The 72089-nt window shown below is 37.0% G+C and overlaps 2 protein-coding genes across 8 annotated transcripts; both read left to right on the top strand.

Moving 5' to 3' along the window:
* The first annotated feature begins 3315 nt into the window (after positions 1–3315).
* LOC121650038 (CD209 antigen-like protein D) lies at positions 3316–24362 on the top strand. 5 transcript variants are annotated; one of them, XM_042001295.1, is made up of 7 exons: positions 3316–3424; positions 3504–3605; positions 4545–4598; positions 5813–5962; positions 6285–6427; positions 6817–6920; positions 7436–7926. In XM_042001295.1, exons 1-7 carry the CDS (start codon positions 3355–3357, stop codon positions 7587–7589), a joined length of 777 nt encoding a protein of 258 aa, XP_041857229.1. In that variant the 5' UTR covers positions 3316–3354; the 3' UTR covers positions 7590–7926. The 5 variants fall into 5 exon arrangements, 4 of the variants coding, with proteins under 4 accessions (XP_041857229.1, XP_041857228.1, XP_041857230.1 ...); XM_042001294.1 differs by having other exon boundaries at positions 4545–4721; XM_042001296.1 differs by lacking the exons at positions 3316–3424; positions 3504–3605; positions 4545–4598; ... (2 more) ...; positions 6817–6920; positions 7436–7926 and adding exons at positions 15498–15612; positions 15703–15804; positions 17314–17490; ... (1 more) ...; positions 20716–20819; positions 21578–24362.
* Positions 24363–38415: 14053 nt separating this feature from the next.
* LOC121650041 (CD209 antigen-like protein C) lies at positions 38416–68495 on the top strand. 3 transcript variants are annotated; one of them, XM_042001302.1, is made up of 6 exons: positions 38416–38535; positions 38626–38727; positions 41009–41062; positions 41492–41634; positions 67079–67182; positions 67940–68495. In XM_042001302.1, exons 1-6 carry the CDS (start codon positions 38466–38468, stop codon positions 68091–68093), a joined length of 627 nt encoding a protein of 208 aa, XP_041857236.1. In that variant the 5' UTR covers positions 38416–38465; the 3' UTR covers positions 68094–68495. The 3 variants fall into 3 exon arrangements, with proteins under 3 accessions (XP_041857236.1, XP_041857235.1, XP_041857237.1); XM_042001301.1 differs by having other exon boundaries at positions 41009–41185; XM_042001303.1 differs by lacking the exons at positions 67079–67182; positions 67940–68495 and adding an exon at positions 45156–47922 and having other exon boundaries at positions 41009–41185.
* The last annotated feature ends 3594 nt before the right edge of the window (positions 68496–72089 follow it).

Genomic DNA, 72089 nt, shown 5'->3' with positions numbered 1-72089 from the left:
AGTGTGGTTATGATCTGCAGAACTAAAGATAAATGTAAAAAATACCCTGATTTTAAGTTGTCTGAGAGTAATCTGACCATCTGCAATAAAGTTAAGTACCTTGTTACGTTAAGTGCACACAGCTTATTCAGTGCTGAGTTGTGCCAAAGAGCTGGACAAATCTTCCTAACTCATTCCGACAAGTAGAAGAGTTAAGCTAAGTTTGGAAATGCTCCTTAAACTGGTGAATCTTTAGTTAGTTATTAAAAGTGGATAAGGACTCTGTAGATTGGACAGAGCTCAGTAGATCGTTCCACCACCGGGGAATGATACCCGCTCACAAGAAAATAAACTTGACTACGTCAGACTGGACATCGTATCAAAGAGGGAGGTGAGAGACTGTTGTGCTCTAGTTTTCACTGAGACCTGGCTGAACGATACAGTTACAGAGGATGCTATTAGCATAGCGGGGCTGACAACACACCGCATTTCCCCCTGATGCAGATACAAAAGCAGCCCTGGATACCCTCTATCACTACATCAACGATCTGCAAAGCAATTAGAGGTGACAACATACTGGACCCCCCCGTCCCCATCCAAACTCATCAGATCACATCTCTGTTATGTTGACGCTGGCATACAGACCCCTGCTCACCCCTCCTCCAAACTGGTGAGTGTATGGTCCGAGGGAGCCATGACAGCACTGCAGGGCTGCTTTGAATGTACTGACTGGTCCGTGTTCAGAGAGGCTGCCACCAAAGACCAGGAAGTTGATACTGAGGAGTATGCTGTGACTGTATCGGGCTACATTCAGAAAAATATGGAGGACATCCTTGAAACAAAATGCATCACAGTAAGGGCAAATGAGAAACCGTGAATGACTACAGAGGTGCGAGCCCTGCTGAGACAAAGAGACTCCGTTTTTAAATCTGGAGACACAGCTGCTCTCAGAATAGCAAGAGTCAGGCTGAACAAAGCAGTCAGACTTGCTAAAAGGGCCCACGGTCACAAAATCCAAGACCATTTACAGGACCACAGGGACAGCAGGAGACTGTGGCAGCGAATCAAATCTGTTATGGACTATACGATCACTCTCCAACCCTGTGATGAGAACATCGCCTTCCTGAATCAACTCAATAATTATTTTGGATGGTTTGAGGCACTCAATAACACAACTGCAGGTCAAATAATACCATATCAAAATATTTTTCCCTACTTAGGGGAACAAGGCAGGGGTGTCCCCTATCTCCTTTGCTCTTTGATATCGCTATTGAGCCCCTAGCTGTGTCCCTGAAAAAGGACAGCAATTTGGGAGGAATTAGCAGTGGAGGATACATACACAAACTGGCATTATATGCTGATGAACTCTTACTTTTTCTGTCTAATTCCTGTGACTCCATTCCAACTGCTATGAAAATTATCACAGATTTTGGTTCCTTCTCAGGGTATAAGATAAATTTTGCAAAGAGTCTAATTTTTCCTATCAATAATAAAGCAGATCAAATAGCATTGGACACTTATTCATTTAGGATATGCAAAGACAGATTTACCTATTTGGGGGTATCAGTGACCTAACATTATAAGGACCTCTTTGAACTTAACTTCAAACCAGCTCTGATGCAGGCCAAAAAAGACATGGAATGATGGTCAAGTCTTTCCCTGTCAATAAATATAATCCCTTAAAAACGGGGGCAGTATCCACTATATATGATCTCTTGCAGGAGTCAGCGGCATCCTCTCTGGACCGTGTTAAACAGCAGTGGGAGATAGAACTAGGATTGGATATCTCTCTTGTGGAATGGAAGAGGACACTTGGCTGGGTGCATACTTCATCTAAATGTATCAGACATGGGCTGTTTCAATTTAAGGTGCTGGATAGACTTCACTTTTCCAATAATAAGCTCTCCAAACTTTTTCCAGGAACCTAAGACTTGTCCAAGGTGTAAATGTAATCCAGGCATCCTCAGTCATATGTTCTGGTCCTGCCCATTGCTGAAGGGCTTTTGGGAGGGGGTTTTTAACACCATTGCAACAGTGTGGAACATAACAATTCCATTAAACCCTGTTACAGCATTATTTGGGGCTGTGCCACGGGACTGTAAAATTTCAACCACCCATGCCTCCATTGTGGCCCCTCCCCCCATGTGTATATAATTTGGCAGCTGTGTGCACTACCATGTTTTCTGTTGTTTCTGTTTAAGTTGTCTATGTATGGAAAATCCAATAAAAACATTGAAATATAAACCAAGATCAAAATATAACAAACCAAAATGGACAAAAATCAAACACAAGAACCAGGGACCAACACCATGAACTATGAAATGAATTAAAGTTGGTTAGGTCCAATCCATAGATTGTTATATCACTATAAACATTTATTTATTTATTCAGTGTTGGCCCTGCAATAGACTGGTGACATGTCCAGGGTGTACCCTGCCTCTCACCTGCTAAGTGTTGGGATTCACTCCAACTTCCCTGCAACAATAAATGATATAGAAGATGGATGTATGGATAAAAATTAATTTATCAATTTATTTAATTTAGCTGGTAATGACTTTTTTTCCCCCAAAATAAATAGATCATTATTCTTCAGAATCACTCTATTTAGTTCCATACCTGAATAACTCCTGGTACCCTGTTGCACAAATTCTGGTTATTTTTCTTTGATATTGTGGTTGTCAAACTCAATGACTTAAACCTGTCACATAGCAAAGATACAAAACTATTATTCAATTAAAATGTTTTTGTTATTTCAAGAATATATACTAATTCTGAATCTCATCCATGCCGATGCCGCTCTCTCTGGTAGAGAGAGGCATTCACACTGAGCCAACAAAATCATAACCGCGTCACACATAAACCCCTCTATGTGTTTGACTGTAATAGGGTTGGGTTATTCAATTATTTAAATGAATTATAATCATATTTGATAATCATTCTTAAACCACATGCATGCTGAATGTATTCTATGTCCCATCCTACAGCTGTGATACACAGTTATACAAATTTGACTCACTGAAAAGCAAAAACAGTGATTTGGACCACACAAGCATGTAATATGAGTACAGTTTTACAGCGGTAGTAATAAGTCATCAGTCTAATTAATGTCTCTATAATTAAAAACTATAAACAGTTTGTTCATCAAGTTCCTTGGAGAAAGAATCCATCCTTAGAGATCAGCTAAGCTTCTACTAAAAACCCCACTAAACAAAACTTATAGTGCAAACTATGATACCACAGGGTCACTTCTGAATAAATGACTTCCTGTATAGGGGTTAAACATTATAAACGGAAACTCAAACTGGTTTCACAATAAGCACGTACCTCAGCTGGTACTGCAGAAAGTCTGGTAAAAAGTCAGCATCTTCATGAGCAATGGAGGAAATATATTCCAATATTGACTATGGCCAACCTGTTTGCTCAATTCCTACAACCCATCCCAAAGGTAAGCAATATAATTTTCTGTCTGTCATTATTCATGCTGGAGAATTTATTGAATTCATGTTTAATTTGTCTCTGCTCAGGCTCAAGCAGCCCTAAGAAGAGGTTTTATCTAGCTGTTATCTTCTGCCTGGGGCTCCTGAGTGTTTGCCTGCTGGCTGGACTCATCGTCCTTGGTGTCCACTGTGAGTCTTTGTGTCATTAGTTAACCACCAAGTTTGACCAGACTTAATATGGACAAAACTAACCAGACTGCAACCAGTCTGCAACCAGACTTTGAATAACATCATACCTTTCTAAATTACACATGACAAAATAACTAAATAGTCATGAGATTTCTCTGAAAAACACATAACTTGTTGTTTTTAAGACGATAGCATTAATGTTTCTTTACATGAATGCTATGATTGTGCTGTGAGCACAATGATTTTTATACTTTTAATCTTTATTTTGATTATCAGGAGTATAATTATCTACTAATGGCAGAGGTACACCGTGTGATTTTAGCTGTTGTACAAGTTCATTGCAAACCAAACCATGGATCAGGCATCTGATCGTAGATACAACTTGCACAACTGGTTTGTATAAGCACAGCAGTATTGCTTATCACTCACTGTGTAGTACTGTCATTATTTATCACTCAATCTGCTATTACACTTGCACCATTTACTGTTTATTGTCTTTTTTTAAGTTGCATTGAATTATGTTCGGTGTTAGCAAATATCTTATTATTTCATATATTTTGGTTACTTAGTAAAACTGCCATAAAAAAAAAAAAAAAAAAAAAAAAAAACTCTGTGGCTGGGTAAAGGAAGGGATCTACCTTTAATAAAAAAATAACATTTTCAGCATCAGTTTTGTTCTTGAATAGAAGCGTCAACCAGTAATATGAATAAATGTTGGTTTCAGGGAACAAGTGTCCTGCAGGATGGATCGGGCTCAATAATTTTATTTTCTTTGATGTGTTAAAAAAAGTCTGTTTTATATTTTAATGTTGAGTAAACATCGAGTAAACATTCATGGTCATACAAGCGTCATTCTAGTTGAACATATTTCATTAGTGTCAAACAGAATTAGAAAACATTCTATTTTAATCAGTAAGCATGTGTTTTGACAATTTTCAGATCATATCTTGGGTGAGAGGGCCGCAGATCTCTTCGCCATCCAAGACCAACTGAGTGAGTGTCATCAGGCCAGTAACAACAATCTGTCCTCCCTGACAGAAGAGAGAAACCAGCTAAAAGCCAACCTCAGTCAACTAACTGAAGAAATGAACAAGCTCAAACATTTGTCCACACAAAGTGAGTCCGTTCATGTTGCTGGGAAATGGAAACGAGCCCTGTGTATGGAAATTGAAATTCATTGACACAGATCTAGTTTCAAAGTCTGCCCCTTGCTGCATGTCATCCCCCTTTTTCTGAATAAAAGACCACAGAAACCAAAAACACAAAAAACTTTTCTCAACCTTCATTTCCCCCTGTCACCCCTGCGTTGGATCTCATCTGTCTCTTTGAGTTGTTGCTGCTAATTCAGACCAACCTCATGGGGTTCCCTGATGCCAGCTAAAATGCTGGTCTGCTCCACTCCTTCCCACCACTACTCCAGGTCCCTCTGTGATCTCAGCAGGAGAGAGAGGCGCACTGGTCATGCACCCTCTTACTTTAACATTCAGCTGGAGAACAAATGTGATATCCCATGGGCATGACTCCTCCTGCCCATGGGAAGCTCCTTCTCCACAAATCTCAGCTAACGGTGCCACCAAATCCAGGCGTGCCTGTCCCACTAGAACTCGTTCTATACCGCTGTTCACACCGGCACCGAGGAGAGCTCCTGCCCCCTCTCAGTCCATCCGTCTTCATCCTCTCCAGTGCTGCGGGTGGCCTCAGATCGTGCAGAGAAAACTGAACCTATAGGATCCATTCCCGAGTACACTCAACTTGTCCTCACCCCCTTTTCTCCCCGACTACGCTGATAATTACTGACTCCATAATCAGAGACATCCAATTCTTTAACGCAACTTCTTTAACAAGCTACTTTCCTGGGGCCACGGTCCCTGACATCATAGCAAAGTTCCCACATCTCCTGCACTCATTGCCGTCCTCAAACAGTCGGAACTGACCATAACCAATATTTATTGATCTGCTTAACCTTATAAATAGCTTCGACAAGTCTGTGTTCATCAGTGACCCAATTCCCACTCAAAGTCGTGATTCTGAACATTTCAGCAGATTCCTAAGCCTCCACACCTGGCTCCAGTCTGCTTGTAGGGCCTAAAATGTCCAGTTCATTTATAACTTCAATTTATTCTGGGGTCATTCTTAATTTTTCAGACGTTATTCATCAAAACAAGCTGGGTAGTCACATGCTGGTGACTAACATACATTTTTTACAGATCTCTTCGCCATCCAAGACCATCTGAGTGAGCGTCTTCAGGCCAGTAAGGACAATCTGTCCTCCCTAACAGAAGAGAGAAACCAGCTAAAAGCCAACCTCAGTCAACTAACTGAAGAAATGAACAAGCTTAAACATTTGTCCAAACAAAGTGAGTCCTTTCATGTTGCTGGGAAGTGGAAACGAGCCCTGTGTATGGAAATTGAAATTCATTGACACAGATCTAGTTTCAAAGTCTGCCCCTTGCTGCATGTCATCCCCTTTTCTCTACCTACATTTCCTGTTGTTCTTTTGAATAAAAGACCACAGATAACACCACATACACAAAAACCTAACATAAAACTTCTGTGGCTGAGTGGAGGAAGGGATCTACCTTACTAATGCAACTGGCCTTTTAACCATGTTTCTTCTTAAACAGCAACAACAGTAAGTAATAGATATTACCAAAAAATGTATATATCTATATGTTTCAGACAAAACATGTCCTGCAGGATGGAGGATGTTCAGTTATTCCTGTTATCTCCTTTCTACAACATCTGGTTCTTGGTATAAAGGTAGAGAAGCCTGCAGAAGCCAAGGAGCAGATCTGGTGGTGATAGACAGCGATGAAAAACAGGTGCAGAGTTTCTAGACTCTAATTTAAATCTCTTAATGTTGTGTATTGAAGTATTTGTATATTTTTGTATTTAGCTCCTGTTATGTTTTAGTATAACAGCCATTTAAATATTTGTTTTAAAAACACTAATCACAACTGAACTTGCAGACAAAAGTCAGAGATCTTTTGTGTTTGTTAACAAGTGTTTTGATTTTGTCAAAGCAACTTTAATCACACACTGATTGTATTATTATATTTCTTTTTTTTAAACAATGTTGATGTAGTTATTAAATTTATTCTTAGTGAAACATTTGTGAGGATTTTAAATGTTACATATCTAGATAAAACTGGTAACGTGAAGTACTGCATTGTGATTCAAAATTAAATATAATGTTCTTCATGTCGAACAGACATTTTTCTCTACATTCACCAAGAAACCAACTTGGATTGGTTTAAATGACATGGAAACTGAGAGGACCTGGAGATGGGTGGATGGAAGTCCCTTGAATCTGACGTAAGTTTTCACTTTGATTCAGTGCTGACACTAACTATGTTTACATGAAGCACTTTTAATCTGATCAAACGTCCAACCAGAATAAAAATGTGTCATGTAAACATGTCAGCTGATCTGATCAGCTTCGACTGGAAAGAATTTTCAATATGATCGAGAGGGCTGGTTTAAAGCTTTTCAGGATCGGATAAGCAGGAGAAAATAATCATGTATACACTCATCTGATTGTTTCTGTAGTATATGATGCAAGTTAGTGTCATAGTTCTCCATGAAAGTTTGGTCTGTGTACAGATTTATCTTGTGTGCATAAATTAATAAAATATGGGAACTTGTATCTCACTGTCAAACAATATGGCTTTAAAAATGTTTTGTTTTGGCCACCTTCAGGCTCCAGGTTCAAAGAGTGGTCATATTTACAACCGACTTAAGTTCCAGTCATTGTTGTCTTGGCATTTCTTTTCTTTTGTACAATAGAAATATTTCACATTTGATTCTGTGGTTGAATGTTTTTATTTCAGGTTCTGGGCAAGTGAACAACCAGACAATGGCAATGACGACCCAAAGTGGGATGAAGAGGACTGTGCACATATCAGGACACATGACAGCACACTTTGGAATGATTTATCATGTGCAGATTCTTTGCAGTGGATCTGTGAAAAGTTTCCAATGTAGCTGATTTGAAAATAACTGCAAAAGCTTTACTGTCAAAGATAACTTTTTTTCTTTTTATTACTCAGCACCTGTAGCTAAATAGGTGCAACAAATTTATAAGCACGTGTTATGCAGCACCAGTAATACACCAGTAATACGCCAGTAATACACCAGTAATACGCCGGTAATACACCAGTAATACAGCAGTAATACGCCAGTAATACAATGTCTCTTTTTTTTGCAGCAACTAACAGATTTGTTGATAATCTGAAAACTTCTTTTGAACACATCAGTGTTTGCATGTTGATTAATAGCATAATGCCCTTCCCTTGTAGCAGCACAGTGAATTAAATTAAATAAAATTTATTGTTGCTGAAAATTATCTTAAAGATAAAATAAGCAATAGAAAAGTACCTTACAAGCCTTACATTCACCAATCACCCATTTATTTATTTTTTTTTCACATGCTCGTCTTCTGGCAAAGGGAGGCTATGTCGTCATCTCATAAATCTGGCACAGGGATTCTTAAGATGGCTTTTCTCGATGATGATGCTCGATCTTTAGCAAAAAATTTTCCTGCTGAATTATTTACACTTTCCAACTATCTAGATTTTCCCACTGAAACTTGGCAGCATGACTCAAACTATTCGTCCTCTACTGAACTCTGTCCTGTTGAATACACTTTCATTAGTCAGCCTCGTGGACGAGGAGGAGTTGTTGGGGTTTTCAGGAACAGTTTCACATGTTGCTCAGCTAACTTCGCCACTTCTCATCCTTTGAACTACAGCTAGTTAAAATTGGGAATAAGAACCCGTTTTACTGTGCTGAGGTGTCTCACCCAGTGATTTTTTATTTTTTTTATTTTTTTGTCTTCCACCATGAAACTGTCTAGTTTGCTTGTAATTGATTCAAATATTCATATTGACTATGACTCTGATGTTTTTGCTCATGGTTTTATTAATGCTATGGTCTCTTTAATTTCACTCAGCATGTATTTGGAGCCGCACATGATAAGGGCAACACCCTGGACCTGTTTTTACTTTTGGTTTGAATATTGACTATTTTCTCTGAGGACATTTTTATCTCTGATCATCACTGTATTCTCTTTAGTCTGCATTTCCCCGTGTCTCTCCCACCACTTGCCATGAAGTCAGCTCTCGCATCCTTAACTTCTCTACTCCTAGCGTGTTTGTAAATGTTTTAGTTTGGTTTTATCTCCTGATGATGATGCTGATCATTCAATAGATCTTTTTAATAGTTACTGTTTGTCCATTTTAGACAAGGTCTGTCCAGTCAAAACACGACTAACTCTTGTTCTAAGATCATCCCCCTTGATAAATGATAGTATTCATTGCCTAAAACGCTCCTGTAGAAAGACTCAATGCCTTTGGAGGAAAGCTGGGCTGCAAGTTCATCTACTTAAAGGTCCCATATTATGCAAAATTCACTTTTTAATGGTTTTGGAACAGTCATACTGGTCCCCCCGCATGTGTAGGAGACCCGTAAGTGTGAAACTCTTTCAGGCGCTCTCTCTCCCCCCTGCTCCACCTCTAGGGAAGTAAGCGCTGAAATGAGCTTGTTTGAAAGCGTGTACGTTATGACGTCATAAGGGACAATAACCACTCCCCACAGAGCGATGGACCCGTCTACCGGCTCTCAAAGCCCGCCCTCTAAAAATCACCTAGCGCCCAGTGTTTTTCCCTCTTCGGCAACCCTCGTTAGCGGACATGGCTAAGCGACAGAAGCACTGTTCTGTTTGTGGCTGCATAAATGAACACGAAAACGTTTTTTTTACTTCCATCCACTGAACCCACGAGGACTGAGTGGATTAATTTTATTTTTGGAGGAAATGTACCCGGAAAACTTCCAAAGGTTTTGCATGTCTGTGGCCAGCATTTCAAAGAGGACTGTTTCCACAACATGGGGGCATGGAAAGCAGGCTTCGCCAACCGTTTGAAGCTGAAGCCAGGTTCAATACCAACTGTCCGTGACACAGCTGGAGAGGTAAGAGCTGGCAGTTATTTTATCGTTTCGGCCTTATTAGTCTGATAGCTTGAAAATATATTAACCTGTCAATCACCTCATGACGGGCGATGCGATGGGCGGAGCCAACAGCTGAGCTGCTCCACCAGGGTTCCGCCCACCATAAACGGCACATTTCTGAAGCTGCTAAAAAGAGGGAGGTGAAGAGAAGCCGCTGCACTCAAACTGAGGGTCGATTTGTCCATACCATGGCGGAAATATTTCATTTAGATATTAATGAATGGTCTCAGATTGGGAATAAAGTGTATAATATGGGACCTTTAAAGGACCTTTAGTTTCTTTTAACAGTAGTTAGGATCTAGTGTCACCCTGAGGCAGAGCTATGCTGGAGAGTGATCTCTGTTACTGTTGCTAAATTTCACCTCAGCATTTGATACTGTTGATCATTACATCATGCTGGAAAGGTTGAAATACTGGGTTGACGTATCAAGATTAGCTTTAAAATGGTTTTCCTCTTATTTATATACACAATCAGTTTCTGTGGCTACTGCTAATTTCAGCTTCTCGATTTCATCCCTTGCCTATGTTGTGCCACATGGGTCTGTTTTGGGGCCTTTATTATTCCTTTTATATTTGCTACCTCTTATGCATATTTTAAGTTCTTTTAAAAATGTCTCTTATCATTGCTATGCAGATATTCAGCTTTATATTTCTTTTAAATCACAGGATGTTTTTAAACTATAGATCTTGCTCAAGTGCTTAGAGTCTGTCAAAAGGTATATGAATGAAAATTTCCTGCAACTTAATCCTTGTCTTTACCCCTGATGATTTCCTGCCAAACATAGTCCAGTCTCTTGGCCCACTCGTCTCCTGTGTAAAACCGTCAATCAGGAACCTGGGGGTGTCCCTTGACTCAGCACTGACTTTAGACACCCATGTTAAATCAGCCTTTGGTATCATTTAAAAATATTGCTAAGCTAAGCCTTATTGTGTCACATTTTGAGCTGGGAATGATCATACATGCTTTTATATCTTCACGCCTGGTCTACTCTAACTCTGTTTTCACTTGACTCAATAAATCACTGGAAAATCCTTAAGGTTGTACAGAACACTGCTGCAAGACTCCTAAATACTTGTTAGCTCAGCAACACTGGCCCCCAATCTACTACAGAGTACATTAATAAATTCAGTTTTTAACATAGAACTCTGCATAGTGTTGTGCGTAACTCGTTGCAAAGTAACTTTGGGTATCGAAGTAGTGCATTACACTTAAAATATCGGTAACAAAATTACTTTACAGTAATGTGTTTTTCTGCGTTACTCGAGTTGTGTTTGCCTATGTGTAAAGTTCTGATCTGTTTTAAGTGGTGCGCACATGCTGCTGCCTGTGTGTGTGCTTGCCTGGGCACGTTGCCATAGAGATTCAATTGCGTGACGTAGCTGATTGTGCTAAGGAAAAAGAAAATTGGAGCTGGAGAGAGACAGGGGCTTTTGGTCAGTGGCAATATTCACATTAATTTCAGTTCAATCCAGTTTCAGTCCAAACTTATGGTGAAAGATCCTGCTCGCTGGTCAGTGGAAGGAGTCCTTCAGCAGCCGACCCGCCTAAACAAGCTAAGCTTTTATTCAACATTTCCTGGAGCGCAGCAGCCGGTAAGAAAGAAATTAAAAAGCTAGTTGCAGGGTTCATTGTAGGAGACATGCTCCCCCTGTGGACTATTGAATCGCCCAGGTTTACAAAAATACTAGATAAAATTATTATGAGACAAGTATGCCCATTTCTTCCCACAGACGGGAATGTTGTTCTTGTGGTTTTAAAGCCATTTTGTTTACAATATACAGTAAAGACTATGTAGACAGGCAGTGATAATATGGCTAAGATGTTTGTCCATGTCTACACGGAGATTTAAGAAATAGTAAAATAATAAGTAGTGACGTTACTTTTCAAACGCAGTAACTAGTAAAGTAATTTCATTACAATTTAAAGAAGTAATGAGTAACTAGTAACTAATTGCTTTTTTAGCGTTACTACCCCAACACTGGTCAAGCCCCACATTATATCAGTGAACTTTTGTAGCCATATGTCCCTAGCAGATCCCTATGTGATCAGGGTTTGCTAGCTGTGCAGCATACCCGGTTAAAAACCAAAGGTGAAAGCAGTGGCTCCTGCTCTCTGGAACTCCTTTTCTCTTGATCTGAGATATGTGGAGTCATATCTTGTTAAACTTGCTTCTGTCTAAACTTTTTTTCATGCTTGTTTTGTTTTATTGTAAAGCATTTTGTGATTCTTTATCTTGAAAAGTTGCTATATAAATAAAGGTTTACTTACTATGCCTTTGCAGTGTTTGTGAAAGTAATTTGTTTTTTGTTTTTTTTTGTATGAAATCAGGGGCTAGTGCAGGGCTTCTCAATTACCGCTTCCGCACAACTGAATCAAATTAACCCATAAGAGCTCGGCGTGACATATTTGTCACAGTTTCTGAGACATTTTGCTTCAATTTATGGTATAAACTTTGCTCAAAATCCTGTTGAACACAATCTGATACTTGTCGTCTGTCCACTAATAGATAACCAGAAGCAGAAAACCATATTATCTTTATAATATATCACATGGTAATAAATGCTAGATGCCCCCCCCCCCAAAAAAAAAACATGTAAATTTTTTTGTTACAAAAATGTGACTTTTCTTACCATTTTTTCATGGATCAGACCGTATTGGGTTAAAAACAGGTACTGACCAACATGCTGACTGTTCAATGGACACACGTTTTTCCACCAACATGCTTTTCACCACATCAGTCTGTTTATAATCACAAAAGCATACACTTGTTAGTGTATGATGAATTTATATGAATGTATACATTCGACTCATTTTTTTTACTTTTTATGTCTTATTCTATTGAAAACCTAAATAAACCTAAAGGGATTTTTCTGCTGCCAGTCTGCCTTGAGTCCTTTTTCCTGATATGAGTTAAAGTTTATTTTCCACAACATAAGACACGAGGACTTTCTATGACACTGGTGGCCTCTGTGTTATGCAGCGGTCTGCTGGGTCTGTGGGAGCACTGAGGGGGACGGAAACAGTAGAACAAGCTGGTCAGTAGTGCCAGCTAAGTTTTGAACAGTCTCCAGGACTTTGTAGAGGAAGTAGTAAAAAGGAGGATGTTGGCTATGTTTACATTAATTCTGGACAACACCTCCCACCAACTACATTAAACTGCGAGGTCTCTCAGCTCCTTCAGCAACAGGCTGCTGCACCCTCAGTGCAGGAAGGTGCACTTAGGAGGTCCTTCATTCCACCACCCATCAAGCCAAGTCAATTTTATTTATAAAGCACTTTAAAAAAGGTACTGACCAACATGCAGACTGTTCAACAGTTATATGTTGTAAAGGACACACGTGTTTCCACCAACATGCTTTTTCACCACATCAATATGTTTATAATCACAACATCATACACTTGTTAGTGTATGATGAACACCCCCCTTTACATTTCACTAAATTACTCCATTACTGTGCAATATGTGATTACATTACTGTATTTTTTATGTCTTATTCTATTATTTTTACTGTAATTCTGTACATTTTTGTTTTTTATTTTTATTGTAAGATTTATTTTTCTAATCTTATATTTTAATATTCATTTTCTACTTGGACTGCTACCTGCTGCTGTAACACCTGAATTTAACATCTACAGGATGACTAGAGTATTTTCTTATCTAAGCTTTCATCATATCGCTCCAGAGTCAAACAGTGTTTCCCAACTATAACAAGTAAATATGATTCACTGTTTTCTGTTCTCCTCCTTTAAATGCCAGCTGACTTGTGGTTATGAACGTAGGTGCCAACAGTGTTTAATAATTCAGCTGCTAACAGTGATTGTGAAATCTGCTCTGCACAGCACACACGTCAAAGCATATTTACTTAATATTTAAAACCATCAGTGCACTCTTTAGTAATTGTTTAGCAAAACCAATTAAATCTACACTTTCTTTGCAGATGAGCATGACATGGAAGATTCCTGGTTTCTGCTACTACACACACACACACACACCCACACACACACACACACACACACACGTAGCATAAACCCATAAACTAATTAACTTAAACTCTGCTTTCATCTTCCATGTTTTGTCAATTATAACTAATTATAACTAATTAATTATATATGTTTACCAATCCACCTGTCTTTGCAGTCATCAAAAACACACGATGAGGTAACAATGGTTCATTGGGACAAGATATGGAGGAAGAGGCATGGACTGCAAGCTTCTGCATGTGGTTTTACTGTGTTTAGAGCTAGTAAGCAAGAAGTTTAAAAAAAAAAAAAACTTTAACGTATGATTAAAAAAAAAATAAAGGTGTTAACGCGATAATAAAATGTGTTAACGTGCAGAGGCCTAACCAAATTATTAAGTGGTAGCAAAAGAGGACCTCTGAGCTCATGTTCACCCTCTGCTGCTTCAACTTCACCTCCACATTACAGCTCAGTTTTTCTTGTTTTGTACTGAATGAAGCTGAATAAACAAAACACTGGCTGTGGATTTTTAAACATGTCGGTTACAGCATTTCAGCCAATCTGTTAGTTTCAAATTTCAAATAGTTAAGTGAGACTTAAGTTTTGAGCTAAAAGAACCACTTATATCTTTTTATACACACAATACTGTAAATTTTAAATATGACCCTTTATCACACACACAACAGGCAAAGCTGTGAATAACTTGCAGTGATACATGTATTTGTAGTGTAGTATTTGTCAATACTGTTATAAACTCACTTAGTAAATTTCTCACAAAGCTGGTGTGAAAAGGACTTAGTTTAGACTTCTGTATTTTTCTCTCTACTCTGACCACTGATACACCGCTGTTAAAAAGAACAAAATATTCAGTTTCAGTAGATCTTTGCTGTACAAGCTGTTCCTATCACATCTAACGTGTGACATTCTCACTATTTAAAAATAGTCTTAAACTGAACCTGCAACAGTTTCACAGTTTAAATGCATGTTAATTAATGATGCAGCACAGAAAAAAGAGGTGATAAAATATATTTCTATCATTGCTGTTGTAGGTTTTCTTTCATTGGTATACTTGATTTTACAAGAAACTCAAAAGATATTTTTACCAAATTAAGAAGAATAAAATGTCTAGTTTTCAACAGCTAATTTCTTGTTAAACAACATTTCTCACAAACCTGATGTAAAAACGGACTTTGTTTAGACTTCTGTTTTTTTTGTCTCCACTCTGACCACAGCTGTTACACAACAAAAAAAGACAGTTTCAGTCTAATACTGTCAATACTGTTGTATTTTTTGTTTCTCTGGTCTCTACTCAGAATGTTTTTAAATTATTTTTATTAAATGATTTAAGTTATTTTAAAAAAGTAATTAAATCTCTGTTTTTTTTATATTTACTCAATTTCTTGCAACCATAAAAGCTTACAGACTGTAATTCATGGAAATCATTAAGTCATTTAAGATTATGCTTGTAAGTGTTGTCATTAAACTTTTCTTTTCACACTTTATGCAAGTTTTCTGTCTGCAGTAATATACAGAGCACAGAGAGTCTGTGTTAACTTATTTATGTAAGATATGCATTAAACTAACATATGCTGAATGTTTTTCTTTGAAAAATGTGATGTGATTCACTTAAATGTAAAAACACTGTATTCTGGTTGCAGGCTTCTAAAATTATAAGTCACAAGACCAGTTAAGATTGTTTTAATAGAAGAAAAAAATGTCCATTCAGAAAGTTTTCTGTTAAAAAGCATCTTTACGGTGGAAATACTTCAAGATATGTGTCTTAAACCAAAAATGAATACTAAAACTAACTGAGGAATGTGAACTGCAGATTGTGACAGTGAACGTCACCTCTGAATGCATGACTTCCTTTTTAAAAGGGCCATAAATATAAACCAATATCCACAGCAGTTTTGCTTAATCTGTAACTGCTGACCTGACAGTCTGGTCAAAAACTAGCATTCTTTCAAGCAATGGAAGAAATATATGAAAACGTTGCCTTTGACAAACATGCCTGCCCAGCTCCTGCAACAGATCCCAGAGGTAAGAATGAGCTGATATAGATGTATTTTCTTATCTGTCATTATTAATGTTGTAGAATTGATTAGATTCACATTTATTTTCTTTGCTTAGGCTCCAGCAGCTCTAAAAGGAGGGTTTATTTGGCTGTTATTCTCTGTCTGGGAGTCCTGAGTGTTTGCCTGCTGGCTGGACTCATCGTCCTTGGTGTCCATTGTGAGTATTTTTCTCAATAATTAACTGCAAAGTTTCCCCAGCCTGAATATGGACAGAATGGGGGTTCTTTAATAGCTCACAGCTTGTTCATTAGAAATATGTGAACCATTTTAATAGACCAAGACCACAGTAGCAATATTTTTTTTCTTCACAGCAAATGAAAATTGATCATAACTACATTGTAATTATCAGGGGAATAAAGAAGGCAGAAGGATGATCTGGAAAAGTTTGAAAGATCATAGTAAGCAGAAAAGAGAAGACTACAAATTACTCTAAAGTATAAAAATTATATTGTTCATTCAATTCTTGAACAGACATTCTTGTTCATTTAACAAGAAATACAAAAAGGTTGTTCATGTGTAACCGTGACGACAGTTAAATAATGACAGGACCGGACAGTCAACTCGTTTAAAGGAAGGAGTGATACCAACTATTTTTAATTTTCCTGACCATCGTTGCAAAGTTTGTGTCATGACAAGTTCTCACTTAATCACAATATTTCACTAACACAACGGAGTCCCCACTAAACTACACCGTTGCAGGGATATTAGTAGATTAGGTTTTCAAGAAGTACTTACTCTTACAAATTTCTCTGGTCTTGAATTCTTTGTTAATTTTATTTTCTTTGATGTGTTAAAAAAAATCTGTTTTATATTTTAGTGTTGTGTTCTTTGGTACTGTTATAAAGTTCATTACTTTAAACATGGTGGGCATGTCACATCAGAGATAAATTGTATTTTGTATCAAAATGACAAGAGGAACAGATGTAAGTAACTTTAATCGAGGTATTTCATTTGGGGGATATTTTGGTAAAAATGTTTCATTTAAGCAGTCCATTTTTTTATGTGTTTGCATGTGTGTGTTTCTGTTGCTTGTTTTTTCATTTTGTTTTTTTTAATGCATTGCTTTATTAATTTATTTATTAAAATTTTATATTATTCATAACAAAAACTCAAATATAATTCCATATATGATCTTTGTCAGACAAGTGACCTAACTAGCTTTTTGATTGCATCTCAGATATAAACAAACAACACAAAGAGCAGTATTTTAGTTAGTAGCACGTTTTAAAACCATTTACTCAGTTCGCCAATATGGATGAAAAGAAGAATGATGAGAGGATACCGTACAGGGACAAGCTTATCGAGGAGGCCCTGGATTGGTATTTGGCCAAATTGTCAACAATCAATAACATAGATCCTTAAGTCCACACAGCTAAGGAATGGAGCTCCAGTGCTACATGCTACATGCTACACATGCTTCTTTTACATGGTACCTTTACAAATGACATGATACAATGATATCAGTTTCAGCTTGAAAATGAATACGTAATAATAATAAAATTTAGTAAACATTCGTGGCCATACAAGCGTGATTCTAGTTGAACATAGTTCATTGGTGTCAAACAGAATTAGAAAACATTCTGACCTTTGACTAAAATACAGACACATTTTGATCAGAACTACATTACTATTTTAATCAATAAGCATGTGTTTTGACTAATTTCAGATCATATCTCGGGTGAGATGGTTGCAGATCTCTTCGCCAACCAAGACGATCTGAGTGAACGTCTTCAGGCCAATAAGGACATTCTGTCCTCCCTAACAGAAGAGAGAAACCAGCTAAAAGCCAACCTCAGTAAACTAACTGAAGAAATGAACAAGCTTAAACATTTGTCCACACAAAGTGAGTCCTTTCATGTTGCTGGGAAATGGAAACGGGCCCTGTGTATGGAAAATGAAATTCTTTGATGAAGATCTAGTTTCAAAGTCTGCCCCTTGCTGCATGTCATCCCCCTTTCTCTACCTACATTTCCTGTTGTTCTTTTGAATAAAAGACCACAGATAACACCACATACACAGAACCTTACTTAACATAAAACTTCTGTGGCTGAGTGGAGGAGGGGATCTACCTTATTAATGCAACTGGCCTTTTAAACATGTTTCTTCTTAAACAGCAACAACAGTAAATAATAGATATTACAAAAAAATGTATATATCTATATGTTTCAGAAAAAACATGTCCTGCAGGTTGGAGGATGTATAGGTGTTCTTGTTACATCCTTTCTACAACATCTGGTTCCTGGGATCAAGGCAGAGAAGACTGCAGAGGCAGAGGAGCAGATCTGGTGGTGATAGACAGCGATGAAGAACAGGTGAAATGTTCTTTTACACTTTATTTATGTGTTGCAAATAAAAAAGGAAAAAATGTAAAGTTTTTATCTCATGAATTATAATTAGATGTTTCAACAAAACTCCTAGTTTGTGTTCATATAATTTACAAATAAGTGATAATTTAAACATAAAACTGCCTCAACTCCATTTCCTTCAGATCATAAAAGCAAAAGTAAAATCAGGGAATTTTGACCTCCAGTTTGTCAACAAATGTATAAGAATAATCACTGAACTGTTTTTCAACAATTTTCTACAAACAAATATTTGAAGGTGTTTTCATATTTTTCCGTCCGCCCGTCCGGGTTTAGATCACTTAAGCAGAGACCCAGACTTCCCTCTCCCTTGCCACTCCTTTAGGCTCTCCCAGGGGGAATTTCTAGGCATTCCCCGGCAGTCCTCCAGCATGACCTCTGTCTTCCCCAGGATCTCCTCCTGGTGGGACATGCCCGGAAAATCCTCCCCAGGATGTGTCCCAACCAGCTGCCCGAGCCACCGCATCTGCTCCATGCAGAGTAGCAGTGCTTCTACTTCAAGCCCCTCCTGGATAAATAAGCTTCTCACCTTTTTTTAGAGGAGAGCGCAGCCACCCTGCAGAAGAAAACTCATTTAGGACGCCTGTTAATCATCTACTCCTATCTTCCCTCACTCATGAACAAGATCAAATCAAATCAAATTTATAGAGAGCTTTTCATGCACAAAGCAACACAAAATGCTTTACATAATAAAAACAAATTATGCATATTAAAAATAAAATTTAAAATCATTCACACACCAGAGTATATGGCAGGAAATTAAAACTCACCTCATACCTGTCTCTTTCACACACAATCACACTCACACACACTCACATACAAACAAAGTGCATGTACCCCTTACTTTTAAATAAAATGTATAAAATACTTTTCATGTAATTTCTTAAACTACATGTTAACAAATAATGGCTAAGTAATACTTATATACCACTCTTATGCATTTCTGATGGGATAAATGTTTACACTTTACAGTAAGGGTCCACAAAAGCATTCAGTGATGATAAACTATACTAAAGTAAGGCTTATGAGGCTGTTAAGCATTTATAAAGTGTTAGCAAAGGGATAAATGTTTACACTTTACAATAAGGGTCCAAAAATCATTTAGTAATGATTAACTATGGTTAAGTAATGCTTATGAAGCACTCACGTTTATTAAGGTTTAGGTCAGGCTACTAATGTTAAGTAATACCTTACTAAAGGTCAGTTAAGGGCTACCTGATGACATACACAGCTCATCATTAGTAAATGATTACCTACGACATAAATAATGGTTTATTAGTGCCGATCCAGGTAATGTACACAAGATAGGGAAGGATTAGTAGATGCATTAGTTAGCTGTTACTTAATACTTATTCACTCAAAATCTACACCATTCTTAAACAATTACTTGAGAAAATTTTAAGGGCTTACCTGACATCGTAATTAATTTCCTCACAAATATGCAGACAGTAAGACAAATGAAAGATAGGAAAAGTTGAATATTACTAATGTAATAAATAATGTTAATTAAGGGACCCTTATTGTAAAGTGTTACCTAATTTCTTTATCAGCATGTCATTACCTTTGTCTTAACTTAAGTACTTAATTTCCTCACACATATGCAGACAGTAAGACAAATAAAAGATAGGAAAAGTTGAATTCCTATCCCCAGTGCTTCTAACAATCATTATTTGGCTTTTCTTAGCATTATATTCTATATCATAATCTATGCCATACTGAGAACACGCCTTCAACATTTGCTCTAAACCAGCGCTATATGTACTGAGCAGGACGAGGATGGTGAAAAAACAACATTATTCCGTTTGACTTGAAATATTTGATAGGCATACCAAAAGGCTAAACTCCCACCAAAAATGTATGAATACATCTATCTAGTAATTTCAAAAATAATTTTTCTTGACTGATTCTATCACACGTCTTAGATGCATATATAAATGAACTTGGCCTATATTCAAGTCTATGTTCAAGGAATGGTAAAAAAAAAAAAAGTGAACCACAGTCGGTGAAATATGTGCGGCTAAATAAAAATTTCTTCTTCTTTGTCTCCTTCTTAAAATGGTAAAAATATAACCTTAAACATAAATAAAATAAAATTCATAATTTTCATTTAAACTACTTACTATACTTTACTTTAGAGTGCAAACAAACAAATAGTGAATTAATCAAATCAAATAATAAAGGAAATAGAATAATTTTAGACAGATCAAAAAGGTAATATAAAATATTTACATTATTGATATACATGAAAAGACCAATAAAAACTGGCCAAAATTCATATATAAACAAGATGAATACTTAAAAGGGAGCTAAGCATTGCATATTTGTAACTACTTCATGTACTTTAACCATGACTGACGTGGCCTAGTGGTTACAGAGGTGAATGAGGTCTGCAGAACCCAGGTTGGAGCCCCCGGAGTGCCGTGGGTGCTTGTGCAAGCATGAACATATATACAAGGTGATGCTTGTGTTGTGTTTTTAAATAAGAAAGGCCAAAAAAGAAATACTTTTATGTAGTTTTTGATATGCAAGAAAATAATTAGAAATCAATTTCAGTGCCTTAGTGACAGTAATGGCCCCATCATGGCCACACATGTTTTTAGGCTGCAGTACTAATTTTATCTGGTTATAAACCCTTAACTATATTTAGTTTTTTCCTTGTTGTTCACACTAGATTACAAAACTTCTTTTTTGCTTTTTCCAAACAGAAATTTCTCTCTGAATTCACCAAAGAACTCTGCTGGATTGGTTTAAATGACAAAGAAACAGAAGGGACCTGGAGATGGGTGGATGGAAGTCCCTTGAATCTGACGTAAGTTTTCACTTTGATTCAGTGCTGACACTAACTACGTTTACATGAAGCACTTTTAATCTGATCAAACATCCAAACAGAATAAAAATGTGTCATGTAAACATGTCAGCTGATCTGATCAGCTTCGACTGGAAAGAATTTTCAATATGATCGAGAGGGCTGGTTTATGTGGTGTATTAGTAGGAGCAGTCAGTGCTCTATTATATTGGACTGTTGATGTCATCACTACTGCTACCACTAGATGGAGTGATTGATTCATGTTGCTGTGTGTGACATGTGGAGCCTTTAGTAAAAGAGCCTGGACCTGTACCACATCCTCGTCTCAGTGTGTGTCTATTAGCTATTAAGAGCACGTTGGTAACCCGCAGTACAGCTATAGCAGCTTGCCAACATAAAGCTACAACAGTTTAAAGCTTTTCAGGATCGGATATGCAGGAGAAAATAATCGTGTGTACACTCATCTGATTGTTTCTGTAGTATATGATGTAAGTTAGTGTCATAGTTCTAGATGAAAGTTTGGTCTGTGTACAAATGTATCTTGTGTGCATAAATTAATAAAATATGGGAACTTGTATCTCACTGTCAAACAATATCGCTTTAAAAATGTTTTGTTTTGGCCACCTTTAGGCTCCAGGTTCAAAGAGTGGTCATATTTACAACCTACTTAAGTTCCAGTCATTGTTGTCTTGGCATTTCTTTTCTTTTGTACAATAGAAATATTTCACATTTGATTCTGTGGTTGAATGTTTTTATTTCAGGTTCTGGGCACGTGAACAACCAGACAATGGCAATGACGACCCAAAGTGGGGTGAAGAGGACTGTGTACATATCAGGACACCTGACAGCACACTTTGGAATGATTTATCATGTGCAGATTCTTTGCAGTGGATCTGTGAAAAGTTTCCAATGTAGCTGATTTGAAAATAACTGCAAAAGCTTTACTGTCAAAGATAACTTTTTTTCTTTTTATTACTCAGCACCTGTAGCTAAATAGGTGCAACAAATTTATAAGCAGGTGTCATGCTGCACCAGTAATACGCCAGTAATACGCCAGTAATACAATGTCTCTTTTTTTGCAGCAACTAACAGATTTGTTGATAATCTGAAAACTTCTTTTTAACACATCAGTGTCATGCTTCGGATGGGTGGACTCAAAAATACTCAGTTTCCCAGGGATGGGTTTAAGATATTTATTGTACAGAGATGAATACTGAAAATGTGCGCTCCGGCTTTTCTCCGCTCAGGGTCTGTGGACACACAAGACGGCAGTTAGAAGGCAGGCTGCTGATGAGAACTCAAAGAGGGAGTATGAGTTAACGTACCAGCAGTGGAATCCAACAGGGCACAGAATGTTTCATCCAGTGAACAGAGAAGGGCCGCCGGGAGGTTGACTGCGGGAGGAAAAGCTGCTGAACAGAGGAGAGGTTAGAGGAGGGATACAGGTTTCTGGCAGGGGCCCAGAATAAGAGGACACAGAGGCCGGGATGGCTAGTCCTGTCTTGGGGTGCAGATAGTTCAGTCCGTAATCCAAAATCCAATCCTAAAGACAATCCAGGGGTCAGAAAGCCAAGATATCCAAATAATAAATCAGGGCAGAGTACCAGACAGGGAGCAGGCAGAATCAAAATCCAGGTCCAAAATCAGGTCAACGTCAGGCGGGTAGGAAGGCAGGAATATACAGGCTGGAAACGTGCAGGGAAGAACCAAGACGATCTGGCACTGGAGGGATGTCACAGAGCTGTATATATAGGGCTTGGTACAGGTGTAGTGCATCAGCCCTAATCAAGAGCTGGTGGAGATGAGGCGTTCAGGGCAGCTGGAAAAACTGAGCCCCACACCACAGATCATGACACATCAGTGTTTGCATGTTGATTAATAGCATAATGCCCTTCCCTTGCAGCAGCACAGTGAATTAAATTAAATAAAATTTATTGTTGCTGAAAATTATCTTAAAGATAAAATAAGCAATAGAAAAGTACCTTACAAGCCCACCTATCATGAACTGACCAGTCATTCACCAATCACCCATCTATTTTGTTATTCTTCTTCACATGCTCGTCTTCAGGCAGAGGGAGGCTATGTCATCATCTGATAAATCTGGCACAGGGATTCTTAAGATGGCTTTTCTCGATGATGGTGCTCGATCTTTAGCAAATAACTTTCCTACTGAATTATTTACACTTTCCAAAGATCTAGATTTTCTGACTGAAACTTGGCATCATGACTCAAACTATTCGTCCTCTACTGAACTCTGTCTTGTTGAATACGCTTTCATTAGTCAGCCTCGTGGACGAGGAGGAGTTGTTGGGGTTTTTAGGAACAGTTTCACATGTCGCTCAGCTAACTTCAGCCACTTCTCATCCAACTACAGCTGGTTAAAATTAGGAATAAGAACCCGTTTTACTGTGCTGAGGTGTATCGCCCAGTAAGTTTTTTTTTGTCTTCCACCATGAAACTGTCTAGTTTGTAGTTGATTCAAATATTCATATTGACGATGACTGATGTTTTTGCTCATGGTTTTATTAGTGCTATGGTCTCTTTAATTTCACTCCGCATGTATTTGGAGCCACACATGCTAAGGGTAACACTCTGGACCTGTTTTTTTACTTTTGGTTTGAATATTGACTATTTTCTCTGAGGACATTTTTATCTCTGATCATCACTGTATTCTCTTTAATCTGCATTTCCCCATGTCTCTCCCACCACTTGCCATGAAGTCAGCTCTCGCATCCTTAACTTCTCTACTCCTAGCGTGTTTGTAAATGTTTTAGTTTGGTTTTATCTCCTGATGATGATGCTGATCATTCAATCGATCTTTTTAATAGTTGCTGTTTGTCTATTTTAGACAAGGTCTGTCCAGACACAACGACTAACTCTTGTTCTAAGATCATCCCCCTGGATAAATGATAGTATTCATTGCCTAAAACGCTCCTGTAGAAAGACTCAACGCCTATGGAGGAAAACTGGGCTGCAAGTTCATCTACTTAAAGGACCTTTGGTTCCTTTTAACAGTAGGTAAGGATGTGAGACCTGCATATTTCTTTAACCAGTTTTTAAAAAAGCAGAGGTAATCCTAAATTGTTATTTAACACTATTAGTGACATTGTTACTTCTGCTGCCCTAATTTTCTCAAAGATTGTGAAAACTTTCTTATTTTTTTTTAAGTCAGTAATTTTAGAAGCAGCATCTCTCCCTTTACATGTAAAATGTCTATTCCCAGTCCAGCTTGGCCTGTAATTTTAGATGTTTTTAGTTATTTATTTATTTTTTTTACCTGGTTTATGTCTAATTTTTGAAGTTAGTTGGGCCAGTGAAATCATCATCTTGCGCTATTAAAATGTTACCAATATTCCCTGTTCAAAGCTGTCCTTCAGTCTATTGGCCGCTGTCTCCTCACAATAACTCCTCCCTGCTGTCTGGTCATGTCCCTGTTATTTTAAAAATGCTGTCATCCACCCTCTTAAAAAAAAAACAACAACAACAAAAAAAAAACCCAACAAACTCAATCACTCTCTTTTTAGGAGCTACCAATCCATTTCAAAACTGCCTTTCATTGCTAAGATTTTAGAAACTGTTGTGGCCAAATGGCTTACAGCAGTCCTTGAAGAACATAATTCTTGATTAAGTTCCAGCCTGGTTTTCTTTAACTCATATTTAACAAAATGGACTTTTCTTACCATTTTTTCATGGGTCGGGCCTTAACGAGTTAAATTGATCAGCCTATTACAGTGACTTATTAGAGTCCGGTGTGTTGGAGTAGGGATACATAGTGGCCCTTGTAGGATTGAAGTCAGTAGCCATGGCCTAGTGTGTTTGTGTGCAAATTTATCTTGTGTGTGTAATTCAATAAAAATATAAGAAAATGTTATATTTTTTTGTTTAACAATATGGTCTTAAAATTGTATTATTGTTGTTGGACTCTCCCAGTCTCCATAGACAAAAGCAAGGGGGTGGCTACCACCCATTAAGCCCAGCCCACCCACACAATTAAGAGCTTTCAGAGGTCTAAACCTACACTCATAAAACTCAGGTTCCATCTAGAAATTCATATTTAAATAATAAAACAATTGGTTGTTATTTTTGTATGACTTTTTTATTTTGTCATTGAATGTAGCACTAATACACAAATAGTTTTTGTATAGTGTAAAAGCAAAACACAAAAATAAAAAAAGGCTTAAAAACACAACAGATGGCAGAAAATAAAACCATTCAAAATAAAAAATATTTTAAATCCTACATGTAAGAAATCATTAACTTTAAATGCTCAATTATAAAAAAATAAAAAGGTAAAATAAAATGTAAAATGAATTAAATATAAAATATCTGAAATGGCGAAGGCAAAGGCTGCAGTTAACTCTGATGGATCAGAAGAAAAAAACGTCTCAGAAATAAAAATAAATTTTTATGACATCAAAATCAAAGTCCTCTCTTGTGGGCACTTCGCGGGTTGGCTATGGGGTCACTGGCCACAGCATCGGTGGATATCCCCGATCACCTATAGAAATGCTATAACTAAACATATGAAGCAGAGAAATTAATCTTGAAATGTTGTCACCAATTAACCATCATCAACAGCTCCTGCTTGGAGGCACACACCCACAGAGCAGTTCTACAGAATAAATGCGTTATTATTCAAAATGAAATAATTCAGAATTATAGTATTCTCTTTTGTGTTCACATGGAAACAGTAATTCTGAAGTGAGGCTTACATGGAAAACACGTTTAATCATCTTTACTTAATTTCGCTTTAGATCTGGGGATTGGGATGTACATATTTACGTCTACCAGAAGAAAACAAACTACAGTTCCTGCTTCTTTTTTATTCGTCTACAATGTAGAAGACCACATAATAAGAATCATTTTCACTTTGATTTTGATTCTAGTTTTGAATCAGCAGCTGCTGTCTTGTCTGGGTCCGTTTTTATGAAGCACCGCGTGCTTATTGGAGACTTCTTCTCTGCTGGGTTCCACCTCATCTGGAACAAGAGCCTCATGGTTGGGCTCCTGATGAATCATGTAGGTTACAACTTGTGTTAGACTTGCAAAGTTTGATTTTGTTTGCATTTTGAATTGTTTTGGACTTTATTATATTTTTTTTTAGCATGTGTAACATTTCTTAACAGATTGGTGGTTTTGGGGTCATTCAGGGCTACGGGGCCTGTAGCAACTGGAGGGGATTACTACCAGCTTTTGTTTTGTCATTTTAAGTTTGGGTTAAAAAAAAATTAAGTTTGGGTTGCCTAAAAAAACTTCAATTTATTAAACACAATCTGCTGTCCTGGTGCATAAGAACCCGTGGTTCCTTTTATATTTACTGGGGTGAAATTCCCCAGTTGGCGTTCACCCACTTGCTTGCCACAAAGGGAAATTATGAACAGGTTCTGAAATCCAAATCAGAGCAGCACCGTCTCCAACCAGGTGGTTGACAGGTGATAGGATTTATATGCAGGGACAAGTATTGAAAAGCACTGACCAAGAAAAGGATGGCATAAATGAGAATTTTAGGCCTAAATGTTTATGTCTGCTTAAAACTTAGGGGGTCATCAAATGTGAAATTTGGAAAAACAGTATTTGTCAGTGTTGAAGTAACAAATTAAACCCCCACACTTTTAAAAGCTTGCTATACCCCTGTGTTCAGGAGCAACCAACACAAAGAAGTTACAGACTGAATGACCCAAAACACATGAAAACATTTCAGTTTATTGAGATATTTTGAAATCATTTTGTTTTTTGGCCACCAGATGTCACCGTGGTAATGGGTTCAGAGAGCCCAAAAGATCAATTCTTTTCCCCAGAACAATGTATGTACAGGACCATTCAAAGTGCTTTACGTAAAACAAAAGCATTACAGATGTGTAAACTAATGAGCAGGAACCAAAGAGCAACACAGAACTAAACATGATCCTGAATACCAAAAACATAAACCTAGGAAGGTGACAAAAACCCAGAACAAGAAAAACATAAACCGTGATCATGACAAGTTAATTATTTTTTCAATAAGAAAACAGTTCTCAGAAAATATAATAAAATAAATAAGATTGTTATGATTAAAAAGAGGAAATATCTTCCTCAGAATTTACTTTCCTACAAAAGCTGCAAATGATTAGATAAGACATTAGACAGACTTGTGTTTCCATTTCGTCATTCAGTAAACTGCTGCCAGGATAGACTCAAAGTTAAAGAATATCTGCACCTGTTGTAGCAGCTTTGTGCATCACTGGAAAGGCAGAAAACATCAACTGTAAAAACAAAAAAGTTTCATGATAAGACGAATATAACAAATGATAACTTTATATGCTTTGACGAGCTCCATGAACTCCAGACTTGAAGATTTCATTGCCCTTATTCAATTTAATTTCTTTAAGATTTAAGTTCCTTTGAAAAAGGTTGAGTGAATACCAGTGAAACCAAAATGCACAACAGTACTCACAGAAATATATTGTCTGTATTTACCTGTCTGTCACATCTGTGTGAAATTAAGCTGCATCATTAACTGTCATGAACGTGAACTGTGAAAGTTTTTTAGTTTCAGTTAAAAAAAAAACAACTTTCACAGCAAGAGAGTGGCACAACAATCTTCTACTGAAACTGTATTTCACTTCATGTTTAAGAGCCTGGTATCAGTGGTCAGTGTCATGGTTGTGCTCTGTGTGTGTGTCTGGGTTTGTAGGTAGGGTGGAGCAGGTTGCCATGGGGACTCGGCACGGAGTCTGGAGCTTCAGCTGACACCACCTGCATCTCATCATCTGGCTCGTTATCCTGCTCAACTCAAGCAGGAGCTCCAGTCTTCGCCAGACTCTCATTACTGCGTGGTAATCAGGCCTGCCTTGGTGATTTTCTCGTACCGCTTTGCATTTAAACCTGACCTTGTTTATTTACTCCTCAGCACCTTGTTATTCACACCTTGGAACTGGCTAGCAGCTAGGACCAGGACTTCTCTTTCCACCAGCTCACCACCTAAAGTTTGTGCCTGCCTGCCCACCCTGCCTGCCGCCCAACTCTCTCACCGCAACTGGAGATACTTCCCTGGCTTTATCCGTCCACCGTCATACCACCACTGGATCCTAGTAAACCGCTGATTCTGCTGTCATTTCCCACACCTCTCATCAGATCCACACTAACCCTCTGTCCTCTCATAGGAAGAGCTTCCTGGACCTGGACCAAGCTTCTCACATTACTTATAAATAAACACTTCTCATTTCCTTCCCTCAGTGTTCTGCATTTGGGTTCTCCTTCCGTGCTACGATTTCCGATCGTGACAGTGAAGAGAGAAACACAGAAGTGTAAACTAAGTCCTTTTCACATCAGCTTTCTGAGAAATTTCCTGGACTACTAAAGAAAATGTTTATTTAAAAAAATTCTGTATAATTTACCATTTACTAAAGTAGTCCAACACAGCCAAAACAAGAAATACAAAGTAACGTATGTTTAATCTATTCATTTCCACGTTTTCAGCATATTATGTTTTTCTTTTGTTTCTGAACAGAAAAATAACCACAGAGATTCACATAGTGTGCCATCGTTTTATGAAATAGTTACATTTTCACTGTTTACATACGTTAAATGAGCTGAGTAACCCACAATTATAGGTCAGTGGGGTTAAGATGACCTCTTCATGTGGCAGAGTCAAGACTGAGTCTAATCCTGCTCACCAATATCTTAACATAACTTTACTTTATTTAACTGTTGTGGCTGTTGGCAGACTTTGAAATGTTATGTAACCAAGCTAAATGAATAACAGGCTATCTGAGCTCATTCTAATTTGGAGTCTTCTCCACACTCATGATACCACGAGAAAATATCTCATCAGTGGTAAAAGAAGACACATTAACACTAACCTGAGCATTGCATGCAGGGGCCTGCAGATTTGTAATGTGCTCAACGAGAAAATAGAAAGTGTTTAAATCCATCTCCACCTTTAAAAATAGGTTAAAGACTAAATTGATCAGCTCATATATACTTTAAAAACTATGATCCTAAATTCACCTGATATGGGAAAGTAATGTGTCTCGTGTTTAATGTATGTTGTGTGTAGGTACATTGGTGCTGTATGAGGATGTTGTAACGTGTCATGTTTTATTTTTCTTCTTATTCTCGTATTTTTCATTATTTTGTCTTGTTTATTTTGTTTATGTACTTAGAATCCCTTCTAAAAGCTTGTGGTAGCTTCTTATTGAGATCTGATTCACACATAACTCATAGCTTAACCCTCATGTAAAAGTGAATTTTTGTGAGTGTGTGTGAATAAAGTTTAACTGAAACTGAATTGTGAGCTGGTGGTCATTCATAAATGAGATATTTGAGAGTCTCAACCAGTCAAATCTATATAAATAAATAAAAGATAAAGGTAAATAAATAAAAATAGGTGCACCACATGTGTACTGTGATAAATGGAGTTCAGGGATGGATTTTTGGTCAAATATTGCGTGGCTGTGCCAGCCCCTAGAATAAACACGTAAAACAAGGCATCGTACTGAAATACAGTAATTAACTGGCAGTTCCTTTTTACCTTTACAATTTCTGAAAAGATTTGATTCGACAGCTTTGTCACACTCAGCATGAACATAAATTTTCTCCATTGCTTTTAGGGACATTGATCATTGCCCTGACTTTTCGCTCTGCTGCATCAACTACAGCACACGAGTTATGTGAAACCTAATTATGTTCGTGTCTTTAAAAAAAAATAAAAATCTTGTAAGGAAATTACTTTTGCTTCATATGTTACCTGAGCCAAATTAATATTTGATTCGTGATGTTGCCACAGTTTGTGTAAATAATGCAGAAACTTGTCAAGGGAAAATCAGTATCTTCTGAAAACTTTTAAAGCAACTAATAACAGAGCTAACATAAAGTGAACTAATCAGCTCTTTTCACAATTAGCCATAAAAAATAAATGGAAATTTGAGTTTATTTCATAAATCATATTAATTGCATTTTATAGTCTAAACACAAGCATTCAAAACAATAAAGCAGCAACATGCTTGATTCCGTTTCTGACTACAACAAACCTTGTTTTCTGGACTTAATCAATTTGTTAAAGCACTTCATTACAAAAACATACTTCCTCTCAGGGACAATAAAACTGGCCCTGGCATTTTGGCCCAGACCAGCTCAAAAATGTTTGTGCATCACCACAAATCTCTGAGCTCCCTTTAAATATGAATATCAGCCGTGCAACTCCTTAAAAATCACTAAAATTATGCAGTTAGCAGGAATCAGTGAGAGTAGACATGCTGCATCAATATTAACACATGGACTTAAGTGTAGGATGAATAAATAAACAATCTTAAAGAGAATTTCATTTCCTCTATATTTCCCTTAAAAACATGTACAGAAGCTGCATGTAACACATTTTGACCCAAAAGTATCCAACTATCAGCCCACGAGCAGTAACAGACTGCCTGATTAAGAAAATCTGTAATTTGCTGACTCTCTGTTAATGTTGATGCATTAGAAAAAAAATGTTTTCACCTTCAATTGGTACCCTTCAGTTAATGACAGTGGTCACAGAAATCTCTTGAATCTGACAAAAGTAATAATAAATAAAAATTCTTTGAAATTTAACCAATGAAAGTCAGACATTGCTTTTCAACCATGCTTCAGCAGAATTATTTTAAAAAAAATAAACTCATAAAACAGGCCTGGACAAGTCAAGGAGTCCCTAAAAAGTAACTGGATCACCTCAAAGTTTATCTGGATCAATTCCTTGAAGGCTGTTAGCTTTGTAAGTTGGGTAGGCTGTTCCTCATGCCTCACCATGGAATGAAGAGGGTGTAGCAAAAGAACTAGCAAAATACTCACAAGAGTAATTTAAACATAAAAAAATGGTACTAGATGCATGGGCCAGAAAATTTAAAGAAAACTCTTGAGCATCATCTTCTTATTCCAACTATACGGGTGAAGAATGTGGAGCACAGCAGTACCGCCTAAATGAACTTGCTGCAAAATAAACAATAATGATAGATACAAAAACCTTGTAAAAAAAAAGAAAAAAGAAAACAAACAACTTTAAAAAGACAGCTAGGCACTGAAAAGAAAATGTTGCAATTTAATATAAACAAATGTTTACCGTCTCAGAAATGGGAAAGTTGGAATCTTACAAATTTACTAGGAAAATCGAGGGCCTGTTCCAGGAAGTGGGTTGTGTTGAAACTGAGTACGTTAACCCTCATTTAAGGGAAACTCAGTTTTCCATTCCAGAAGGTAAAGTTTTACCCTTGCTGTATTATAAAAGTAGGGTTTGTTTTTGTTTCTTTAATCTTGCTGTTAAAAATTTCTCTTTTTTTATTAGTTTTACTAAAACTGACTTTTATTCTTGTGGTTACTATTGTTGTACAGTACTGTGGCCCACAGCAGTTGTTTTAAATGTGCTCCATAAATAAATTTAAGTTGTGAACTTAATTTTAAACCTCCTTGTAGGTTTACTATAAGAAATCCTGATTTTCTACATGTTTCCACCCACCTGAAGCTGCTGTCAGATGTGGGTTGTTGGTACCAACATGATTCAAGGCACGTGATCATGTCACAATAAGATTTGTGGTAATTTATTTATATTTGGGCACTAATTTAACCCCTTACCATCACAGATCACCAGACTGCAGAAGAAAAATCGTTTCTTACAGACATCAGAACTAGCAAGTACTAATTGTTTTACTTTTTCTACTGTAAATCACAGGGAAAGTTTGAAGGAACCACACATACACTTAAATTAGAGCACCACAATGCATGATAGGAAATATGCAAATAAGTCCAACCCCAGAGGACCGACCACAGTAACCGCTACAATATATTATTTTTGTATTGTTTATAAGGGTCAACATAGTTCATAGTATAACATATTACATGTAACATATTACATTGTCATGTTAAGAGTGTTACTGTGCACACAAAATCAGCTCATCTGAGATTAAAAAGAAATGTTACTGTTGTAGTGACAGTTACAGAGTGTCATTGAACATGTCAGAAGCTCAATCACTGCAGTGAACCATGACACGTCTCTTTTAAAGCCTCAGATTGCCCCCCCCATTCTGCAATTTCACAGTTATATGTACGACTATCTGTGCACTATTTTTCATAGGAAATCATATGAACCATTTGTGAGAGCAGCCTGAGGTGTGTGTGTGTGTGTGTGTGTGTGTGTGTGTGTGTGTGTGTGTGTGTGTGTGTGTGTGTGTGTGTGTGTGTGTGTGTGTGTGTGTGTATCATCTGCTGATGATACTTAGCTCTCTCTCCCTTAGACCCCTCAGCTGCACCGCCAGCCCTCAGGAGCTAAAGACACGGAGGATCCAAAACGTTTTCCCACTTAACAACTGAGGCCAAACACACCACACCAGCTCCAATCTACCTCTGTCACCAGCATCTCACCTTCTGCTCAGATCATTCCCCTCTCCTCCACTGTTACTAACCCAGAAGTCAGATTTGACTATGAGCTATCATTTGATCAGCACATTTAACAACTCTATAAAACTTTATTCTTTCATTTAGGCAAGGCAAGGCAAGGCAGTTTATTTATATAGCACATTTCATGTACAGGACAATTCAAAGTGCTTTACATAAAACAAAGATATTACAGATATTTAGAATAGTGAAAGGCATCAACACATAATCAACACATAATCACAATAAAATAATAAATTACATTAAAATGATTAAAAGCAAGATAAGTTAAAAAAAAAAAAAGTTACCGTGCAGATTTCATGCATAGGCACATGAAAAAAGAAATGTTTTTAACCTGGATTTAAAAATGTCTACATTTGGGGAAAGTTTAATCTCCACTGGCAGTTTGTTCCATTTGTTTGCAGCATAACAGCTAAATGCTGCTTCTCCATGTTTAGTCTGGACTCTGGCCTGGACTAGTTGACCAGAGTCTTTGGACCTAAGAGCTCTGCTAGGTTTATATTCTCTGAACATATCACAGATGTATTCTGGGCCTAAACCATTCTGGGATTTGTAAACAAGCAGAAGGGTTTTAAAATCTATTCTGTGACTGACTGGAAGCCAGTGTAAAGATTTCAAAACTGGTGTGATGTGTTCAGATCTCTTAGTCCTGGTTAAAACTCTAGCAGCAGCGTTCTTGATGAGCTGCAGATGTTTAATGCTCTTTTTAGGAAGTCCTGTTAAAAGACCATTACAGTAATCCAGTCTACTGGAGATGAATGCATGGATGAGTTTCTCTTGGTCTTTCTGGGAAACTAAACTTTTAATTCTGTTGATGTTTCTGAGCTGGTAAAAAGCTTCTTAGTGACAGCTTTGATGTGGCTGCTGAAAGTCAGATCTGACAGTTTAGTGAAACTTCCCCCTCCCTCTCCCTGACTGATACTGAGAAGCTTGTCCATGTCTTGTCTTCATACTGTAATGCTCCTTGTCGGGATTCCTGGCAGGAGCCTGCAGAGTCTTCAATACATCCAGAACAGTGCTGCCAGGATCCTGACGAAGAGATGAGGATTTCACCACATCACCCCATGCCTCCACTTGGGGGTGGAGCACTTTGTTGTGCTTTTTCATCTGTATGATTTCATTGCTTCTTAACATGAATGGATTTTGGTTTTCTTTGTACTGAACACAAATTTCTTTCTGAATTCACCAAAACCGCTACTTGGATTGGCTTAAGTGACAAAGAAGAAGAGGGGACCTGGAGATGACCAGCCTGAGTCTAACATTAGTGCTCTTTTTCTGTTCATTCTTTTTTCTTTTTCTTTTTTTTTTTCTCCATAGAAAGCTTTAGCTTGCAGGGTACAATGTCAGAGTTTCTGTTAGCTTTCAGTAACTCATCATTCACTCCTTTACTTGCCAAATTCAGTGACTGCTCTGATTTATAGCTGAACAGACAGACAGTAGGAATGTGGGACAGACAACCATGGTAAGTAAACTGCCTGCACACAGTGCATATGTGTGTGTTGTTCTTGGTTGACATTTACAAGTGCTTATGCCTATGTCCCAGCTATCTTATCTTATGTTAGAAAATGTTTATCCTTGCATACTTTTGTCAATCCAAATTATTTTTTATAATAATTCTGCTATTTTATGACCTGCTAGGACATGGGCCATAAACCAGCCTGATAATGGTGGTGGAGATCCACTTATGATGAGCAGGACTGTATGCATATCACATAGACTATGACAGGAACCATTGGAATGATAATAAATGTACGACTTCTATGCAGTGGATCTGTGAAAAAGAACCAACATGCTCTGCTTAAGGAAAATATGTATAAATGCTTTACAAGATATCTGAGATTTATTTATTTATTAAATAATTTTAAACATAAGCATTGATAAGTATTGTTTTTTTTTCTAAATTAAGTCTTTTGTATTTGAATAGATGATGCTGTTTAAGTAAACTAAATAAAAAGCTGCCTCTTCAGGCATTTTAAATGAGTTATTAAGAAAACAGACAAGAAGAGGCTCTCACTCTAGAGGATTTTAAGGCTCTATGAAAAACGCTGTAATGGTGGATTTTCCCTCCTTGTGCTGATGATGAAACTTGTATTCTGATTTTACTTGTAAACCTAAATAAACCTAAAGGGATTTTTCTGCTGCCAGTCTGCCTTGAGTCCCTTTTCCTGATATGAGTTAAAGTTTATTTTCCACAACATAAGACACGAGGACTTTCTATGACACTGGTGGCCTCTGTGTTATGCAGCGGTCTGCTGGGTCTGTGGGAGCACTGAGGGGGACGGAAACAGTAGAACAAGCTGGTCAGGAGTGCCAGCTAATTCCTGGACAGTCTCCAGGACTTTGTAGAGCAAGTAGTGAAAAGGAGGATGTTGGCTATGTTTACATTAATTCTGGACAACACCTCCCACTAACTACATTAAACTATGAGGTCTCTCAGCTCCTTCAGCAACAGGCTGCTGCACCCTCAGTGCAGGAAGGTGCACTTAGGAGGTCCTTCATTCCACCACCCATCAAGCCAAGTCAATTTTATTTATAAAGCACTTTAAAAAAGGTACTGACCAACATGCAGACTGTTCAACAGTTATCTGTTGTAAAGGACACACGTGTTTCCACCTATGCTTTTTCACCACATCAATATGTTTATAATCACAACATCATACACTTGTTAGTGTATGATGAACACCCCCCTTTACATTTCACTAAATTACTCCATTACTGTGCAATATGTGATTACATTACTGTATTTTTTATGTCTTATTCTATTATTTTTACTGTAATTCTGTACATTTTTGTTTTTTATTTTTATTGTAAGATTTATTTTTCTAATCTTATATTTTAATATTCATTTTCTACTTGGACTGCTACCTGCTGCTGTAACACCTGAATTTAACATCTACAGGATGACTAGAGTATTTTCTTATCTAAGCTTTCATCATATCGCTCCAGAGTCAAACAGTGTTTCCCAACTATAACAAGTAAATATGATTCACTGTTTTCTGTTCTCCTCCTTTAAATGCCAGCTGACTTGTGGTTATGAACGTAGGTGCCAACAGTGTTTAATAATTCAGCTGCAGTGATTGTGAAATCTGCTCTGCACAGCACACACATCAAAGCTCAGTGATGTGACTGGAAATATCAAAATTAGTAATGAGCAACAATTAAAATTTTTAATCGCAATTAATCACATGAAATGCAGCGTTTAATCAGTTGTGATTGTACCAGTAGTATAGTATAGTATAGTGTAGTAGTATAGTAAATGGTCTGTATTTATATAGCGCTTTTACCCAAAGCGCTTTACAATATACGTCATACATCACATTCACACATTCACACACTGATGGCGGAAGCTGCCATGCAAGGTGCTCAACCATGACCCATCAGGAGCAATTTGGGGTTTGGTGTCTTGCTCAGAGACACCTCGACATGAGCTCGACAGGCCGAGGATCGAACAGGCAACCCTCAGGCTACAAGACGACCATTCTACCCACTGAGCCACAAATATCTACATCCCATAGAAGAAAGTCTATGTATCCTCTTTTTGTAAAAGTTTAATGTTTTTCTTTATTCCAAAACCAAAAAATAGAAATGAAAATGTAGATCTTCAAAAATGACAACATCATTCCTATAGTAGATATTTATCAAAAATTATAAGTTGTCTTTTTTCAAAAGGTCTTGTAACATTTGCGGTTGTATTTAGGTGGTTGAGGGAAATGGAGCAAGGTTGCAGACCCCTGCACTAAACAAATTAACGGATTTGACAACAGTTTTCTCTTTAAACAGCAGCAGTTTAATCACTTCTTAATATATAAAAAAAATAAATATTTATGACAAAGAAGGATGAAATGTTTAAGGATTTACTAACTAAAAGGTAAAAAGTCAGCAGGATGAATTTAAAGCTGTGAAGCTGCTTCCTTCTAAACACAGAAGGAACAATATGTTTTGAATATCAGCATCAGGTGAACAGACAGAAAGCAGGATTAGAATCTCACAGCTCCTAGATGGTGAGGAGAGAGAAATATTCACTATATGAACAATAACTTTCTTCCATGTATCTTTAGTGCTTCATTAACCAGATTTCTTGCCTATAAACTCTCTAACTTTGCATTCTTAGCTTAACCTCTTGCACCTGCACTTTCCACTACCAGGAGTTAAGGGGTTAACATCCGGTTTTTCGGGTGTAACGTCAGGTCTGTAAATGTAACTATAAACATGTGTGGTATCCACAGAAAGTCCAGAATCTCAACTAACAGCACAGTAAAACCATTTCTATGACCAACAAACACAGTTAATACAACAAACAATTACAACACCAGGTACACAAAGTCTGAAAACTTTAGTAAACACAAATTATGTGTCCGCCTGATGGCATGAACATGGAAAAACAACTCCTTTACTGAAAGCTCACATCTCAAAGATTCTAAAACTGTAAGTTAAATTTATTGAACCAGAGACAAAAGAAGGCCCAGCTTTTGCTTCCCGTTCGTAAAACACAGTTGTAAAACGTGTTATCTTTGCTGTCTTGCCTCAAAACTTAAATCCACCAGAATAAAACCACATTTAGTTAAAAGAAAAATCAATAAATAAATTGTTTCTCATTGTCTTTTGGGAGCAGTTTACCATCACAATTTTCTGTCCATTTGCATGGTTTTAAGGGACAAAGAGAAACGTTGCTTCGTTTTCTTTTTTCTTAAGTACCAGCCAGAAAATGTCTCTTCATTTTAATAAACCCTCTCTCTCCTGATTGTTTACGTCAGACACACTTCTGTAGCAGGACAAGTTCAACTTCAGTGTACAGTCTCGGAGGCAACCATGGTGGGGAAAAAGCACATATGAGGCAGAATGACAGGACGTGACGTTAAATTACTTTATTACTGACATTTTCACCTTTAACCAACCAACAAGAATGACTACAACTGACTGCTTATATAGTAGACAAGCTTAATTGGATCATATCATTTACATGGGTTTCCAAAGACAGCTTTATACAAAGAAATAATGGAGGTTTTATTGTTTTGTTTTGAATGAAGCTGAATAAACAAAACACTGGCTGTGGATTTTTAAACATGTCGGTTACAGCATTTCAGCCAGTCTGTTGGTTTCAAATTTCAAATAATTAAGTGAGACTTAAGTTTTGAGCTAAAAGAACCACTTATATCTTTTTATACATACAATACTGTAAGTTTTAAATATGACCCTTTATCACACACACAACAGACAAAGCTGTGAATAACCTGCAGTGATACATGCATTTGTAGTGTAGTATTTGTCAATACTGTTATAAACTCACTTAGTAAATTGCTCACAAAGCTGATGTGAAAAGGACTAATGTTAGACTTCTGTTTTTTTTCCCTCCCCACTCTGACCACAGCTGTTACACAAGAAAAAAAAAAGTCAGTTTCAGTCTAAGATCTTTGCAGTGAACGCCCTGTCTAATAAAAGACTTCCTCATTTAATTATATTAAAGTGAAACTGCAATACTTTCGCAGTTTACATGTGTGACAACTCCTGATGCAGCTCAGTTTAACACAGACAATTAATCAAAGATAAATAACGTTTTAGTCAATATTGTTGTATATTTTGTTTCTCTGGTCTCTACTAAAATTTAAAATATTTTTTATTAAATGATTTAATTATTTTTAAAAAGTTAATGTTTTTTTTTTTTTCTTTTTTTTGTCAATTTCTTGCAACCATAAAAGCTTACAGACTGTAATTCATTGAAATCATTAAGTCATTTAAGATTATGCTTGTAAGTGTTGTCATTAAACTTTTCTTTTCACACTTTATGCAAGTTTTCTGTCTGCAGTAATATACAGAGCACAGAGAGTCTGTGTTAACTTATTTATGTAAGATATGCATTAAACTAACATATGCTGAATGTTTTTCTTTGGAAAATGTGATGATTCACTTAAATGTAAAAACACTGTATTCTGGTTGCAAGCTTCTAAAATTATAAGTCACAAGACCAGTTAAGATTGTTTTAATAGAAGAAAAAAATGTCCATTCAGAAAGTTTTCTGTTAAAAAGCATCTTTACAGTGGAAATACTTCAAGATATGTGTCTTAAACCAAAAATGAATACTAAAACTAACTGAGGAATGTGAACTGCAGATTGTGACAGTGAACGTCACCTCTGAATGCATGACTTCCTTTTTAAAAGGGCCATAAATATAAACCAATATCCACAGCAGTTTTACTTAATCTGTAACTGCTGACCTGACAGTCTGGTCAAAAACTAGCATTCTTTCAAGCAATGGAAGAAATATATGAAAACGTTGCCTTTGACAAACATGCCTGCCCAGCTCCTGCAACAGATCCCAGAGGTAAGAATGAGCTGATATAGATGTATTTTCTTATCTGTCATTATTAATGTTGTAGAATTGATTAGATTCACATTTATTTTCTCTGCTTAGGCTCCAGCAGCTCTAAAAGGAGGGTTTATTTGGCTGTTATTCTCTGTCTGGGAGTCCTGAGTGTTTGCCTGCTGGCTGGACTCATCGTCCTTGGTGTCCGTCGTGAGTATTTTTCTCAATAATTAACTGCAAAGTTTTCCCAGCCTGAATATGGACAGAATGGGGGTTCTTTAATAGCTCACAGCTTGTTCATTAGAAAGATGTGAACCATTTTAATAGACCAAGACCACAGCAGCAATATTTTTCTCTTCACAGCAAATGAAAATTGATTATAACTACATTGTAATTATCAGGGGAATAAAGAAGGCAGAAGGATGATCTGGAAAAGTCTGAAAGATCATAGTAATATCACGGCCTGTGGCCGCGGTACCAGGAAGCGGACCCAAAAGCAGAACACTCAGAGAGGCAAGGAGGAAAGTGCAAACAATGTTTATTAATAATAAGTATTGTGGCGTGGTCCAGGTCCGGATGGTTCTTCCTATGAGAGGGCAGAGGATTATTGCGGGTCTGAGAAGGTGCGGGATAATGTCTGCTAAGGCAGCGGCTTACTGTGTTCCAGAGGTAGACCGATGGTGGAGGAGTAGCCAAGAGATGGTTTCTGGTGGTGGTGATATGAGCTTGGTTGCTGGCAGGGCGAACAGGCAGGCAGTCAGCTTGGTACGAGGAATAGTCCTTAACCTGGGTGCAGTGGTTATCCGAGAAGTCAAGGTCTGTAGCTGAGGAATAGGGATGACAAGATAAGCTTTCCAGATAACAAGGCTCAAGACAGATCGAAGAAAGAGGCCTGATTACCACGCTGTAAAGAATGACAATCTGGCGCAAACTGGAGCTCCTGCTTAATCCTAAATAGCCGGGGGTAAAGCCGGCTAACGAGCATGCTGATGAGCTGCAGGTGGTATCAATTGTGGCTCCAGCCTCCGCCCTCCGTCCCCATGGCAACCTGCTCAGCCCTACCTGCAAACTCAGACACACATACACACAGAACCATGACAAGTAAGCAGAAAAGAGAAGAGTACAAATTACTCTAAAGTTTATAAAAATTATATTGTTCATTCAGTTCTTAAACACACATTCTTGTTCATTTAACAAGAAATACAAAAAGGTTGTTCATGTGTAACCGTGACGACAATCAAATAATAAGTTTTTTACAGAAGTCATATATTATGTGAAGCAAAAAATTAACAAAACATTCTCAAGTTTCTTACATGGGACCACGGCGAAACTGGTTGGATATTAGACAAATTCAACCTTCACACAGAATCACCACGTTGACGGCAGATTTTAGTGTTAATGAAAAGATGGACACGTGATGAACCAGAGGACTTTGACAGGACTGGACAGTCAACTCGTTTAAAGGAAGGAGTGATACCAACTATTTTTAATTTTCCTGACCATCTTTGCAAACGGAGTCCCCACTAAATTCCACCGTTGCAGGGATATTAGTAGATTAGGTTTTCAAGAAGTACTTACTCTTACAAATTTCTCTGGTCTTGAATTCTTTGTTAATTTTATTTTCTTTGATGTGTTAAAAAACGTCTGTTTTATATTTTAGTGTTGTGTTCTTTGGTACTGTTATAAAGTTCATTACTTTAAACATGGTGGGCATGTCACATCAGAGATAAATTGTATTTTGTATCAAAATGACAAGAGGAACAGATGTAAGTAACTTTAATCGAGGTATTTCATTTGGGGGATATTTTGGTAAAAATGTTTAATTTGAGCAGTCCATTTTTTTATGTGTTTGCGTGTGTGTTATTGTTGCTTGTTTTTACATTTTTTTAAGACATTGCTTTATTTATTTATTTATTTAAATTTCATAATAAAAACACAAATATAATTTCATATATGATCTTTGTCTGACAAGTGACCTAACTAGCTTTTTGATTGCATCTCAGATATAAACAAGTAACACAAAGAGCAGCATTTTAGTTAGTAGCATGTTTTAAAACCATTTACTCAGTCGCCAATATGGATGAAAAGAAGAATGATGAGAGGATACCGTACAGGGACAAGCTCATCCAGGAGGCCCTGGATTGGTATTTGGCCAAATTGTCAACAATCAATAACATAGATCCTTAAGTCCACACAGCTAAGGAATGGAGCTCCAGTGCTACATGCTATATGCTACACATGCTTTTTTTTTTTTACATGGTACCTTTACAAATGACATGATACAATCAGTTTCAGCTTGAAAATGAATACGTAATAATAATAAAATTTAGTAAACATTCGTGGCCATACAAGCGTGATTCTAGTTGAACATAGTTCATTGGTGTCAAACAGAATTAGAAAACATTCTGACCTTTGACTAAAATACAGACACATTTTGATCAGAACTATGTTACTATTTTAATCAATAAGCATGTGTTTTGACTAATTTCAGATCATATCTCGGGTGAGATGGCTGCAGATCCCTTCGCCAACCAAGACCATCTGAGTGAGCATCTTCAGGCCAATAAGGACATTCTGTCCTCCCTAACAGAAGAGAGAAACCAGCTAAAAGCCAACCTCAGTAAACTAACTGAAGAAATGAACAAGCTTAAACATTTGTCCACACAAAGTGAGTCCTTTCATGTTGCTGAGAAATGGAATTAAAATTCATTGACACAGATTTAGTTTTAAAGTCTGCCCCTTGCTGCATGTCATCCCCCTTTCTCTACCTACATTTCCTATTGTTCCTTTGATTAAAAGACCACAGAAACCAAAAACACAAAAAACTTTTCTCAACTTAAAACTTCTGTGGCTGAGTGGAGGAGGGGATCTACCTTATTAATGCACCTGGCCTTTTAAACATGTTTCTTCTTAAACAGCAACAACAGTAAATAATAGGTATTGCTAAAAAAATGTATATATCTATATATTTCAGAGAAAACATGTCCTGCAGGATGGAGGACGTTCAGCTGTTCTTGTTACATCCTTTCTACAACATCTGGTTCCTGGGATCAAGGCAGAGAAGACTGCAGAGGCAGAGGAGCAGATCTGGTGGTGATAGACAGCGATGAAGAACAGGTGAAATGTTCTTTTACACTTTAACTATTTATGTGTTGCAAATAAAAAAGGAAAAAATGTAAAGTTTTTATCTCATGAATTATAATTACATGTTTCAATAAAACTCCTAGTTTGTGTTCATATAATTTACAAATAAGTGATAATTTAAACATAAAACTGCCTCAACTCCATCTCCTTCAGATCATAAAAGCAAAAATAAAATCAGTGAATTTTGACCTGCAGTTTGTCAACAAATGTATGAAAATAATCACTGAACTGTTTATCATCAGTGTTCTACAAACAAATATTTGAAGGTGTTTTCATATTTTTCCGTCCGCCCGTCCGGGTTTAGATCACTTAAGCAGAGACCCAGACTTCCCTCTCCCTTGCCACTTCTTTAGGCTCTTCCGGGGGAATTTCTAGGCATTCCCCGGCAGTCCTCCAGCATGCCCTCTGTCTTCCCCAGGATCTCCTCCTGGTGGGACATACCTGGAAATCCTCCCCAGGATGTGTCCCAACCCGATGCCCGAGCCACCGCATCTGCTCCATGCAGAGTAGCAGTGCTTCTACTTCAAGCCCCTCCTGGATAAATAAGCTTCTCACCTTTTTTTAGAGGAGAGCGCAGCCACCCTGCAGAAGAAAACTCATTTAGGACGCCTGTTAATCATCTACTCCTATCTTCCCTCACTCATGAACAAGATCAAATCAAATCAAATTTATAGAGAGCTTTTCATGCACAAAGCAACACAAAATGCTTTACGTAATAAAAACAAATTATGCATATTAAAAATAAAATTTAAAATCATTCACACACCAGAGTATATGGCAGGAAATTAAAATGCACCTCATACCTGTCTCTTTCACACACAATCACACTCACACACACTCACATACAAACAAAGTGCATGTACCCCTTACTTTTAAATAAAATGTATAAAATACTTTTCATGTAATTTCTTAAACTACATGTTAACAAATAATGGCTAAGTAATACTTATATACCACTCTTATGCATTTCTGATGGGATAAATGTTTACACTTTACAGTAAGGGTCCACAAAAGCATTCAGTGATGATAAACTATACTAAAGTAAGGCTTATGAGGCTGTTAAGCATTTATAAAGTGTTAGCAAAGGGATAAATGTTTACACTTTACAATAAGGGTCCAAAAATCATTTAGTAATGATTAACTATGGTTAAGTAATGCTTATGAAGCACTCACGTTTATTAAGGTTTAGGTCAGGCTACTAATGTTAAGTAATACCTTACTAAAGGTCAGTTAAGGGCTACCCGATGACATACACAGCTCATCATTAGTAAATGATTACCTACGACATAAATAATGGTTTATTAGTGCCGATCCAGGTAATGTACACAAGATAGGGAAGGATTAGTAGATGCATTAGTTAGCTGTTACTTAATACTTATTCACTCAAAATCTACACCATTCTTAAACAATTACTTGAGAAAATTGTAAGGGCTTACCTGACATCGTAATTAATTTCCTCACAAATATGCAGACAGTAAGACAAATAAAAGATAGGAAAAGTTGAATATTACTAATGTAATAAATAATGTTAATTAAGGGACCCTTATTGTAAAGTGTTACCTAATTTCTTTATCAGCATGTCATTACCTTTGTCTTAACTTAAGTACTTAATTTCCTCACACATATGCAGACAGTAAGACAAATAAAAGATAGGAAAAGTTGAATTCCTATCCCCAGTGCTTCTAACAATCATTATTTGGCTTTTCTTAGCATTATATTCTATATCATAATCTATGCCATACTGAGAACACGCCTTCAACATTTGCTCTAAACCAGCGCTATATGTACTGAGCAGGACGAGGATGTTGAAAAAACAACATTATTCCGTTTGACTTGAAATATTTGATAGGCATACCAAAAGGCTAAACTCCCACCAAAAATGTATGAATACATCTATCTAGTAATTTCAAAAATAATTTTTCTTGACTGATTCTATCACACGTCTTAGATGCATATATAAATGAACTTGGCCTATATTCAAGTCTATGTTCAAGGAATGGTAAAAAAAAAAAAAGTGAACCACAGTCGGTGAAATATGTGCGGCTAAATAAAAATTTCTTCTTCTTTGTCTCCTTCTTAAAATGGTAAAAATATAACCTTAAACATAAATAAAATAAAATTCATAATTTTCATTTAAACTACTTACTATACTTTACTTTAGAGTGCAAACAAACAAATAGTGAATTAATCAAATCAAATAATAAAGGAAATAGAATAATTTTAGACAGATCAAAAAGGTAATATAAAATATTTACATTATTGATATACATGAAAAGACCAATAAAAACTGGCCAAAATTCATATATAAACAAGATGAATACTTAAAAGGGAGCTAAGCATTGCATATTTGTAACTACTTCATGTACTTTAACCATGACTGACGTGGCCTAGTGGTTACAGAGGTGAATGAGGTCTGCAGAACCCAGGTTGGAGCCCCCGGAGTGCCGTGGGTGCTTGTGCAAGCATGAACATATATACAAGGTGATGCTTGTGTTGTGTTTTTAAATAAGAAAGGCCAAAAAAGAAATACTTTTATGTAGTTTTTGATATGCAAGAAAATAATTAGAAATCAATTTCAGTGCCTTAGTGACAGTAATGGCCCCATCATGGCCACACATGTTTTTAGGCTGCAGTACTAATTTTATCTGGTTATAAACCCTTAACTATATTTAGTTTTTTCCTTGTTGTTCACACTAGATTACAAAACTTCTTTTTTGTTTTTTCCAAACAGAAATTTCTCTCTGAATTCACCAAAGACTAACTACACTAACTACGTTTACATGAAGCACTTTTAATCTGATCAAACATCCAAACAGAATAAAAATGTGTCATGTAAACATGTCAGCTGATCTGATCAGCTTCGACTGGAAAGAATTATCAATATGATCGAGAGGGCTGGTTTATGTGGTGTATTAGTAGGAGCAGTCAGTGCTCTATTATATTGGACTGTTGATGTCATCACTACTGCTACCACTAGATGGAGTGATTGATTCATGTTGCTGTGTGTGACATGTGGAGCCTTTAGTAAAAGAGCCTGGACCTGTACCACATCCTCGTCTCAGTGTGTGTCTATTAGCTATTAAGAGCACGTTGGTAACCCGCAGTACAGCTATAGCAGCTTGCCAACATAAAGCTACAACAGTTTAAAGCTTTTCAGGATCGGATATGCAGGAGAAAATAGTCGTGTATACACTGATCTGATTGTTTCTGTAGTATATGATGTAAGTTAGTGTCATAGTTCTCCATGAAAGTTTGGTCTGTGTACAGATTTATCTTGTGTGCATAAATTAATAAAATATGGGAACTTGTATCTCACTGTCAAACAATATCGCTTTAAAAATGTTTTGTTTTGGCCACCTTTAGGCTCCAGGTTCAAAGAGTGGTCATATTTACAACCTACTTAAGTTCCAGTCATTGTTGTCTTGGCATTTCTTTTCTTTTGTACAATAGAAATATTTCACATTTGATTCTGTGGTTGAATGTTTTTATTTCAGGTTCTGGGCACGTGAACAACCAGACAATGGCAATGACGACCCAAAGTGGGGTGAAGAGGACTGTGTACATATCAGGACACATGACAGCACACTTTGGAATGATTTATCATGTGCAGATTCTTTGCAGTGGATCTGTGAAAAGTTTCCAATGTAGCTGATTTGAAAATAACTGCAAAAGCTTTACTGTCAAAGATAACTTTTTTTCTTTTTATTACTCAGCACCTGTAGCTAAATAGGTGCAACAAATTTATAAGCAGGTGTCATGCTGCACCAGTAATACGCCAGTAATACAATGTCTCTTTTTTTGCAGCAACTAACAGATTTGTTGATAATCTGAAAACTTCTTTTTAACACATCAGTGTCATGCTTCGGATGGGTGGACTCAAAAATACTCAGTTTCCCAGGGATGGGTTTAAGATATTTATTGTACAGAGATGAATACTGAAAATGTGCGCTCCGGCTTTTCTCCGCTCAGGGTCTGTGGACACACAAGACGGCAGTTAGAAGGCAGGCTGCTGATGAGAACTCAAAGAGGGAGTATGAGTTAACGTACCAGCAGTGGAATCCAACAGGGCACAGAATGTTTCATCCAGTGAACAGAGAAGGGCCGCCGGGAGGTTGACTGCGGGAGGAAAAGCTGCTGAACAGAGGAGAGGTTAGAGGAGGGATACAGGTTTCTGGCAGGGGCCCAGAATAAGAGGACACAGAGGCCGGGATGGCTAGTCCTGTCTTGGGGTGCAGATAGTTCAGTCCGTAATCCAAAATCCAATCCTAAAGACAATCCAGGGGTCAGAAAGCCAAGATATCCAAATAATAAATCAGGGCAGAGTACCAGACAGGGAGCAGGCAGAATCAAAATCCAGGTCCAAAATCAGGTCAACGTCAGGCGGGTAGGAAGGCAGGAATATACAGGCTGGAAACGTGCAGGGAAGAACCAAGACGATCTGGCACTGGAGGGATGTCACAGAGCTGTATATATAGGGCTTGGTACAGGTGTAGTGCATCAGCCCTAATCAAGAGCTGGTGGAGATGAGGCGTTCAGGGCAGCTGGAAAAACTGAGCCCCACACCACAGATCATGACACATCAGTGTTTGCATGTTGATTAATAGCATAATGCCCTTCCCTTGCAGCAGCACAGTGAATTAAATTAAATAAAATTTATTGTTGCTGAAAATTATCTTAAAGATAAAATAAGCAATAGAAAAGTACCTTACAAGCCCACCTATCATGAACTGACCAGTCATTCACCAATCACCCATCTATTTTGTTATTCTTCTTCACATGCTCGTCTTCAGGCAGAGGGAGGCTATGTCATCATCTGATAAATCTGGCACAGGGATTCTTAAGATGGCTTTTCTCGATGATGGTGCTCGATCTTTAGCAAATAACTTTCCTACTGAATTATTTACACTTTCCAAAGATCTAGATTTTCTGACTGAAACTTGGCATCATGACTCAAACTATTCGTCCTCTACTGAACTCTGTCTTGTTGAATACGCTTTCATTAGTCAGCCTCGTGGACGAGGAGGAGTTGTTGGGGTTTTTAGGAACAGTTTCACATGTCGCTCAGCTAACTTCAGCCACTTCTCATCCAACTACAGCTGGTTAAAATTAGGAATAAGAACCCGTTTTACTGTGCTGAGGTGTATCGCCCAGTAAGTTTTTTTTTGTCTTCCACCATGAAACTGTCTAGTTTGTAGTTGATTCAAATATTCATATTGACGATGACTGATGTTTTTGCTCATGGTTTTATTAGTGCTATGGTCTCTTTAATTTCACTCCGCATGTATTTGGAGCCACACATGCTAAGGGTAACACTCTGGACCTGTTTTTTTTACTTTTGGTTTGAATATTGACTATTTTCTCTGAGGACATTTTTATCTCTGATCATCACTGTATTCTCTTTAATCTGCATTTCCCCATGTCTCTCCCACCACTTGCCATGAAGTCAGCTCTCGCATCCTTAACTTCTCTACTCCTAGCGTGTTTGTAAATGTTTTAGTTTGGTTTTATCTCCTGATGATGATGCTGATCATTCAATCGATCTTTTTAATAGTTGCTGTTTGTCTATTTTAGACAAGGTCTGTCCAGACACAACGACTAACTCTTGTTCTAAGATCATCCCCCTGGATAAATGATAGTATTCATTGCCTAAAACGCTCCTGTAGAAAGACTCAACGCCTTTGGAGGAAAACTGGGCTGCAAGTTCATCTACTTAAAGGACCTTTGGTTCCTTTTAACAGTAGGTAAGGATGTGAGACCTGCATATTTCTTTAACCAGTTTTTAAAAAAGCAGAGGTAATCCTAAATTGTTATTTAACACTATTAGTGACATTGTTACTTCTGCTGCCCTAATTTTCTCAAAGATTGTGAAAACTTTCTTATTTTTTTTTAAGTCAGTAATTTTAGAAGCAGCATCTCTCCCTTTACATGTAAAATGTCTATTCCCAGTCCAGCTTGGCCTGTAATTTTAGATGTTTTTAGTTATTTATTTATTTTTTTTACCTGGTTTATGTCTAATTTTTGAAGTTAGTTGGGCCAGTGAAATCATCATCTTGCGCTATTAAAATGTTACCAATATTCCCTGTTCAAAGCTGTCCTTCAGTCTATTGGCCGCTGTCTCCTCACAATAACTCCTCCCTGCTGTCTGGTCATGTCCCTGTTATTTTAAAAATGCTGTCATCCACCCTCTTAAAAAAACAACAACAACAACAAAAAAAAAACCCAACAAACTCAATCACTCTCTTTTTAGGAGCTACCAATCCATTTCAAAACTGCCTTTCATTGCTAAGATTTTAGAAACTGTTGTGGCCAAATGGCTTACAGCAGTCCTTGAAGAACATAATTCTTGATTAAGTTCCAGCCTGGTTTTCTTTAACTCATATTTAACAAAATGGACTTTTCTTACCATTTTTTCATGGGTCGGGCCTTAACGAGTTAAATTGATCAGCCTATTACAGTGACTTATTAGAGTCCGGTGTGTTGGAGTAGGGATACATAGTGGCCCTTGTAGGATTGAAGTCAGTAGCCATGGCCTAGTGTGTTTGTGTGCAAATTTATCTTGTGTGTGTAATTCAATAAAAATATAAGAAAATGTTATATTTTTTTGTTTAACAATATGGTCTTAAAATTGTATTATTGTTGTTGGACTCTCCCAGTCTCCATAGACAAAAGCAAGGGGGTGGCTACCACCCATTAAGCCCAGCCCACCCACACAATTAAGAGCTTTCAGAGGTCTAAACCTACACTCATAAAACTCAGGTTCCATCTAGAAATTCATATTTAAATAATAAAACAATTGGTTGTTATTTTTGTATGACTTTTTTATTTTGTCATTGAATGTAGCACTAATACACAAATAGTTTTTGTATAGTGTAAAAGCAAAACACAAAAATAAAAAAAGGCTTAAAAACACAACAGATGGCAGAAAATAAAACCATTCAAAATAAAAAATATTTTAAATCCTACATGTAAGAAATCATTAACTTTAAATGCTCAATTATAAAAAAATAAAAAGGTAAAATAAAATGTAAAATGAATTAAATATAAAATATCTGAAATGGCGAAGGCAAAGGCTGCAGTTAACTCTGATGGATCAGAAGAAAAAAACGTCTCAGAAATAAAAATAAATTTTTATGACATCAAAATCAAAGTCCTCTCTTGTGGGCACTTCGCGGGTTGGCTATGGGGTCACTGGCCACAGCATCGGTGGATATCCCCGATCACCTATAGAAATGCTATAACTAAACATATGAAGCAGAGAAATTAATCTTGAAATGTTGTCACCAATTAACCATCATCAACAGCTCCTGCTTGGAGGCACACACCCACAGAGCAGTTCTACAGAATAAATGCGTTATTATTCAAAATGAAATAATTCAGAATTATAGTATTCTCTTTTGTGTTCACATGGAAACAGTAATTCTGAAGTGAGGCTTACATGGAAAACACGTTTAATCATCTTTACTTAATTTCGCTTTAGATCTGGGGATTGGGATGTACATATTTACGTCTACCAGAAGAAAACAAACTACAGTTCCTGCTTCTTTTTTATTCGTCTACAATGTAGAAGACCACATAAGAATCATTTTCACTTTGATTTTGATTCTAGTTTTGAATCAGCAGCTGCTGTCTTGTCTGGGTCCGTTTTTATGAAGCACCGCGTGCTTATTGGAGACTTCTTCTCTGCTGGGTTCCACCTCATCTGGAACAAGAGCCTCATGGTTGGGCTCCTGATGAATCATGTAGGTTACAACTTGTGTTAGACTTGCAAAGTTTGATTTTGTTTGCATTTTGAATTGTTTTGGACTTTATTATATTTTTTTTTAGCATGTGTAACATTTCTTAACAGATTGGTGGTTTTGGGGTCATTCAGGGCTACGGGGCCTGTAGCAACTGGAGGGGATTACTACCAGCTTTTGTTTTGTCATTTTAAGTTTGGGTTAAAAAAAAAAAAAAAAAAAAAAAAAAATTAAGTTTGGGTTGCCTAAAAAAACTTCAATTTATTAAACACAATCTGCTGTCCTGGTGCATAAGAACCCGTGGTTCCTTTTATATTTACTGGGGTGAAATTCCCCAGTTGGCGTTCACCCACTTGCTTGCCACAAAGGGAAATTATGAACAGGTTCTGAAATCCAAATCAGAGCAGCACCGTCTCCAACCAGGTGGTTGACAGGTGATAGGATTTATATGCAGGGACAAGTATTGAAAAGCACTGACCAAGAAAAGGATGGCATAAATGAGAATTTTAGGCCTAAATGTTTATTAAATGTCTGCTTAAAACTTAGGGGGTCATCAAATGTGAAATTTGGAAAAACAGTATTTGTCAGTGTTGAAGTAACAAATTAAACCCCCACACTTTTAAAAGCTTGCTATACCCCTGTGTTCAGGAGCAACCAACACAAAGAAGTTACAGACTGAATGACCCAAAACACATGAAAACATTTCAGTTTATTGAGATATTTTGAAATCATTTTGTTTTTTGGCCACCAGATGTCACCGTGGTAATGGGTTCAGAGAGCCCAAAAGATCAATTCTTTTCCCCAGAACAATGTATGTACAGGACCATTCAAAGTGCTTTACGTAAAACAAAAGCATTACAGATGTGTAAACTAATGAGCAGGAACCAAAGAGCAACACAGAACTAAACATGATCCTGAATACCAAAAACATAAACCTAGGAAGGTGACAAAAACCCAGAACAAGAAAAACATAAACCGTGATCATGACAAGTTAATTATTTTTTCAATAAGAAAACAGTTCTCAGAAAATATAATAAAATAAATAAGATTGTTATGATTAAAAAGAGGAAATATCTTCCTCAGAATTTACTTTCCTACAAAAGCTGCAAATGATTAGATAAGACATTAGACAGACTTGTGTTTCCATTTCGTCATTCAGTAAACTGCTGCCAGGATAGACTCAAAGTTAAAGAATATCTGCACCTGTTGTAGCAGCTTTGTGCATCACTGGAAAGGCAGAAAACATCAACTGTAAAAACAAAAAAGTTTCATGATAAGACGAATATAACAAATGATAACTTTATATGCTTTGACGAGCTCCATGAACTCCAGACTTGAAGATTTCATTGCCCTTATTCAATTTAATTTCTTTAAGATTTAAGTTCCTTTGAAAAAGGTTGAGTGAATACCAGTGAAACCAAAATGCACAACAGTACTCACAGAAATATATTGTCTGTATTTACCTGTCTGTCACATCTGTGTGAAATTAAGCTGCATCATTAACTGTCATGAACGTGAACTGTGAAAGTTTTTTAGTTTCAGTTAAAAAAAAAAGAACTTTCACAGCAAGAGAGTGGCACAACAATCTTCTACTGAAACTGTATTTCTCTTCATGTTTAAGAGCCTGGTATCAGTGGTCAGTGTCATGGTTGTGCTCTGTGTGTGTGTCTGGGTTTGTAGGTAGGGTGGAGCAGGTTGCCATGGGGACTCGGCGCGGAGTCTGGAGCTTCAGCTGACACCACCTGCATCTCATCATCTGGCTCGTTATCCTGCTCAACTCAAGCAGGAGCTCCAGTCTTCGCCAGACTCTCATTACTGCGTGGTAATCAGGCCTGCCTTGGTGATTTTCTCGTACCGCTTTGCATTTAAACCTGACCTTGTTTATTTACTCCTCAGCACCTTGTTATTCACACCTTGGAACTGGCTAGCAGCTAGGACCAGGACTTCTCTTTCCACCAGCTCACCACCTAAAGTTTGTGCCTGCCTGCCCACCCTGCCTGCCGCCCAACTCTCTCACCGCAACTGGAGATACTTCCCTGGCTTTATCCGTCCACCATCATACCACCACTGGATCCTAGTAAACCGCTGATTCTGCTGTCATTTCCCACACCTCTCATCAGATCCACACTAACCCTCTGTCCTCTCATAGGAAGAGCTTCCTGGACCTGGACCAAGCTTCTCACATTACTTATAAATAAACACTTCTCATTTCCTTCCCTCAGTGTTCTGCATTTGGGTTCTCCTTCCGTGCTACGATTTCCGATCGTGACAGTGAAGAGAGAAACACAGAAGTGTAAACTAAGTCCTTTTCACATCAGCTTTCTGAGAAATTTCCTGGACTACTAAAGAAAATGTTTATTTAAAAAAATTCTGTATAATTTACCATTTACTAAAGTAGTCCAACACAGCCAAAACAAGAAATACAAAGTAACGTATGTTTAATCTATTCATTTCCACGTTTTCAGCATATTATGTTTTTCTTTTGTTTCTGAACAGAAAAATAACCACAGAGATTCACATAGTGTGCCATCGTTTTATGAAATAGTTACATTTTCACTGTTTACATACGTTAAATGAGCTGAGTAACCCACAATTATAGGTCAGTGGGGTTAAGATGACCTCTTCATGTGGCAGAGTCAAGACTGAGTCTAATCCTGCTCACCAATATCTTAACATAACTTTACTTTATTTAACTGTTGTGGCTGTTGGCAGACTTTGAAATGTTATGTAACCAAGCTAAATGAATAACAGGCTATCTGAGCTCATTCTAATTTGGAGTCTTCTCCACACTCATGATACCACGAGAAAATATCTCATCAGTGGTAAAAGAAGACACATTAACACTAACCTGAGCATTGCATGCAGGGGCCTGCAGATTTGTAATGTGCTCAACGAGAAAATAGAAAGTGTTTAAATCCATCTCCACCTTTAAAAATAGGTTAAAGACTAAATTGATCAGCTCATATATACTTTAAAAACTATGATCCTAAATTCACCTGATATGGGAAAGTAATGTGTCTCGTGTTTAATGTATGTTGTGTGTAGGTACATTGGTGCTGTATGAGGATGTTGTAACGTGTCATGTTTTATTTTTCTTCTTATTCTCGTATTTTTCATTATTTTGTCTTGTTTATTTTGTTTATGTACTTAGAATCCCTTCTAAAAGCTTGTGGTAGCTTCTTATTGAGATCTGATTCACACATAACTCATAGCTTAACCCTCATGTAAAAGTGAATTTTTGTGAGTGTGTGTGAATAAAGTTTAACTGAAACTGAATTGTGAGCTGGTGGTCATTCATAAATGAGATATTTGAGAGTCTCAACCAGTCAAATCTATATAAATAAATAAAAGATAAAGGTAAATAAATAAAAATAGGTGCACCACATGTGTACTGTGATAAATGGAGTTCAGGGATGGATTTTTGGTCAAATATTACGTGGCTGTGCCAGCCCCTAGAATAAACACGTAAAACAAGGCATCGTACTGAAATACAGTAATTAACTGGCAGTTCCTTTTTACCTTTACAATTTCTGAAAAGATTTGATTCGACAGCTTTGTCACACTCAGCATGAACATAAATTTTCTCCATTGCTTTTAGGGACATTGATCATTGCCCTGACTTTTCGCTCTGCTGCATCAACTACAGCACACGAGTTATGTGAAACCTAATTATGTTCGTGTCTTTAAAAAAAAAATAAAAATCTTGTAAGGAAATTACTTTTGCTTCATATGTTACCTGAGCCAAATTAATATTTGATTCGTGATGTTGCCACAGTTTGTGTAAATAATGCAGAAACTTGTCAAGGGAAAATCAGTATCTTCTGAAAACTTTTAAAGCAACTAATAACAGAGCTAACATAAAGTGAACTAATCAGCTCTTTTCACAATTAGCCATAAAAAATAAATGGAAATTTGAGTTTATTTCATAAATCATATTAATTGCATTTTATAGTCTAAACACAAGCATTCAAAACAATAAAGCAGCAACATGCTTGATTCCGTTTCTGACTACAACAAACCTTGTTTTCTGGACTTAATCAATTTGTTAAAGCACTTCATTACAAAAACATACTTCCTCTCAGGGACAATAAAACTGGCCCTGGCATTTTGGCCCAGACCAGCTCAAAAATGTTTGTGCATCACCACAAATCTCTGAGCTCCCTTTAAATATGAATATCAGCCGTGCAACTCCTTAAAAATCACTAAAATTATGCAGTTAGCAGGAATCAGTGAGAGTAGACATGCTGCATCAATATTAACACATGGACTTAAGTGTAGGATGAATAAATAAACAATCTTAAAGAGAATTTCATTTCCTCTATATTTCCCTTAAAAACATGTACAGAAGCTGCATGTAACACATTTTGACCCAAAAGTATCCAACTATCAGCCCACGAGCAGTAACAGACTGCCTGATTAAGAAAATCTGTAATTTGCTGACTCTCTGTTAATGTTGATGCATTAGAAAAAAAATGTTTTCACCTTCAATTGGTACCCTTCAGTTAATGACAGTGGTCACAGAAATCTCTTGAATCTGACAAAAGTAATAATAAATAAAAATTCTTTGAAATTTAACCAATGAAAGTCAGACATTGCTTTTCAACCATGCTTCAGCAGAATTATTTTAAAAAAATAAACTCATAAAACAGGCCTGGACAAGTCAAGGAGTCCCTAAAAAGTAACTGGATCACCTCAAAGTTTATCTGGATCAATTCCTTGAAGGCTGTTAGCTTTGTAAGTTGGGTAGGCTGTTCCTCATGCCTCACCATGGAATGAAGAGGGTGTAGCAAAAGAACTAGCAAAATACTCACAAGAGTAATTTAAACATAAAAAAATGGTACTAGATGCATGGGCCAGAAAATTTAAAGAAAACTCTTGAGCATCATCTTCTTATTCCAACTATACGGGTGAAGAATGTGGAGCACAGCAGTACCGCCTAAATGAACTTGCTGCAAAATAAACAATAATGATAGATACAAAAACCTTGTAAAAAAAAAGAAAAAAGAAAACAAACAACTTTAAAAAGACAGCTAGGCACTGAAAAGAAAATGTTGCAATTTAATATAAACAAATGTTTACCGTCTCAGAAATGGGAAAGTTGGAATCTTACAAATTTACTAGGAAAATCGAGGGCCTGTTCCAGGAAGTGGGTTGTGTTGAAACTGAGTACGTTAACCCTCATTTAAGGGAAACTCAGTTTTCCATTCCAGAAGGTAAAGTTTTACCCTTGCTGTATTATAAAAGTAGGGTTTGTTTTTGTTTCTTTAATCTTGCTGTTAAAAATTTCTCTTTTTTTATTAGTTTTACTAAAACTGACTTTTATTCTTGTGGTTACTATTGTTGTACAGTACTGTGGCCCACAGCAGTTGTTTTAAATGTGCTCCATAAATAAATTTAAGTTGTGAACTTAATTTTAAACCTCCTTGTAGGTTTACTATAAGAAATCCTGATTTTCTACATGTTTCCACCCACCTGAAGCTGCTGTCAGATGTGGGTTGTTGGTACCAACATGATTCAAGGCACGTGATCATGTCACAATAAGATTTGTGGTAATTTATTTATATTTGGGCACTAATTTAACCCCTTACCATCACAGATCACCAGACTGCAGAAGAAAAATCGTTTCTTACAGACATCAGAACTAGCAAGTACTAATTGTTTTACTTTTTCTACTGTAAATCACAGGGAAAGTTTGAAGGAACCACACATACACTTAAATTAGAGCACCACAATGCATGATAGGAAATATGCAAATAAGTCCAACCCCAGAGGACCGACCACAGTAACCGCTACAATATATTATTTTTGTATTGTTTATAAGGGTCAACATAGTTCATAGTATAACATATTACATGTAACATATTACATTGTCATGTTAAGAGTGTTACTGTGCACACAAAATCAGCTCATCTGAGATTAAAAAGAAATGTTACTGTTGTAGTGACAGTTACAGAGTGTCATTGAACATGTCAGAAGCTCAATCACTGCAGTGAACCATGACGCGTCTCTTTTAAAACCTCAGATTGCCCCCCCCATTCTGCAATTTCACAGTTATATGTACGACTATCTGTGCACTATTTTTCATAGGAAATCATATGAACCATTTGTGAGAGCAGCCTGAGGTGTGTGTGTGTGTGTGTGTGTGTGTGTGTGTGTGTGTGTGTGTGTGTGTGTGTGTGTATCATCTGCTGATGATACTTAGCTCTCTCTCCCTTAGACCCCTCAGCTGCACCGCCAGCCCTCAGGAGCTAAAGACACGGAGGATCCAAAACGTTTTCCCACTTAACAACTGAGGCCAAACACACCACACCAGCTCCAATCTACCTCTGTCACCAGCATCTCACCTTCTGCTCAGATCATTCCCCTCTCCTCCACTGTTACTAACCCAGAAGTCAGATTTGACTATGAGCTATCATTTGATCAGCACATTTAACAACTCTATAAAACTTTATTCTTTCATTTAGGCAAGGCAAGGCAAGGCAGTTTATTTATATAGCACATTTCATGTACAGGACAATTCAAAGTGCTTTACATAAAACAAAGATATTACAGATATTTAGAATAGTGAAAGGCATCAACACATAATCAACACATAATCACAATAAAATAATAAATTACATTAAAATGATTAAAAGCAAGATAAGTTAAAAAAAAAAAAAGTTACCGTGCAGATTTCATGCATAGGCACATGAAAAAAGAAATGTTTTTAACCTGGATTTAAAAATGTCTACATTTGGGGAAAGTTTAATCTCCACTGGCAGTTTGTTCCATTTGTTTGCAGCATAACAGCTAAATGCTGCTTCTCCATGTTTAGTCTGGACTCTGGCCTGGACTAGTTGACCAGAGTCTTTGGACCTAAGAGCTCTGCTAGGTTTATATTCTCTGAACATATCACAGATGTATTCTGGGCCTAAACCATTCTGGGATTTGTAAACAAGCAGAAGGGTTTTAAAATCTATTCTGTGACTGACTGGAAGCCAGTGTAAAGATTTCAAAACTGGTGTGATGTGTTCAGATCTCTTAGTCCTGGTTAAAACTCTAGCAGCAGCGTTCTTGATGAGCTGCAGATGTTTAATGCTCTTTTTAGGAAGTCCTGTTAAAAGACCATTACAGTAATCCAGTCTACTGGAGATGAATGCATGGATGAGTTTCTCTTGGTCTTTCTGGGAAACTAAACTTTTAATTCTGTTGATGTTTCTGAGCTGGTAAAAAGCTTCTTAGTGACAGCTTTGATGTGGCTGCTGAAAGTCAGATCTGACAGTTTAGTGAAACTTCCCCCTCCCTCTCCCTGACTGATACTGAGAAGCTTGTCCATGTCTTGTCTTCATACTGTAATGCTCCTTGTCGGGATTCCTGGCAGGAGCCTGCAGAGTCTTCAATACATCCAGAACAGTGCTGCCAGGATCCTGACGAAGAGATGAGGATTTCACCACATCACCCCATGCCTCCACTTGGGGGTGGAGCACTTTGTTGTGCTTTTTCATCTGTATGATTTCATTGCTTCTTAACATGAATGGATTTTGGTTTTCTTTGTACTGAACACAAATTTCTTTCTGAATTCACCAAAACCGCTACTTGGATTGGCTTAAGTGACAAAGAAGAAGAGGGGACCTGGAGATGACCAGCCTGAGTCTAACATTAGTGCTCTTTTTCTGTTCATTTTTTTTTCTTTTTTTTTTTTTTTTTCTCCATAGAAAGCTTTAGCTTGCAGGGTACAATGTCAGAGTTTCTGTTAGCTTTCAGTAACTCATCATTCACTCCTTTACTTGCCAAATTCAGTGACTGCTCTGATTTATAGCTGAACAGACAGACAGTAGGAATGTGGGACAGACAACCATGGTAAGTAAACTGCCTGCACACAGTGCATATGTGTGTGTTGTTCTTGGTTGACATTTGCAAGTGCTTATGCCTATGTCCCAGCTATCTTATCTTATGTTAGAAAATGTTTATCCTTGCATACTTTTGTCAATCCAAATTATTTTTTATAATAATTCTGCTATTTTATGACCTGCTAGGACATGGGCCATAAACCAGCCTGATAATGGTGGTGGAGATCCACTTATGATGAGCAGGACTGTATGCATATCACATAGACTATGACAGGAACCATTGGAATGATAATAAATGTACGACTTCTATGCAGTGGATCTGTGAAAAAGAACCAACATGCTCTGCTTAAGGAAAATATGTATAAATGCTTTACAAGATATCTGAGATTTATTTATTTATTAAATAATTTTAAACATAAGTATTGATAAGTATTGTTTTTTTTTCTAAATTAAGTCTTTTGTATTTGAATAGATGATGCTGTTTAAGTAAACTAAATAAAAAGCTGCCTCTTCAGGCATTTTAAATGAGTTATTAAGAAAACAGACAAGAAGAGGCTCTCACTCTAGAGGATTTTAAGGCTCTATGAAAAACGCTGTAATGGTGGATTTTCCCTCCTTGTGCTGATGATGAAACTTGTATTCTGATTTTACTTGTAAACCTAAATAAACCTAAAGGGATTTTTCTGCTGCCAGTCTGCCTTGAGTCCCTTTTCCTGATATGAGTTAAAGTTTATTTTCCACAACATAAGACACGAGGACTTTCTATGACACTGGTGGCCTCTGTGTTATGCAGCGGTCTGCTGGGTCTGTGGGAGCACTGAGGGGGACGGAAACAGTAGAACAAGCTGGTCAGGAGTGCCAGCTAATTCCTGGACAGTCTCCAGGACTTTGTAGAGCAAGTAGTGAAAAGGAGGATGTTGGCTATGTTTACATTAATTCTGGACAACATCTCCCACTAACTACATTAAACTATGAGGTCTCTCAGCTCCTTCAGCAACAGGCTGCTGCACCCTCAGTGCAGGAAGGTGCACTTAGGAGGTCCTTCATTCCACCACCCATCAAGCCAAGTCAATTTTATTTATAAAGCACTTTAAAAAAGGTACTGACCAACATGCAGACTGTTCAACAGTTATCTGTTGTAAAGGACACACGTGTTTCCACCAACATGCTTTTTCACCACATCAATATGTTTATAATCACAACATCATACACTTGTTAGTGTATGATGAACACCCCCCTTTACATTTCACTAAATTACTCCATTACTGTGCAATATGTGATTACATTACTGTATTTTTTATGTCTTATTCTATTATTTTTACTGTAATTCTGTACATTTTTGTTTTTTTTATTTTTATTGTAAGATTTATTTTTCTACTCTTATATTTTAATATTCATTTTCTACTTGGACTGCTACCTGCTGCTGTAACACCTGAATTTAACATCTACAGGATGACTAGAGTATTTTCTTATCTAAGCTTTCATCATATCGCTCCAGAGTCAAACAGTGTTTCCCAACTATAACAAGTAAATATGATTCACTGTTTTCTGTTCTCCTCCTTTAAATGCCAGCTGACTTGTGGTTATGAACGTAGGTGCCAACAGTGTTTAATAATTCAGCTGCAGTGATTGTGAAATCTGCTCTGCACAGCACACACATCAAAGCTCAGTGATGTGACTGGAAATATCAAAATTAGTAATGAGCAACAATTAAAATTTTTAATCGCAATTAATCACATGAAATGCAGCGTTTAATCAGTTGTGATTGTACCAGTAGTATAGTATAGTATAGTGTAGTAGTATAGTAAATGGTCTGTATTTATATAGCGCTTTTACCCAAAGCGCTTTACAATATACGTCATACATCACATTCACACATTCACACACTGATGGCGGAAGCTGCCATGCAAGGTGCTCAACCATGACCCATCAGGAGCAATTTGGGGTTTGGTGTCTTGCTCAGAGACACCTCGACATGAGCTCGACAGGCCGAGGATCGAACAGGCAACCCTCAGGCTACAAGACGACCATTCTACCCACTGAGCCACAAATATCTACATCCCATAGAAGAAAGTCTATGTATCCTCTTTTTGTAAAAGTTTAATGTTTTTCTTTATTCCAAAACCAAAAAATAGAAATGAAAATGTAGATCTTCAAAAATGACAACATCATTCCTATAGTAGATATTTATCAAAAATTATAAGTTGTCTTTTTTCAAAAGGTCTTGTAACATTTGCGGTTGTATTTAGGTGGTTGAGGGAAATGGAGCAAGGTTGCAGACCCCTGCACTAAACAAATTAACGGATTTGACAACAGTTTTCTCTTTAAACAGCAGCAGTTTAATCACTTCTTAATATATAAAAAAAATAAATATTTATGACAAAGAAGGATGAAATGTTTAAGGATTTACTAACTAAAAGGTAAAAAGTCAGCAGGATGAATTTAAAGCTGTGAAGCTGCTTCCTTCTAAACACAGAAGGAACAATATGTTTTGAATATCAGCATCAGGTGAACAGACAGAAAGCAGGATTAGAATCTCACAGCTCCTAGATGGTGAGGAGAGAGAAATATTCACTATATGAACAATAACTTTCTTCCATGTATCTTTAGTGCTTCATTAACCAGATTTCTTGCCTATAAACTCTCTAACTTTGCATTCTTAGCTTAACCTCTTGCACCTGCACTTTCCACTACCAGGAGTTAAGGGGTTAACATCCGGTTTTTCGGGTGTAACGTCAGGTCTGTAAATGTAACTATAAACATGTGTGGTATCCACAGAAAGTCCAGAATCTCAACTAACAGCACAGTAAAACCATTTCTATGACCAACAAACACAGTTAATACAACAAACAATTACAACACCAGGTACACAAAGTCTGAAAACTTTAGTAAACACAAATTATGTGTCCGCCTGATGGCATGAACATGGAAAAACAACTCCTTTACTGAAAGCTCACATCTCAAAGATTCTAAAACTGTAAGTTAAATTTATTGAACCAGAGACAAAAGAAGGCCCAGCTTTTGCTTCCCGTTCGTAAAACACAGTTGTAAAACGTGTTATCTTTGCTGTCTTGCCTCAAAACTTAAATCCACCAGAATAAAACCACATTTAGTTAAAAGAAAAATCAATAAATAAATTGTTTCTCATTGTCTTTTGGGAGCAGTTTACCATCACAATTTTCTGTCCATTTGCATGGTTTTAAGGGACAAAGAGAAACGTTGCTTCGTTTTCTTTTTTCTTAAGTACCAGCCAGAAAATGTCTCTTCATTTTAATAAACCCTCTCTCTCCTGATTGTTTACGTCAGACACACTTCTGTAGCAGGACAAGTTCAACTTCAGTGTACAGTCTCGGAGGCAACCATGGTGGGGAAAAAGCACATATGAGGCAGAATGACAGGACGTGACGTTAAATTACTTTATTACTGACATTTTCACCTTTAACCAACCAACAAGAATGACTACAACTGACTGCTTATATAGTAGACAAGCTTAATTGGATCATATCATTTACATGGGTTTCCAAAGACAGCTTTATACAAAGAAATAATGGAGGTTTTATTGTTTTGTTTTGAATGAAGCTGAATAAACAAAACACTGGCTGTGGATTTTTAAACATGTCGGTTACAGCATTTCAGCCAGTCTGTTAGTTTCAAATTTCAAATAATTAAGTGAGACTTAAGTTTTGAGCTAAAAGAACCACTTATATCTTTTTATACACACAATACTGTAAATTTTAAATATGACCCTTTATCACACACACAACAGGCAAAGCTGTGAATAACTTGCAGTGATACATGTATTTGTAGTGTAGTATTTGATTTTACAAGAAACTCAAAAGATATTTTTACCAAATTAAGAAGAATAAAATGTCTAGTTTTCAACAGCTAATTTCTTGTTAAACAACATTTCTCACAAAGCTGATGTAAAAACGGACTTTGTTTAGACTTCTGTTTTTTTTGTCTCCACTCTGACCACAGCTGTTACACAACAAAAAAAGACAGTTTCAGTCTAATACTGTCAATACTGTTGTATTTTTTGTTTCTCTGGTCTCTACTCAGAATGTTTTTAAATTATTTTTATTAAATGATTTAAGTTATTTTAAAAAAGTAATTAAATCTCTGTTTTTTTTATATTTACTCAATTTCTTGCAACCATAAAAGCTTACAGACTGTAATTCATGGAAATCATTAAGTCATTTAAGATTATGCTTGTAAGTGTTGTCATTAAACTTTTCTTTTCACACTTTATGCAAGTTTTCTGTCTGCAGTAATATACAGAGCACAGAGAGTCTGTGTTAACTTATTTATGTAAGATATGCATTAAACTAACATATGCTGAATGTTTTTCTTTGGAAAATGTGATGATTCACTTAAATGTAAAAACACTGTATTCTGGTTGCAAGCTTCTAAAATTATAAGTCACAAGACCAGTTAAGATTGTTTTAATAGAAGAAAAAAATGTCCATTCAGAAAGTTTTCTGTTTAAAAGCATTTTTACAGTGGAAATACTTCAAGATATGTGTCTTAAACCAAAAATGAATACTAAAACTAACTGAGGAATGTGAACTGCAGATTGTGACAGTGAACGTCACCTCTGAATGCATGACTTCCTTTTTAAAAGGGCCATAAATATAAACCAATATCCACAGCAGTTTTACTTAATCTGTAACTGCTGACCTGACAGTCTGGTCAAAAACCAGCATTCTTTCAAGCAATGGAAGAAATATATGAAAATGTTGCCTTTGACAAACATGCCTGCCCAGCTCCTGCAACAGATCCCAGAGGTAAGAATGAGCTGATATAGATGTATTTTCTTATCTGTCATTATTAATGTTGTAGAATTGATTAGATTCACATTTATTTTCTCTGCTTAGGCTCCAGCAGCTCTAAAAGGAGGGTTTATTTGGTTGTTATTCTCTGTCTGGGAGTCCTGAGTGTTTGCCTGCTGGCTGGACTCATCGTCCTTGGTGTCCATCGTGAGTATTTTTCTCAATAATTAACTGCAAAGTTTCCCCAGCCTGAATATGGACAGAATGGGGGTTCTTTAATAGCTCACAGCTTGTTGATTAGAAAGATGTGAACCATTTTAATAGACCAAGACCACAGCAGCAATATTTTTTTCTTCACAGCAAATGAAAATTGATTATAACTACATTGTAATTATCAGGGGAATAAAGAAGGCAGAAGGATGATCTGGAAAAGTTTGAAAGATCATAGTAAGCAGAAAAGAGAAGCTTACAAATTACTCTAAAGTATAAAAATTATATTGTTCATTCAATTCTTGAACAGACATTCTTGTTCATTTAACAAGAAATACAAAAAGGTTGTTCATGTGTAACCGTGACGACAGTCAAATAATGACAGGACTGGACAGTCAACTCGTTTAAAGGAAGAAGTAATACCATCTATTTTTAATTTTCCTGACCATCTTTGCAAAGTTTGTGTCATCACAAGTTCTCACTTAATCACAATATTTCACTAACACAACGGAGTCCCCACTAAATTCCACCGTTGCAGGGATATTAGTAGATTAGGTTTTCAAGAAGTACTTACTCTTACAAATTTCTCTGGTCTTGAATTCTATGTTAATTTTATTTTCTTTGATGTGTTAAAAAACGTCTGTTTTATATTTTAGTGTTGTGTTCTTTGGTACCTTTATAAAGTTCATTACTTTAAACATGGTGGGCATGTCACATCAGAGATAAATTGTATTTTGTATCAAAATGACAAGAGGAACAGATGTAAGTAACTTTAATCGAGGTATTTCATTTGGGGGATATTTTGGTAAAAATGTTTAATTTAAGCAGTCCATTTTTTTATGTGTTTGCATGTGTGTGTTTCTGTTGCTTGTTTTTTCATTTTGTTTTTTTTAATGCATTGCTTTATTTATTTATTTATTAAAATTTTATATTATTCATAACAAAAACTCAAATATAATTCCATATATGATCTTTGTCAGACAAGTGACCTAACTAGCTTTTTGATTGCATCTCAGATATAAACAAGTAACACAAAGAGCAGTATTTTAGTTAGTAGCATGTTTTAAAACCATTTACTCAGTCGCCAATATGGATGAAAAGAAGAATGATGAGAGGATACCGTACAGGGACAAGCTTATCGAGGAGGCCCTGGATCGGTATTTGGCCAAATTGTCAACAATCAATAACATAGATCCTTAAGTCCACACAGCTAAGGAATGGAGCTCCAGTGTTACATGCTACATGCTACACATGCTCTTTTACATGGCATGATACAATGATATCAGTTTTAACTTGAAAATTAATACGTAATAAAAAAAAATTTCGTAAACATTCATGGCCATACAAGCGTGATTCTAGTTGAACATAGTTCATTGGTGTCAAACAGAATTAGAAAACATTCTGACCTTTGACTAAAATACAGACACATTTTGATCAGAACTATGTTACTATTTTAATCAATAAGCATGTGTTTTGACTAATTTCAGATCATATCTCGGGTGAGATGGTTGCAGATCTCTTCGCCAACCAAGACCATCTGAGTGAGCGTCTTCAGGCCAGTAAGGACATTCTGTCCTCCCTAACAGAAGAGAGAAACCAGCTAAAAGCCAACCTCAGTAAACTAACTGAAGAAATGAACAAGCTTAAACATTTGTCCACACAAAGTGAGGCCTTTCATGTTGCTGAGAAATGGAATTAAAATTCATTGACACAGATTTAGTTTTAAAGTCTGCCCCTTGCTGCATGTCATCCCCTTTTCTCTACCTACATTTCCTGATGTTCTTTTGAATAACAGACCACAGATAACACCACATACACAAAAACCTTACTTAACATAAAACTTCTGTGGCTGGGTGGAGGAGGGGATCTACCTTATTAATGCAACTGTCCTTTTAAACATGTTTCTTCTTAAACAGCAACAACAGTAAATAATAGATATTACCAAAAAATGTATATATCTATATGTTTCAGAGAAAACATGTCCTGCAGGATGGAGGACGTTCAGCTGTTCTTGTTACATCCTTTCTACAACATCTGGTCCCTGGGATCAAGGCAGAGAAGATTGCAGAGGCAGAGGAGCAGATCTGGTGGTGATAGACAGCGATGAAGAACAGGTGAAATGTTCTTTTACACTTTATTTATGTGTTGCAAATAAAAAAGGAAAAAATGTAAAGTTTTTATCTCATGAATTATAATTAGATGTTTCAACAAAACTCCTAGTTTGTGTTCATATAATTTACAAATAAGTGATAATTTAAACATAAAACTGCCTCAACTCCATTTCCTTCAGATCATAAAAGCAAAAGTAAAATCAGGGAATTTTGACCTCCAGTTTGTCAACAAATGTATAAGAATAATCACTGAACTGTTTTTCAACAATTTTCTACAAACAAATATTTGAAGGTGTTTTCATATTTTTCCGTCCGCCCGTCCGGGTTTAGATCACTTAAGCAGAGACCCAGACTTCCCTCTCCCTTGCCACTCCTTTAGGCTCTCCCAGGGGGAATTTCTAGGCATTCCCCGGCAGTCCTCCAGCATGCCCTCTGTCTTCCCCAGGATCTCCTCCTGGTGGGACATGCCCGGAAAATCCTCCCCAGGATGTGTCCCAACCAGCTGCCCGAGCCACCGCATCTGCTCCATGCAGAGTAGCAGTGCTTCTACTTCAAGCCCCTCCTGGATAAATAAGCTTCTCACCTTTTTTTAGAGGAGAGCGCAGCCACCCTGCAGAAGAAAACTCATTTAGGACGCCTGTTAATCATCTACTCCTATCTTCCCTCACTCATGAACAAGATCAAATCAAATCAAATTTATAGAGAGCTTTTCATGCACAAAGCAACACAAAATGCTTTACGTAATAAAAACAAATTATGCATATTAAAAATAAAATTTAAAATCATTCACACACCAGAGTATATGGCAGGAAATTAAAACTCACCTCATACCTGTCTCTTTCACACACAATCACACTCACACACACTCACATACAAACAAAGTGCATATACCCCTTACTTTTAAATAAAATGTATAAAATACTTTTCATGTAATTTCTTAAACTACATGTTAACAAATAATGGCTAAGTAATACTTATATACCACTCTTATGCATTTCTGATGGGATAAATGTTTACACTTTACAGTAAGGGTCCACAAAAGCATTCAGTGATGATAAACTATACTAAAGTAAGGCTTATGAGGCTGTTAAGCATTTATAAAGTGTTAGCAAAGGGATAAATGTTTACACTTTACAATAAGGGTCCAAAAATCATTTAGTAATGATTAACTATGGTTAAGTAATGCTTATGAAGCACTCACGTTTATTAAGGTTTAGGTCAGGCTACTAATGTTAAGTAATACCTTACTAAAGGTCAGTTAAGGGCTACCTGATGACATACACAGCTCATCATTAGTAAATGATTACCTACGACATAAATAATGGTTTATTAGTGCCGATCCAGGTAATGTACACAAGATAGGGAAGGATTAGTAGATGCATTAGTTAGCTGTTACTTAATACTAAAAATTCACTATAAAGCTACACCATTCTTAAACAATTATTTGAGAAAATTTTAAGGGCTTACCTGACATCGTAATTAATTTCCTCACAAATATGCAGACAGTAAGACAAATAAAAGATAGGAAAAGTTGAATATTACTAATGTAATAAATAATGTTAATTAAGGGACCCTTATTGTAAAGTGTTACCTAATTTCTTTATCAGCATGTCATTACCTTTGTCTTAACTTAAGTACTTAATTTCCTCACACATATGCAGACAGTAAGACAAATAAAAGATAGGAAAAGTTGAATTCCTATCCCCAGTGCTTCTAACAATCATTATTTGGCTTTTCTTAGCATTATATTCTATATCATAATCTATGCCATACTGAGAACACGCCTTCAACATTTGCTCTAAACCAGCGCTATATGTACTGAGCAGGACGAGGATGTTGAAAAAACAACATTATTCCGTTTGACTTGAAATATTTGATGGGCATACCAAAAGGCTAAACTCCCACCAAAAATGTATGAATACATCTATCTAGTAATTTCAAAAATAATTTTTCTTGACTGATTCTATCACACGTCTTAGATGCATATATAAATGAACTTGGCCTATATTCAAGTCTATGTTCAAGGAATGGTAAAAAAAAAAAAAATGAACCACAGTCGGTGAAATATGTGCGGCTAAATAAAAATTTCTTCTTCTTTGTCTCCTTCTTAAAATGGTAAAAATATAACCTTAAACATAAATAAAATAAAATTCATAATTTTCATTTAAACTACTTACTATACTGTACTTTAGAGTGCAAACAAACAAATAGTGAATTAATCAAATCAAATAATAAAGGAAATAGAATAATTTTAGACAGATCAAAAAGGTAATATAAAATATTTACATTATTGATATACATGAAAAGACCAATAAAAACTGGCCAAAATTCATATATAAACAAGATGAATACTTAAAAGGGAGCTAAGCATTGCATATTTGTAACTACTTCATGTACTTTAACCATGACTGACGTGGCCTAGTGGTTACAGAGGTGAATGAGGTCTGCAGAACCCAGGTTGGAGCCCCCGGAGTGCCGTGGGTGCTTGTGCAAGCATGAACATATATACAAGGTGATGCTTGTGTTGTGTTTTTAAATAAGAAAGGCCAAAAAAGAAATACTTTTATGTAGTTTTTGATATGCAAGAAAATAATTAGAAATCAATTTCAGTGCCTGAGTGACAGTAATGGCCCCATCATGGCCACACATGTTTTAAGGCTGCAGTACTAATTTTATCTGGTTATAAACCCTTAACTATATTTAGTTTTTTCCTTGTTGTTCACACTAGATTACAAAACTTCTTTTTTGCTTTTTCCAAACAGAAATTTCTCTCTGAATTCACCAAAGAACTCTGCTGGATTGGTTTAAATGACAAAGAAACAGAAGGGACCTGGAGATGGGTGGATGGAAGTCCCTTGAATCTGACGTAAGTTTTCACTTTGATTCAGTGCTGACACTAACTACGTTTACATGAAGCACTTTTAATCTGATCAAACATCCAAACAGAATAAAAATGTGTCATGTAAACATGTCAGCTGATCTGATCAGCTTCGACTGGAAAGAATTTTCAATATGATCGAGAGGGCTGGTTTATGTGGTGTATTAGTAGGAGCAGTCAGTGCTCTATTATATTGGACTGTTGATGTCATCACTACTGCTACCACTAGATGGAGTGATTGATTCATGTTGCTGTGTGTGACATGTGGAGTCTTTAGTAAAAGAGCCTGGACCTGTACCACATCCTCGTCTCAGTGTGTGTCTATTAGCTATTAAGAGCACGTTGGTAACCCGCAGTACAGCTATAGCAGCTTGCCAACATAAAGCTACAACAGTTTAAAGCTTTTCAGGATCGGATATGCAGGAGAAAATAATCGTGTGTACACTCATCTGATTGTTTCTGTAGTATATGATGTAAGTTAGTGTCATAGTTCTAGATGAAAGTTTGGTCTGTGTACAAATGTATCTTGTGTGCATAAATTAATAAAATATGGGAACTTGTATCTCACTGTCAAACAATATCGCTTTAAAAATGTTTTGTTTTGGCCACCTTTAGGCTCCAGGTTCAAAGAGTGATCATATTTACAACCTACTTAGTTCCAGTCATTGTTGTCTTGGCATTTCTTTTCTTTTGTACAATAGAAATATTTCACATTTGATTCTGTGGTTGAATGTTTTTATTTCAGGTTCTGGGCACGTGAACAACCAGACAATGGCAATGACGACCCAAAGTGGGGTGAAGAGGACTGTGTACATATCAGGACACATGACAGCACACTTTGGAATGATTTATCATGTGCAGCTTCTTTGCAGTGGATCTGTGAAAAGTTTCCAATGTAGCTGATTTGAAAATAACTGCAAAAGCTTTACTGTCAAAGATAACTTTTTTTCTTTTTATTACTCAGCACCTGTAGCTAAATAGGTGCAACAAATTTATAAGCAGGTGTCATGCTGCACCAGTAATACGCCAGTAATACAATGTCTCTTTTTTTGCAGCAACTAACAGATTTGTTGATAATCTGAAAACTTCTTTTTAACACATCAGTGTCATGCTTCGGATGGGTGGACTCAAAAATACTCAGTTTCCCAGGGATGGGTTTAAGATATTTATTGTACAGAGATGAATACTGAAAATGTGCGCTCCGGCTTTTCTCCGCTCAGGGTCTGTGGACACACAAGACGGCAGTTAGAAGGCAGGCTGCTGATGAGAACTCAAAGAGGGAGTATGAGTTAACGTACCAGCAGTGGAATCCAACAGGGCACAGAATGTTTCATCCAGTGAACAGAGAAGGGCCGCCGGGAGGTTGACTGCGGGAGGAAAAGCTGCTGAACAGAGGAGAGGTTAGAGGAGGGATACAGGTTTCTGGCAGGGGCCCAGAATAAGAGGACACAGAGGCCGGGATGGCTAGTCCTGTCTTGGGGTGCAGATAGTTCAGTCCGTAATCCAAAATCCAATCCTAAAGACAATCCAGGGGTCAGAAAGCCAAGATATCCAAATAATAAATCAGGGCAGAGTACCAGACAGGGAGCAGGCAGAATCAAAATCCAGGTCCAAAATCAGGTCAACGTCAGGCGGGTAGGAAGGCAGGAATATACAGGCTGGAAACGTGCAGGGAAGAACCAAGACGATCTGGCACTGGAGGGATGTCACAGAGCTGTATATATAGGGCTTGGTACAGGTGTAGTGCATCAGCCCTAATCAAGAGCTGGTGGAGATGAGGCGTTCAGGGCAGCTGGAAAAACTGAGCCCCACACCACAGATCATGACACATCAGTGTTTGCATGTTGATTAATAGCATAATGCCCTTCCCTTGCAGCAGCACAGTGAATTAAATTAAATAAAATTTATTGTTGCTGAAAATTATCTTAAAGATAAAATAAGCAATAGAAAAGTACCTTACAAGCCCACCTATCATGAACTGACCAGTCATTCACCAATCACCCATCTATTTTGTTATTCTTCTTCACATGCTCGTCTTCAGGCAGAGGGAGGCTATGTCATCATCTGATAAATCTGGCACAGGGATTCTTAAGATGGCTTTTCTCGATGATGGTGCTCGATCTTTAGCAAATAACTTTCCTACTGAATTATTTACACTTTCCAAAGATCTAGATTTTCTGACTGAAACTTGGCATCATGACTCAAACTATTCGTCCTCTACTGAACTCTGTCTTGTTGAATACGCTTTCATTAGTCAGCCTCGTGGACGAGGAGGAGTTGTTGGGGTTTTTAGGAACAGTTTCACATGTCGCTCAGCTAACTTCAGCCACTTCTCATCCAACTACAGCTGGTTAAAATTAGGAATAAGAACCCGTTTTACTGTGCTGAGGTGTATCGCCCAGTAAGTTTTTTTTTGTCTTCCACCATGAAACTGTCTAGTTTGTAGTTGATTCAAATATTCATATTGACGATGACTGATGTTTTTGCTCATGGTTTTATTAGTGCTATGGTCTCTTTAATTTCACTCCGCATGTATTTGGAGCCACACATGCTAAGGGTAACACTCTGGACCTGTTTTTTTACTTTTGGTTTGAATATTGACTATTTTCTCTGAGGACATTTTTATCTCTGATCATCACTGTATTCTCTTTAATCTGCATTTCCCCATGTCTCTCCCACCACTTGCCATGAAGTCAGCTCTCGCATCCTTAACTTCTCTACTCCTAGCGTGTTTGTAAATGTTTTAGTTTGGTTTTATCTCCTGATGATGATGCTGATCATTCAATCGATCTTTTTAATAGTTGCTGTTTGTCTATTTTAGACAAGGTCTGTCCAGACACAACGACTAACTCTTGTTCTAAGATCATCCCCCTGGATAAATGATAGTATTCATTGCCTAAAACGCTCCTGTAGAAAGACTCAACGCCTTTGGAGGAAAACTGGGCTGCAAGTTCATCTACTTAAAGGACCTTTGGTTCCTTTTAACAGTAGGTAAGGATGTGAGACCTGCATATTTCTTTAACCAGTTTTTAAAAAAGCAGAGGTAATCCTAAATTGTTATTTAACACTATTAGTGACATTGTTACTTCTGCTGCCCTAATTTTCTCAAAGATTGTGAAAACTTTCTTATTTTTTTTTAAGTCAGTAATTTTAGAAGCAGCATCTCTCCCTTTACATGTAAAATGTCTATTCCCAGTCCAGCTTGGCCTGTAATTTTAGATGTTTTTAGTTATTTATTTATTTTTTTTACCTGGTTTATGTCTAATTTTTGAAGTTAGTTGGGCCAGTGAAATCATCATCTTGCGCTATTAAAATGTTACCAATATTCCCTGTTCAAAGCTGTCCTTCAGTCTATTGGCCGCTGTCTCCTCACAATAACTCCTCCCTGCTGTCTGGTCATGTCCCTGTTATTTTAAAAATGCTGTCATCCACCCTCTTAAAAAAACAACAACAACAACAAAAAAAAAAAACCCAACAAACTCAATCACTCTCTTTTTAGGAGCTACCAATCCATTTCAAAACTGCCTTTCATTGCTAAGATTTTAGAAACTGTTGTGGCCAAATGGCTTACAGCAGTCCTTGAAGAACATAATTCTTGATTAAGTTCCAGCCTGGTTTCCACCGGGCTCATTCAACTGAAACAGCCCTTCTCAGAGTATCTCATGTCATCCTGAGGCAGAGCTATGCTGGAGAGTGATCTCTGTTACTGTTGCTAAATTTCACCGCAGCATTTGACACTGTTGATCATTACATCATGCTGGAAAGGTTGAAATACTGGGTTGGTGTATCAAGATTGGCTTTAAAATGGTTTTCCTCCTATTTATACAGACAATCTTTTTCTGTGGCTACTGCTAATTTCAGCTCCTCGATTTCATCCTTTGCCTACGGTGTGCCACAGGGGTCTGTTTTGGGGCCTTTATTATTCCTTTTATATCTGCTCCCTCTTCTGCATATTAATTTTTTTTAACAATGTCTCTTATCATTGCTATGCAGATGATGTTCAGCTTTATATTTCTTTTAAATCCCAGGATGTTTTTAAACTATAGATCTTGTTCAAGTGTGTATTGGAACGGTTGATTTGTTTGCACGCGTTTGGGCCTCTAGGGGGCACAGTTCTTTTTGCATGGCCCTTTCCATGCAGGTTTAGTACTGCAGCTTCAGCCTATAGTAAATAAAAGGAAGTGATGCACCAGGAACTTCCTGTTTCTATGGGTAATGAGAATAGTGGTGTGCTTGCTAGGCTGAAGGCTCATTCTTTATCTCCGGCCATCCGTTTGTTCCTAGCCCTTTGAGTGGCAATATAAGTAAGTTCAAGTGTTTGTCACATTGTTAGACTATATTTAGCCGATTATTATGTTGATTTGTAACTTGATTTGCATTATTTATATAGTCACCGCCACATACTGTATTTTCTTGTGTGCCTTGTTATGTATATCTTGAGAAGTTCTGTCCTACTGTATTCATGTAATTTGAGCGAAAATAACATGCTAATATATGTAGCTTCTGAATATGACATTGATGCCCTAGGTGTGCTAAATTCTGTTCTTCCTTTTATTTGTCTATTTCAGTTTCACACTTCCGTGTAGTAAATCTTGTCCAACTACAACACCTGTCTGTTCCTTGGAGGATGCATTACATGGGAGAGTTTAGCTGGCTGTCAATCTCAGTATAGGACAAGAGTCACACTGGGTGCAACAGTACAGTGAAATTATACCACTCTGTGAGGAAGTCAGCAAACCGCTGTATGATAAAGAAGAAGCCTGCAACTAAGACACTGACTTCACCAGCCCTACTCAGCTAACATCATGGAGACATCAGGAGCTCATGGTCAAGACTGTGAAGAGACCAAGTCACTTTCTGCACACTCCATTAAGACCTCAAAATCGTCAGGGAAG

The sequence above is a fragment of the Melanotaenia boesemani genome, chromosome 12, assembly GCF_017639745.1.
Source record: "Melanotaenia boesemani isolate fMelBoe1 chromosome 12, fMelBoe1.pri, whole genome shotgun sequence".
Taxonomy (NCBI): Eukaryota; Metazoa; Chordata; class Actinopteri; order Atheriniformes; family Melanotaeniidae; genus Melanotaenia; species Melanotaenia boesemani.
The sequence above is the reverse complement of the archived record's forward strand: the minus strand, read 5'-3'. Positions and strand labels throughout refer to the sequence as shown.

Excerpts from the sequence above, each read along its gene's own strand:
- LOC121650038 (XM_042001294.1), top strand. The coding sequence starts at position 3,355 with ATGGAGGAAATATATTCCAATATTGACTATGGCCAACCTGTTTGCTCA. Across the intron at positions 3,606-4,544 it reads CATCGTCCTTGGTGTCCACT|ATCATATCTTGGGTGAGAGG; the intron begins GTGAGTCTTTGT and ends GACAATTTTCAG. Across the intron at positions 4,722-5,812 it reads CAAACATTTGTCCACACAAA|ATCTCTTCGCCATCCAAGAC; the intron begins GTGAGTCCGTTC and ends CATTTTTTACAG.
- LOC121650041 (XM_042001301.1), top strand. The coding sequence starts at position 38,466 with ATGGAAGAAATATATGAAAACGTTGCCTTTGACAAACATGCCTGCCCA. Across the intron at positions 38,536-38,625 it reads TCCTGCAACAGATCCCAGAG|GCTCCAGCAGCTCTAAAAGG; the intron begins GTAAGAATGAGC and ends TTCTCTGCTTAG. Across the intron at positions 41,635-67,078 it reads TAGACAGCGATGAAGAACAG|AAATTTCTCTCTGAATTCAC; the intron begins GTGAAATGTTCT and ends TTTTCCAAACAG.